The 72,089-nt window shown below is 41.3% G+C and overlaps 1 protein-coding gene across 1 annotated transcript; it reads right to left on the bottom strand.

Annotated features, from left to right (window-relative positions):
* Positions 1 to 15,899: 15,899 nt before the first annotated feature.
* On the bottom strand, positions 15,900 to 40,476 carry Lgsn (lengsin, lens protein with glutamine synthetase domain). Its single transcript, XM_040729444.1, has 5 exons — positions 40,332 to 40,476; positions 28,478 to 28,611; positions 27,655 to 27,816; positions 21,218 to 21,408; positions 15,900 to 17,301 (listed from the first exon to the last, which is right to left on the bottom strand). The coding sequence occupies exons 2-5, from the start codon at positions 28,491 to 28,493 to the stop codon at positions 16,102 to 16,104; spliced, it is 1,569 nt and encodes a 522-aa protein (XP_040585378.1). The 5' UTR covers positions 28,494 to 28,611; positions 40,332 to 40,476; the 3' UTR covers positions 15,900 to 16,101.
* Positions 40,477 to 72,089: the final 31,613 nt, after the last annotated feature.

The raw sequence follows: 72,089 nt of genomic DNA, 5'->3' as shown, positions 1-72,089 counted from the left end.
ATTCTGTTTAGTCAAGCTAAGCAGAGGTCTGATACGCTGCTGCTGACAGCCTCTGAGGTCATTCTCCACCACAGCAAAGTTAGAAACCACTGGGTAAATCAAATCAGGACAAGTGGCACTCAGATGCCCTTCCGATCACCTTTCAATACTTTCAAAACCCTGGTCCTGTTCAGACGCTGGCCCAGATCAATCACTTCAGGATGTCTGGAGTGGGGCCTGAGCCTCAGGACTTTCTAAAAGCTCCCTGAGTAACCACATGTGCAGCCGGTATTGAGAACCACTGCCTTAGTGATGGGAATAGGCCATCTGACCACTTCATTTTTGTCTCCTGGCTCACCTCTCTGTCCCCCCTTCTGTCTCTGGACCATGACTATAGAGGCATAACGTGAATGTAACTACACGATTACCATCTTGAATGCCTAAGTGGCCTGTCTTCTACTTAATCAAAACATTTACATTTACACATACAAAGTTGAAATATGGAAGAAAAAGAATGCACCTTAATTTCTCTCATTTATCCTAGTTGGTATTTAAACTGATTTTAAACATGAAATCATTTAAGGAAATTTGAGTGACTTTCTAGTCTTTTTTTTAATATTTAATTTTGCCGAGAGCAGTGGTACACACCTTTAATGTCAGGACTCAAGCAACAGAAGCAAGAAGATCTCTACTAGTTTGAGTTCAGCTTGGTCTACTTAGTGAGTTCTAGGACAGCCAGAACGACATAGTGCGACCCTGTATCAAAAATAATCAAAACGGAAAAAAATACATTTGGGGGGAAACTGGGGTGATGGTTCAGCAGTTAAGAGCACTTGATGTTCTCCCAGGGGACTTGGATTTGTTTCCCAGAATCCACACAGTAGTTTATAATTGTCTGTAAATCCAGTTCTAGGAGATTTTCTTCTGACCTCAGTGAGCACCAGGCACACATGCAGTGCACAGATGTTGCATGAAGACTAAACACCCCCTGTGCTGGTTGCTTATGTCTGGGAAGAAGGAATCTTGTGTTTTTATTGGCTTTTCATGATTGAGCCATCTCTCCAGTCCAGAAAGAGGCAATCATAACAGAGAAACTATCTCCACCGAGATTAGCCTGTAGACCAGAATGTAGGACAATTGCTTGATTCATGATTGATGTGGGAGGGCCCCCACTGTGAGCAGATAGTACTGGAGTATGTAGGCAATCAGGTCTTACAGAGTCTGAGGCGCAAGCCAGTCAGCAGCACTCCTCCATGGTCGCTGCTTCAGTTCCTCCTCCCAGGTTCTCTCCTTGAACTCTTCTTCTGACTTCTTTCAGTGACTGGGTGTGATCTGAGAGCTGGAAACTGAGTTACAACTTTCCTACCCAAATGTGCTTTTGGTCCTGTGTTTTGTCACAAATATACAAGCTGTAACTAAGAAATGTGGGATATTGCTGTGACTGACCAAACAGCATTGGTGGGGGGTGGGCAGGCGTGTTCCAAACTTCGGGCTGGAAAAGCCTTTCAGTGCTCAGATGTCGATGGGCTATTCTGTGGGAGCTTAAAAGATAGGAGGACTGAGAGCAATGTAGACAGTCTTGTGAGTTTCACTAGAGCCAGATGTGGCAGTGCATGCCTTTAGTCCCAGCACTCAGAAGCAGAGGCAGGTAGATCTCTGAGTTTGAAGCCAGGCCTGGTCTACAGAGTGGGTTTCTAGGACATCCAGGACTACAAAAGGATGTCTCAAAAAAAAAAAGGAAAGAAAAGAAAAGAAAAAAGAGTGACAACAAAAAAACTAATGGAGTTGTTAGAGCGATGTTTTTAATTAATACTCTGTGGTTCTTGGTCAGCTGGGGCTGAAGAGTCCATTGTGATTAAGAGGCCAGCATCATTGAGGCAAAAACTTCTGGCAAGTGTTTCTTCAGGTCTGGCACACAGAGGCAGTGGTCCAGAAGGGGCTAAGATTGTATGTTTGTACATTGTGCTGGCAGCCAGACATGGTGATGTGTAAGAGTTTTCCAGGTGTTTTTGGTTTTTGAAAGCATAGTGCAGAACAGCCAAGACTTGGGGCCAGGTGAGGCCACTGGTTAAGGTACAGCCTCGGTGGCAGTAGAAACCCCAAGACTAAAGGAGTCATGGGGAGAAATTGAGGCTTGGCACCATGTGGTAAGGCCAAAGTCCCCAAAAAGAGGTAAGAACTTATTGGTGAAGGTGCCTGAAAGTTGCAATCGAGACCTCAGAATTCTGGAAATGCCAGCACTATGGAATGACTACCGAGTAGAGAGACAGCTGTGAAGTAGAGTCACCCTGATGTGTATTGTGTGTTGTGAATGACAGAGCTGGAGGTGGAGCCGCTCCAAGCCCCTTGGAGATCATAAGTCCCAGAAGTCTTTACGCTGTTGGACTTTGGCTTTGGTTTGATCTGATTGTACCTGTGCCCTGACGCTTCCTTTTTTGGAATTTTTTGTTTTATTTTACCAGAGCCCAAAGATAAGTCTTTGAAGTTTTGGAGAGATTTTGGACTTCTTAAAAAGACTTTTGATAGCCAGGCATTGGTGGCACATGCCTTAAGTCCCAACACTCAGGAGAGAGAGAGAGAGAGAGAGAGAGAGAGAGAGAGAGAGAGAGAGAGAGAGTGTTTTAATTTGTGTCTGATCTCCCTAGCACTAGAGTGCTGGGTACTGAGTTCAAGTCCTTTCCGCAAGCCATAGACACTCTTAACTGCTGAGCTATCTCTCTGGCTCTTGATATTTCTATTTCTTGTTTACATGCATCGACACACGAATTCGGGGACACAGACGTGGAGTTTATATAATCTTCATTAAAAGTCTTGCTGAATGATTTACTCCTTCCTAAATCAGTTACCTTCTCTGTAATCTCAGCTATACAGGATGCTGCTGTGAGAGCTTCATGATTTTAAAGCCAGCATTGGCAAGACAGCATGACTCCTCCAGTACTGTGTTTTTTTTAATTCTTTTATATATTTCAGAAAAAAAAGGATGAAAAGAAAGCAAGGCAGAATTATTAGGAGCCCTAGGCTCCAAATAACTTTGCCTGCTTTTGTTTTGTTTTGCTTTGTTTTGTTTTGTTTCTGTGTGAGACTAGACATACCATAGGGTTTCTCCAATGTTATTGAAGATTAGAAGTCAAAGTACCCGAATTGGATGCAGCATGTTTACATCGAACTGTGCTGTTACTCCTCTTCCCAAAGGGCATTGTCAGTGGAGGATGTTTCCTCCAGTTCCTGAGAGTAAATGGGAAGCCAGCAGCTAGTGCTGACAGCAGAGAACATCCAGGGTCAGGCAATTCTAGCTAATGAGGTGATAACAGAATGAAGGGCCCTGTGTCATCAGCGCCTGCTGGCATCCTTTTCCCCTGGAACAGGTTTGAATACACTTTTTGTAAAATCTAATACCTACCCTCACTCCTGAATTTTTTCCTCTGAACATGTTTGAACTTGGGCCTCGGGGGTTGAGATGCTGTCCTAGGTTTCTGTCGTAAGAACATGAAATAGGATGGCAGCAGTCTGGTGACTGGAAAGCAGAGAAAAATTGAAAATTATCTCCAGCTTATTTCTAAGTCAATTTAAGTCTGAGGATGGGCTCAAACTGAAGCAGGACAAGCTCACAGTTTTATGAGCCAATTCAAAGTGAGTTTTAAAACAAATTTAGGACCTAAAAAGCAATTTAATTCCAAATTCCTCTAGGCAGAAAACCAATGGGACTGTAAAACAGAAAAATGCAAATAAAAGAGCAGATTCAAGGGTAAAGATATTTTACAAGTTCCAGTGACAAGACAAAAATTCTATTTAAATAACAGGTGGCAGGAAACTGCTGTTATGCAACATAAATATGTGTGTATGCATCATATATATTTAATATTTTTTAAAAGCAAAGAACTAGAATTATCAGATTCAGGTCTGTCAATAACTCATCCTTGGTTGAGTGACATTATTTCCAGAGTCTTCTATATCTGTCCTTAAAAGAAAAGCATGGTAAGTTAGTTGGTCTTTTAGTCACAAATTGATAGTCCTATATCTACTCAAAGCCTTCAACTCTAGTCTGAAAGGAAAGGTCTAAGCATTTCATTATCTCATAGTAAATTGCTTAAAAATCAAATTTCGTCCTTATAATTTCCTGGCCCTACAACAGACAACAATCAGCCTGAGCTTGCCCTGGATACCATACATCGCTGAATGTCATACAGTACTAGATGTCATGTATTACTGGACGTCATATATTACTGATGTCATGTATTACTGGATGGCAGTAATATAGTATGGGAAGGCAACATATTTCAAAGGGTTGAAAAATGTTTCAAGGTTGATAAAACATTCCAAAATCGTCTCTCCCTGCAGCCACATTCCAAATACTGATCTAATTTCAGTTGGAGTATTTGTCTTCATTGTTAAAAGGGAACATTCACTAAGTAACCAGCATTCCATTTCTTCCCCCTGCAATGTCCTTATTCTCTCTAATACTACTTCCCACCATCTTGCCTCCTAACTACAGGAACACTTCTCTTAACCCTCAATTTTTTTTTAATGAGTCTGTGATTCATAACATTTCTTGTCCCTCCCATAATTTTTAACTTCTTTTCTCTAGTTGATTCTAATATTCGACATTCTAGTGACTACTTCAATTGTTCATGAAATGAATTTTGGTAATGGAACTCAGTCTTATCAGAAATGACATGCTTATAGGTACATAGTCTAACTTCATGACAACTAGCCAGTTTAAAAGAGAATAAAGACTCCTGGTTTACCATACAATTCATAGAAGCTGAAAGGTGAATCCCATAGTGAGTCTTCATTGATCTAGAGTAAAACACAGAGAATCTTGCCGTGTAATTCCGCTGTAAACACTATTGATTTATTGCATGATATACAGAGAGGTTCCCAGGTAACTCACAAGCAGCAGCCTGAAACCAACTGAGTCACCCAATGTGAAACTCCGCCTTAATGTGCATCCCAGTGGGTATTAGTATGTATCCAAACTTAAACTGTTATTAATTCATTGTAATTTTCTCGAGATGCCCTACAGTAGCCTTAGTTAGCTGTGCAGATTCATGTGCCCATGGGTAATAGCAAGTTGGTCCTAAGAATCATGAAAAAGGCCCCTTAGAAGATCATGTACCAGCTTCTCATGTGTGTTACAGATTTCCCTTCATCAAAAATCACCAAAAGACTAATGTTACTAGTGTCAGTCTGAGGAGATAATAATATCATGGCCATCTGTAGTCCTCATTCATTTTAAGGTAAGCTGAATTTTACAAATACCTCGAGAATGCTTGCGAATGCTTTAATTTGCCCACATTTTATTTTCCATTTCAAAACGTCTATTCATCGTTATTTGACCTAAAGGGCTACATGTGGTAGTACAAAATAATCATTCTAGATGTGTTCCTGCCATATTCATTAGAAAACATATATCACCTTTGGCAGGACTTTCAAATCTGAAATTGAGTGGACAAAGCCTTAACATATAAAATGTGTGAGGTTTCTGGTTCTAAACAGCATTATTAACTTTGTGTTTTCCTTCTAAATTTAATTATAGATATACTTCTCAGAGAGATGTTTTATTTAAAAGGTTGTCATAAGTCCTTTATGATTTAGGAGAAGCCTACTTGCCTAGAAATCTAATAAAATAAGCTCTTTTTAGAAAATGCCTGTGTCAAACATACTTTTTCTATATGCTACATTTTTGTTCTCTGTATAAATTATTCAAGTATGTCTTTCTTTTAACCCTGCATATTTCTCTTCCAACTTCTCATACACATGTATGCAACAGTAAGAAAAGGAGTGAACAGATTTCAGCCTTCCCTATTGTTTAGGGAATGCATTGTGATTTAGTACGGTAGCAAAGATTCTGGCATCTTCTCTTATATTTGCAGAGCATATTACAAGTAATGATGTTTGAGGAAATGCTTAAATCTCATTAACATTGTATTTTCTATCAATCAAAGACAAGATTCTTCCAACATGCACTGTAAGCAATAAACTAACTCTTTTTTTTTTTTTTGGTTTTTACAAGACAGGGTTTCTCTGTATTGTTTTGGAGGCTGTCGGTCCAGCCCAGCCTCGAACTCACAGAGATCCGCCTGCCTCTGCCTCCTGAGTGCTGGGATTAAAGGCGTGTACCACCACCACCCGGCTGCAATAAAGTAACTCTTAGATCACATGTACTGAGCTAGATGACTACTGCTAATATTGACAACCCGAGTTTTGATTCCCAGAGCCTACTTGGCAGGCAGAGGCATCCTCTGCTCTCCCCACATGTGTCATGATACACATACTCACACATGTGCACACAAGCACCCACAAATACATGTAATAAATAAGCAGATGTAAAAAATTAAATTGCACATACTAAAAAAAACCAACTGTTTCCTTATCATGTCTAAACCAATGAGAGTTACCATGACTTGGAAGAAGGAAAGAAAAATATAAGTCTAAATGGCATAGGGTTGAAAGCCTACAACTTGTCTTTGTTCTTGCTTTCTGTATACTCTTCCCACCAGGACCCTTCCCAAGAAAGTCCTTTCTTAAACCATAATCCACAACTAGGAAATCTTAAACTATGTGAACAAGGAAAAAAGACTGCACATTTCTCCCTTGTCACGAAAGTAAGTACTTCTGTAGTTCACTTTCAAACATGTAATACATACCTTATAAATGCCGGGTACTATCCAGGTACTATTCAAGTGACTTTTAACATAGTGTTAAAACATCTTTACTTTTCTATCCTTAGTATTATCATAAGCCCACTAATGCAGAAACTTAACATAGACAGCCTTTAAAACCCTTTCCAGGGTCTCAGAGATAGTAAACTGCAATCCTGGGACTCAAACCAGACAGCTAATTGCAGAAGCCATACTATAGAAACCCCCTCAATGGGGCTTCCCCAATAGACTTAATGACTAAACTTCTTTATTTTGCTCAAAATTGTACTTTGTGTGGGATTCTTATGTAGTGGTCTAAATCTACTGTAGACATAAGTACTCTTTCCAAAAGAGAGAGAGAGAGAGAGAGAGAGAGAGAGAGAGAGAGAGAGAGAGAGAGAGAGAGAGAGAGAGAGAGAGAGAACAGAGGCCAGAGGACAAATTTGCAGGAAATCTATTTTCTCTTTTGATCATGTGGTCTCAGGAATCAAGCCCTGGGTAGTCAATGCCTTTACCCTCTGAGCCATATTTTAGTCCCTCAAATTCTATTCTTAAAAACATTTCAAACCGAACAAGTCAGAAGCTATTTCTCTTTCTCACAGTGTCTTTCCAAAAAGGAGTTTGTGATGAAGTGAGATTACTCCCACATCAAGAAGCTTTTAACTGCTGTGACTGCAAAACTGATTAACAGTCAACGCAGTGAACCTAATGGCACTGCGGATAGCATCCTCTTTTAAAGCATGTAAAAAGCCATCCTCCTACTTTAGGAGGAGATCCTGAGTGTTAGAACAGCTCTTTGACTTCTGCAGCAGTTCAGAATAATTAACATAAGAACCAGGGACATAGACTTCGATGCATGAAAATGGCCTCTGGAAAGCAGCAGAGGCTTTGAGATTTTCATTCCCTGGCATTTAAGCCTTGTAGAAGCCTCTGTGAACTGCTGGACAGGACATGTTAGTGCCCCCTTGGTCTTGGGCAAGCAGGGAAACTGCTTGTGGAATTGCATGCATCTGGGCCTGAGGCCTTGCCTTTCTAAAGAGTGCAGAGGTGATGCTGTGGTTCCTGAAAACAGACACTTGGCATCCAGGCAGTCCCTGCGACCGCTTGCCCTGCCTTGATTCCTCTGTATTCATTTCTTTTCTTTGACACTCACAAGACTAGGATACAGCTCTGAAAATACAGGACATGCAAAAGCAAGACTCTCCCAATCAAAGGGAACAGAAGCATCCTATTAGGTCACTCTGTGCAACACAAGACTTACCTGACAGAGGACAGGAGCATGACAAATGAACTGTCCTTGATGTGGCCAGTGCTTTTAGTCTCATCTCCACAAGGCTCTACTGTGGCGGGTAGACTTACCAGTTAAAGCTTTGATTATGGTATTAAAGATTTAATGCACTATGCATGAGAGGTACAATTCACATACACTCTGTAGATTTCAGCCGTAAGTCCCCTTGGTCTCTGCTTAACTCTAAGCTTCTCTTAATCTAATTCAGAGCAAAAATTTTACTTGAAGTATTAGATTAACTTGTACTGTCACCTAGTGTCATTTTTTAAAGGAATATCCAAAGCAATGGTTCTCAACTTGTGGTTTGTGACTCCTTTGGAGATCACCTAAGACAATCAGGAAACACAGATGTTTACATTATGATTCATAACAGTAGCAAAATTGAAGTTTTGAAGTAGCAATGAAAATAATGTTATTGTTGGAGGTCACCACAACATGAGGAAGTATGTTAAAAGGTCATAGCATTAGGAAAGTTGAGAACCATTGGTCCAAAGGAACATAACACAACACATTTATGAAACTTCCAGGAAACAAAGTCTGACTTCATGTGAAGTATTTTTAGCTTATGAAAGAAGGGAAAGTGACTATTGTTGTTAGATTTGCTGGTAAGGGTCAAGAGAACCCACTTACTTTATAGAAAGATGGGAGGACTGGAGATCAAACAAGATTATTTCCTGAAGATTGCATGCCAAAATCATGGCAGGCTTGAGGTAAGTAACAATGTGTGCAGTGAGGTGACACTGCCCAGGGTATCATTTAAGCTCTGCCCTGGATGGAGGATATGGCTGAAACTAAGGGGCCAATGGAGCCTTACAGAGCTGAAGGAGCGCTGAGTCGGCAAAGGCAGAGTACAGGGAGGGGGTGAGTGGACATCTTAAGAATGCAGAGAGAACATCATTAGCCTTCCCAGACTTGACAGCAGTAGATTACCAATGATTAGACACAGGGAATTCTAAAGGGAGGCCAATGGAACTATAGAAGAAGACCAATGTGCAAGTGTTTTAGTCTGAAAGAGTAATAACGAGTCCATGAGCTAGACACTGGATGTGTTGAACTCATGAAGCCTATAGAATATTCAGGTAGAGGTGTGTTTTGAGAAGTAACTTGACAATCATTTTCACGGCATCAGAAACTCAAGATATGGAACTTACCATTGGTGCTCACCTGGCTCTTCATTTCATGAGGAAGTCATAGTTTAGTAGAGAAGACAGCCACATGGAAGAGGAGTGTGAAAATTTTCCAAGCAAAACCAAGAAATATAGAGCAGGTGAATTCAACCTCATATGCATGGCTTGTAAACATAAAGGATACCTGTTTGAGATGCTGTTTTAGCACATGTTTTCTATCATGCAAAGGAAGCAACAAAGAGAACCGACATACACTAAATAAGAGACAGCAAAATACTGGCATAACAAGGAAAATGGAGAAAAACGTGCACAGGTTTACCTGCACACTTCAGTCCCCACTAAGATCCATGTCTCATCCTCATACATCTAAAGTCTGGGATTTTTCAATAGTATAAGAAAAATCCACAAATTTAATCAAGTCTAATTTTATTTCTACCATGTCCAAACAACAGCCTTAAGCACTGAAAACTTATGTCATTCATAGATGTAAGGACACTTTAAAAAAATAAGAAGAGGACTAAAACAGGAACTATACTCAACATTAAATTTCAGGATAAAGAAAAGAGACGAAAGGAGATGAGAAAGATAAACCTACACCATCCAATATCTTGCGAACCAAGAGAAAATTATTTCAGTAAAGAGGCAGAAACCAGTAATGTCCAATTCTGCTTTTTTACTAGTCATGAAATATAGAGGAGGAACTATGGCCAGAAGCTAACTGGAGGGTGGCCACTATTAGCTTCAGGGGGCAGTTGGTTTGCAATGGTAGGAAAAGAACAAAGTTATCTGGGGTCCACAATGAGAAGCTGTGAGTAGTAAATAGATGGAGTAGAAATGGCAAGATTACATAACACAACAGTAATTTTTAAAGAAAAGAAAATGGATAGGGTTGCATGAGGTTATAGTAGACATAGATTTGGGTATTTTGTTTTGTTTCCTTTGTTTTGTTTTCCTCCAGGTGTGGGGACATGTGTGATGCACACACGATAAAGATGTCAATGTGTTAAACTGTAGGTGGTCAAGGATATCTAGAGAGGGGCACACCACAGAGAAAGACATCTGAGGAGTCAAGAGAGGTTCAATGGTAACTAGACCTGAGGAACGTGGTGAGGCTGAGGGAAGATGGCAGCTCCAAGGAGGGGATCTAAGAAAGTAGTGCTGCCTGGCTGGTACAGGCCTGTCTTTCCTTCTTCAAGTCCACAAGTCACCAGGGGGAAATATGGGTGGTACCAAGGAAATCTATATCACAGAAAAAGTCTTAGTATCATTTGATCAATGATGCCTCAACACTGTTTTCTCTACCTTCTAACTTATAAGATCTGTTCTGTGTCTATATATAGGCTCATAATGTAATTCATTTTAATGAAGCTCCAACCAAGGAAAAGTAATATCCATGTTTTTCTATAATCTTTTCCACAGATAGTTAAATAGGAAATATTAAATGATAAGATGTTTTTAGATTGGTGGAGCGAAAATTTTTAGCCCTTTTCAGATCTATTTGTTCCAGATCCAGTGGAAATATATACAGAATTTAAGAAACCTGTATTAAATACATAACATTACTTCATTCAACTAACATTTCTTTGGTTTCTTATTTTTAACATCTCTTGAATATACCCTGAGCTATCACCGATGCCATATCCTTCCAGTGGTACTGATTCTTTCTCTTGTTGTATGTATTTAATATCTTTTAAGCAAAATATATTCAAATGCAAGTCACGTGCCTGGAAACATCTTTACGGTATTAGAATACCTAATACATGTTTCCGTTTTCATTCATAGATGACTTGGTTGCTTTCACGTTTAATATTAAGCTTTGTGAGGATTGCTGAGCCCCTGAACTCAATGACTGTTTAACAGTACGATGCTGCCCTCTAGCGCAAGTTTGGAAATTAACTAGCAACCACTTATTCAGCAAGTTTTTGTCCAAGCCTTGTAGACTGATAACCGTTGCTTTTACCAGAATCATATCTTAGCACAGAATTGAATGTTTAGAGTTATTGATTGATTTCTTCTCTTTCTAGATAAAATTAATTTGGTCAATTAAAAGATTTCTAACCTAGGAAAGATAGCAACCTCTCCTAGCCTCTCTGACTAGTGGCAGCCCCCTTACCCCCCCCATACACACACTATAATTTACTTCCTTTAGGCTATTATTGAAATTCTATGTCCTCTCCTAGATTCTTTGTTGGGTGGCAGCCCCTGCATACCCCCATCCCTACCTTTAATATACCTTCTCCCCTTCGTTTAGATTATAACTGAAATCCCACAAATATTCTTTTTTTTGTTTTTTAATTTCTCACATTTTTGTTTGTTTGCTTGCTTGCTTGCTTATTTGTTTTGGAAGCAAGCAATGGCACACATTTCCTGGCTTATATGGAAATCAGAGAAAAGCCAAACACTTTATGACAGTCCATTCTCTCCTTCCTCCATGTAGGTTGTGAAGGTCAAACTTGTGTTGTCAACCTTGGCAGCAAAGGCCTTTACCGAGCTATTTGGTTGGCCCCTTGGTAAATGTTCTCATCTATCACTCCTTAAACAGCCAGACAGAAGATTCAGATAATTTGTAATCTCAATGAGTGCTGGGTATTTGCTGAAGAATATTTCTAATATTTTTGGTTGTGAGCCTGGCCTTTAATGGCTGAGCCAGCTCTCCAGCCCCAAGGATTATTTCTAATGATGAAAACATAATTGAAATTGAATCAATTCAAACACTAAAAATTGTCAGAAATTTAAGCAAGGCAATTTTATGCTCAAACATTTATAAAAATTGTTTGAGGCATGAATTTCTGGTCTTTGAGAGATGTCTGAACTGTTTGCATAGCATGCTGTTCCTTTATGACAGGTTATCTGTCCTAGAGGGTTATCAGGCAGAGAGTAACACACTGAGAAGTTCCACTTCTCTTGTGGTCAAGCATCTTGATGAAATCCAGGGGAGTCTCGTTGAACTGGAGTGCATATTAACAAGGAAAGGTCCAGGTACTTAAGTATCTGCCTATGTGTGGTGTTTAGAACCTTAAAATTGACATGCAACCCTCAGGATAATTTTCGGTGCTGCTTGAACTATATAGTCCATGGCATTTTGGAATAGCACAGAGACCAAGAAACATGGAATGGACGTGAGGATTTGATTCTGATTCTTCTAATCGCCCTCCTCATGTATCTCTTACTTCAAATACATACACAATATTTCTCATAAAAGTGTAGAGCCAATAAAGGACACCACACTTAGATGATGAATGTTATACCCTGGGAACTAATAGCCCTTCATTTATTCTGAATTTAGCATATGCATTATTTTCCTTGTCTTCTGATAAATGAGTGTTTCTTGCTATTACACCTTCTTTTAGAAGCTGTGTTTCAGCATATATATTTGAGATACTTTAAATAGGAAGGAATCTATCCTTTAAAATAATCAACAATTCACAGAACCTGAAAGGCGCAGAAACATAGGTTTGGAAGTTTTGCTTGACGCTCCAGAGAGAGAGAGCCACAGAAACCATCACTGGACAGCAGTACCACCTGGTGTCACCACCACAGGCTCCTAACGCCCTGCTGTCTGTCACTTCTACCTCACTCCAGCCTACTTACTGTGGGGTTCACATAGGCTCCATGTCTGCACCTGACATGGCAGCTTTTACACCATGGCTGCAAGAGAAACTGAAAAGGTGAGGTCCTTATTTCTGTTCGGAGAGACAGAATTGACAGGGAAACATTGCACAAAGTAAGAAAACCATTGAAAGGTCCCTCATGCCCAAAGCCATTCCCCTCTAAGCATTTAACACAATTCTCTATCAAGCTAACCTAATTTAGTTTCCTCAACAGTTTCTAGAAACAGAATGGTTCTAAAGAAAAATGTATCTCAGGGCCAATAAAACCATAAATCACTGTTTCTCATAGTTGAGGCTGTGGCTGCTTCCTCACTGTCTCTGGGCATAGGAACATGTATACATTACATGGTTCCAGGACAATACTGCAGTGTGGTTTTCTTTATGCTCTAGTAGATTGACATCTACATGTCTAGAATTCACTCAAAGAATAATGTCTATAGAGACCAATATGGAAAGCTGTGTGTTATTCATTCTCGGAATTCACATCCTAATCAGGAAATGTTATGTGAAGCCGTTTCAGGCAACACAGAAAGGATTCATTGTTAACATATGAAATGTTTAGAGACAGATGTTCTAACACCTGGAACAGGGAACCCTCTTACTAACGATTCTGTCCAATAGCCTTGCAACATAAACATTGGTATTACTGCTCTGGTTACCAGGTGGCTGAAGGTACATCAAGAGACATCCAACTGCTCTGTTACCAGCACATTCAGAATTTACTGTGTGACTTCAAGTTTTATATACAGAAGTTTTAGATCTTTCACTATCATCAGAATCACCATTTCAAGCTTTACTGTTACCCAGACAGTATAAAACAAAATTTTAGATTATGAAGTATCCTTTAAAATAGTAACTTTTTATTATGCCACTAATGTTTTAGTTTTTACTCTTAAAGCATAGTTTTTAATTTAGATTCTTACGTATACTCATTTAATAACCAACTTTAAATTCAGTAATCACATTTTCCAGTAAGCTTTGATTAGAACAATTATGGTAAATGAAAATAAGAAAGTAATTTCTGTAAAGAGATTCAGAAGGCATCCTTTTCAAGCCATAAAGCAGCCTTATAGATTGGGTTTTTTTTTCAGCATAGGGACAAAAAAAACCCTTCCATTCTCTTTAAGCCATGAAGATGGTCCACCATTGTCTTTGCCCTAGTCTTAGTCATCCCTAGGACTGTAGCTGACTTATTGCACAAAACAGTGACCAACACGTGCTACTGAATGGATTTGTGGTCTCTCCCTGCAGACCAAGAATGCAGAGTCTATAGCAGAACATCAGCATCCCTCACTCCACAACAGGAAGTGGAGGAGAAGATCAAAGAAATAGAACAGGGGTTAACTAAAAATTTACATTTACCTGCCCCAAGTTTTTAGTCCTAAATTGTGTTGGTCAGTTGCTCACTTTTGACTTTTTTAATGAGCGTAAGTATACAATTTCCCACATCTAACATGAGTCTATATGAAAGCTGCCGTACCAACACATGCTCTAATACTGACTTGTAATATGTTGTTGAATGTTTTCTGCTGACTAACTACCATACACTTAGAATGATAACTTTCCCAACTATGTAATGCCCTCACAATGGGACCTTACAAACTGTACTTTTAAAATTATGCTGATAACGTTATAAAGACAATGAAGTAAAGACTGAAAACACTGTGATTAGCAGAGTTTTTATAGCATCTTATAGTCATAGTAGTAAAACCAAGAACACTAGACAAGTTTCATTAAGGCTCGTGAACTTATAAAAAGATCCTGTACAGCTCTATTAGAGTGAGAAATAATACAATTTTTTGCATGAGTGGATCCCTCTAATTAACTCAGATCCCCACCCCGACCTCAGAAACGCAAAGTTTTCAGGAACTATCTTTCCCTGGACCTTTTATCTTTATATTTTATCCCCCACTCCTTAACACACACACACACACACACACACACACACACACACACACACGAGAAGCATGATACTTTGCTGCAAATATTTCAATTGCCCTACCTTCTAGAAGAAATTGGCTAGCCTCATCTTCAAGGGGTCAGTCAGCAGGAAGGGTAAAACAGAGAGGGGAAGGCAAAAACACTTGCTATTGTTCTCCATGGAAATCAGCTCAAGCTTCCATAGACTGCTTCAGCTTAGTCTCTGGCTGGACTTACAGTAACCCAGTCAACACAGTGGAGGCTCAGAAAACCACGTGGGTTTTCATTGTGTCTTCCCAACTGACACACTGAACATCTCTATTACTGTAAACAGAATTTCATGTGCTAACCTTCCCTTCCTTCCCACCATGGGCTAGTTCCCTCTAACCCTTATTCTACCTGTGGATTCTATTGTTTTCAAACGTGTCTCCTGCTAGAAGATGAAAATAAGGGCACACTGACTCTCACCATTCACTAGAAGCTAAGGACTTTAACCGAAGGAGTGACGCTAAATTCTAGTGTTCTCCTTAAGTGTGGGCCATCTAAATTGAGACCACAGCCAGTTTTAATTGAACATAAAATCTCCTATTTGATCCTAAGCAGTGGAACAGTGTTTTCATTTGCAACTAAGTAGATATTGGACTTGTTCCCAAGAGATGCTACATTTCAGTGATAAGTTGCAATATTATCGCAGTCAGACAAAGGCCTGGAACATTTTCTCGTCCCTGGAGAAACACCAGCCTCTGTGGCAATATAATCAGTAATTTAAGTGTGCCTTGAAGCTGCCGAAAGAGCCTGGCCTATGCAGACAGTCATTCTCCCTCTCTGCCCAGCAGAGATGTTTCCAAGGGATGTCTGTTTTCCAAGAATGGAGCCAAGCTGGCAGAGCAGTCCAGGCCCCTTTGGCCCTGCCTGCATCCTGCGTTGTTCAAAGAAAGGCTTCCACCACTTCTAAGTCTGCCCTCAGTGTTACCTGATTCTTTGTCCTGTCGTTTGATTCTAGGGGGACATTGCAGCCTTGAAATCCATGAGCCTTTAAAGAGGTGACAGAGAAGTGTGAAAAGGAAAGGAGAACTTCTGGCCCTGTCGTGTCCTTCTTTGTGCAACTTGACATGCCTAAACCCATCACAGTGATGCAAAGGCCACCCCAAGATGTTTTCATTAATAAGATTTCGTTCACAGATCTGGCCAGCTCCCAGGCAGGCAAAACCTATGTCTATACTTGATACTATTTCTTCTTTTTACCCCCGTCTTTAAAATCCTTCTTCCAAACACTACCCAGGCTAACAACACAAACGCAAGGACAGACTGCCAGGCTGAGTAACTTTGCGTATGCTGCTTCACCACAAATTTATTGTTTATATCTGAGATCGGAATCTCAACAGTCCTATTTCATCTGTCCAATGATGGGGGAGGGGCGGGGACGACTCGGAACAGAAACCTGTCTAGTATTGTTAATTACAAGGGCTCAATCTTTTCTTTTTGATAGATTAGGTACTTGTCACAATAACATCTCCAAAATCCAGAGTTCTGTCCTATATAAAATACTCCAGGAATTTATTCCCCTCTGCATCTGTTTCTTCATTTTCCAATTCATACTTCTTCATGGCAACAAAATAGCGAATGAAAGTCTCTCCCAGAGCCTGCTTCAGACACTGATCTTGCTCCAGGGCGGTGAGCGCATCTTCCATCTTCAAAGGGATCTCGGAAGGTTCTGACTCATAAAGATCCTGGCTTTCATCAGAACCAGCCCAAGCACTGTCAGTGATCTGAAGTCCATCCAAGCCTGCAGCCACGGTGGCGGCCAGCACCAGGTAAGGGTTCGCGGTTGCCGAACCTAACTTATTTTCTATCTGGGTGCCTTTCTCACCGTGACACTTGATGTTCAAGGCACAGCTGTTGTCGTTGTATCCCCACGTGGTGGGCACGCTGTCTTTCGGGTCTCTGCTGTCCTTGCAGTAGCGCTTGCGGCAGCTGACGGCAGGGGCCATCAGGCAGCTGAGAGCCGCAGAGTGCTTCAGGAGGCCTGCCAACCACTTCTTCCCCGTGAGTGTGAGCCGCTCCACCCCAGGACCACTGCAGAACATGTTTGTCTTTCTACCGACATCCCAGATACTATGAGACAAAACTCCTGAATTGCAGAATCCGGTCTCGATTACAAGGCTTGCTATGTAGTTATATCTTCTCGCTACTTCTTTGACACCTGTTCTGAGGGTGAATGCATTATCGGCTGAGTTAATGCCAAATTCGGGGAGAAAACAGATCTCCATCTGCCCAGGCCTGGTAGAAGACGAGAAGCTCTCCACATTGGCTCCAGTGTGATACAGGCCGTCCACCAGCTCCTGCATGAAGGGCTGGTCATGGTTACTCAGTAATGTCGAGGCAGGAAAAGATATGGTCTTTGAATTGATCACTTCGGGCACACCAAAAATACAGAAATCATAAATGAAGGCAGACAGCAGGGAGAAGCCGGCGTCCTGCAGGTGGCGCAGCTGCCTCTTGGCGATGTACCTGGGGGACGTCAGCAGAGGCTCGCCAGTCACCGTGAAAGTGTCACAAATCACACGCGCTGTCCTCTCTGCCCATGGCAGGACTCTGAAGGTCGACAGCTCTGGCATGAGGACTATGTCGCTATTGAAGCATGTGGCTCTTATGTGATTCACCTCATTGTCCTTAGGGTTCGGCATCAATTCCAGATAACCGCGGGGCATGAAAACACCATGGATCACTTTTTCCTGAAGAAGAAGAAGAAAAAGGAAAGGTTCTGAAACGTGAAGACAAACAAAACAGGGGCGAAAATCTTGGTAAAAAGAAATGTTAGCCTTGTATCTGTGAATTAACATTAACTCAGATAAATGTTTTAAAATTCAGAAGAAATATCCAAAAATTCAACATTGAAAAAATTATTTTTATTAAGACCTTTTTGTAAACAATGTTTAATACTTTAATGCAAGCCTTGATGTGTTCTTAGATGTAAAAAGCAGCATAATAAATGCTTCATGTAGCTATAAATAAATGCTTTAAGGATGGAACAATGTAGCAAAATATGAGGGTTTATAGCTTTATGGGACTACTTAAAATAATTATTATCAAAAATATTTTACAATGCATTTTATTTTATAGTACTGTTGCTAAGACCTCAGGTAAGGCTTTCCTTTGCCTTGTTCAATAGTATTTTATTATATATGTATATATATATGAGTACATTATGATCATGTCATACATGTAAATAAGGTTTACTGATCACATGGTTTCCATTGCCTCAAATTGCTGATACAATATATAACAAGCCATTCTGAACTAGACTCACTACACTCTGTCAGAGAATTGAAACTTTCAACTCCTGTGTTTTCATGCTCGTTAACTAGCCTTCCTCCATTTCCTCTTCCTCTTTCCCAGACTCTTGGAATCATCATCCTATTTAAATCAACATCTTAGTATCCACGTGTGAAAGAGAATATGCAATATTTGTTTCTGTGTCTAACTTATTTCACTTAATTTAATACACATGCTCCAGTTTCATCCATTCAGCAGCAAATTACAGGGTTAATTCTTTTTACATTCAAATAATGCAATATATATATATATATGCATGTATACATACATGGCACATTCTCTTCATTCTTTCATTCATCAATACTAATCTTGGTTGCTTCTATATATAATTATTGTAAACAGTGCAGTAATAAATAGATCCACTATGTGATTCAGCCCTCTCGCTCCTAGGTAAATATTTTTAAAAAATTCTATCAGTCTGTTAAAAAAAGAGACAAGTAAAGGCTCAGTTGGGTTTTATTCTATTGTAACCTCCTGCTAACACTCAGAATTCCGCAGGAGTTATCCTACATCTTTGTTGGAGAGGAGGCTTAGGTCAGACCAACAGGACACAAGACAGCTGTCTCAGACTCAAGAGCCAGGAATTCTGAGAGATGCATCCCTCTCTTCATGTATACAGTCCTCTTAAGAACTGGCCACTTGATTGTCTCACAGAGTCCTAGAAAACGTCTCTGTGGTTGTGACCCTATATCTCCAAAGTTACAGTTCTCAAATGTAGTGTTCATGTCATCGCAAACTGGGTGTCAGCAGATAGAACCACAAGTTACAGCTCTTTTATTAACAGTTGGAATGGAGCTACGCAAGTTTCTCGATGATGCGATCAGCATCCACGACCATGAAACAAGCTAGACAACCAATAAGAGCAACACCTATACAGAAGGATATCCCCTGTCAGACAATCACTAAGGCCCTTTCCAGCAATGTGTCTCTCGGGTCCAATGGACTTACATATGTAATTTGGCTGTGTGTCAGGCAACAGAGAAGTCATGAGATTATAAAGCTGGACAGATACATTTCTTAAAATCGGAAATTATGGAAGAGTCTCAACAAGGCTTCACATGGGTGGGAGAAAAAGACTCTGGCTGTCAGAAGTAGTTTCCGTAAATTCAGTGAGCATCGTGGAGTTAACACAAACATTCTAACATTCCACAAGGACATTCGTTTGTTCACATCATCCACAGAAACAAAAAAAAAAATGAGTACTGTGCAGGGCCAGCACATCTTCAGGACCATATGGACTGACTCCTTCGTGACAGTCTTTACGTACACTCTCATGGGTCACTTTGATTTAACTGATCTAAGTCTGTGCTCTTCCCCCACTCTTATTTTTTGGTTTTCCTTTTTGGTTAGTTGGTTGAGACAAGGTTTCGTACAAGCCCAGGCTTTCCTTGAATGCCTTGTGTTGGTCTAGAATACCTAGTCCTCTTACCTCTGCTTCCTGAGTGCTGAGATTACAGGTGTGCACCACCATATCTAGATCCCCAAAATTTGCTTTTGCCAGCCATAAAAAAGGGACTCCACACTCTTTCTGAAGTTGTACACATTCCTTCTATGCATATTCAAATGACTGTGCACACATCTTCACACACATCCATATTGTGAGATTTCTGTATGGAATATTTTAATACTAAATCTCACTGAAAACATTATTTCCCTATTTGATTACTTTTAATTCAAAATGCTATATGGTGGTTGTGTGTATCTAACATGAAGGATAAAGGGTTTTATTCATGAGACATCTAAGAGGTCACACAGTCCAAATCTGTATCATATTCCCTTTGCTGTGAGCCATGGAAAACAGCTGCTCCCCACTGGAATCCAGCAGTCTTTTGCAAACTGAAAGAAGAGCAGAAAGTCACACTTCATTCTTTAGGCTATTTAATCTGTGAGGTTCGGAGCACTCTTTCTTAATATATATATACACTCTCCTTTCTTTATACATTTTTGGACATGCATTGGAATTTAAACCATTCTCTATTAGTTGTGGGATATATTTAAACTTCTGTGTGACTGTATGAATAGCTCTGTTCATGACAATAAATATATATAGTCCTGAAATACTGAAATGGCTTCATACTTCAAGATGGATCTCTCTGAACTTGATAGAAATTCTTGCAGATTGAGTTAAAACCCTATGACACCTTTTATTTGGAGCACAATGAAGACTACATTTTGAAACAACCCAAGAATAGAATTTTTATGAGATCTATAGTAATATAATCACACTTTTATTAAATCTAGCATATAACTTATATTATCCATAGATACTTTAAACTAAATCAGCCCTTTGATAGATAAAGACACTGTAAGTTTGTTGAAAGGTTGAATGTGCTAATGTCTGTAAGACATTTTGTTCCATGCCAGGCATGTAGGAACCTTTCTAACCAGGAGAGATCATAGGTTTCCTCTTTTACCTTTTCCAGTGGCATACCAGCCTTTTCCTCTATTCTCAGCAGATGGTCTGGTTTTTTGTTTTTAGAAAAATCAATGTTTGCATTTAAAACAGGAAGCATCACTGAGTTCAGATAAAGGCTAAAAGAAGGATTAAAGCTGGGCTGGAGGCAGTAGGTACAGAAAAAAAAAGATATCACTGGACTGTTAAATGATGGGTTACAGGCTAGTGTCTCAGCGCTAAGGTTGCCTGGATGCTTTAGCTTGAGAAAGTTTTTCTTAATTCTATAACAAAGACAGATTATGTTATCTCTTCTAGTCATTCAGTCTAGCTTAATAATCCCAACAAATCAGTCACTAAAATAAACACTTGATATAAACTAAACAAAACAACCCTAGAAAAATCCTTATAGGTATCCACAAATGCAATGTTTCTTGATATTACTATTTTCAAAAGGTAATATTCATTAAGCCATCTAAGGACAATTGGGAATTTTCATATCTAAATTACTGCTGAAAGGGTATGATTTTTATCGAGCAAATCATCTCTACTTAATCATTTCTACCTTTCATGTTTGCTCTTGGGTGTTGGGTTGCAATTTTCTCATGTCAAATAAAATGTAATCTTTATAATTGCAGTATGAAAAGAAAAGCAAGTTCTGTAGAGTAAAATTATTCAAGGTGGAAGGACTGAAATAAGCAGCCTTAATTAGTTTCCTATTTCTATTGGGTAAAGGAATTTCTATTGTAATTTTATCTCCTTGGGGAGCAATAATGTGGGGAGGGACAAGGAAAACAGCAAAACAAATTATTGCTTTTCAGTTCACATTACTATGTATACTACAAGAAAATGCAGATGAGGAATAAAGAGCATTTGCCAGCTAATGGTCATGAAATCACACTTATCATAACTGGAAAACTCACTTGAAAAAACTGTGCTGGGATGCTCTTAGATCTGGAGACACCATGCAAGTCTGTTGCTTCAAATCGTACAAACTGGAGGTGATTTTTGGCCATTTCTTGTTTAATGTGTTTCATTCTAGAAGAAAGTTGAGGCAGGGTTGTAATCTGAGCATTGTCCCTGGTGTGGTCTGCAGAGTAATGACTCGAAGTCACTAGATCAGGATAGACCAAAAAAGCAGAAGGGTAGACTTGGTGAATTAGTCACTAGGGTTACAAGCAAGAGCAACGTATGCCAATCACGTGGATAGTAGCTTCACACAGAGATCTCACCTCTCTCTTGCCAGCTTTGCAGTCATCCCAAGAGCACTGCTGAGTACGCTCAGAAAGTGGTTATCAGTTAGGACATGTCAGCCTAAGATGGTGATGTTACAGTTCTTTCTGGAATTACTTGCTCGTGGAAAATAGCAAGAACAGAAAAAAAAGAAAAGAAAAGAAAAAAGGAAAAAACAAACAAAAAGCAACCTTTTTTAGGGAAGACAATGGATAGCCTGACAGCCTTGGAAACATATGAGTCATCTGTAGATGCCTATTTTTAAAACTTTTGGGCTTCTTGGACTACCCTGTATGATCTAAACTCTAAGTTCCTCTGTACTTGAAAGCAAATTGTATGCTTATTTTTTGATGTGTTGGCCCCTTCTTCCTTTCCTTTCCTTTTGCCTTCCAAAAGTTATCTTCCATCTTTGTAATGGGATGTGAGTCTTAGAGGTGCACCTCTCCGTCAAATTTTACAATTATTTAAACAAAGAAAGACATCAATTTTTAAGTCAGAAATATAATTAAATGTCCATTTCCAGAATGTTGAGATAGTCTGAAAATTCTAAAACTGTGAATCTAGGAAAGACTTTGCAATCCAAATTAATGTAGCCAATCCATTATCCTAAGTCCCAGAGAGACCCACAAAGAGCCACGACTCTCCCCACCCCCACACACCACTGTCCATATGGAAGCCAGAATCTATTTTTCCAAATTCCCAGTAGGTGTCTTGTTAACAGAACATGAATGGACAATCTCTTGCCCATAGATAGAATGGCCACTTTCAGGACTTTGAGGGAGGTTGACAGAACTCAGCACAGATCAAAACCCCCATATCCTTCCTTTCAGGATTGGCGACTGCCCCCCTTCCATGTCTCTGCTTCTCCATTGTTAAAATATTACCCGCTTTGTGGGCTTGTTATGACGATTAAACAAGGTGTTTAACAGTACTGTGAGTCAATAAGCACCATGTAAGTGCTACTTAAACGCAAAAGGTATGAGCCCAATTACTCTAACTCCAGTAAATAGTCCCCATGATCATGCTTGCATTTGAACACCCATCAATCTGTCACACCACTGACATCAAACAGCTATAATTTTTAAGTGATAGCTGGGTATCAGTTTTCAAGATATAATTAGGCTTTAAAATAAGCATAAAGATTGACAGTATGAAAACACAAATTGAGCAGATTTTAAACACATGAACCATGAGGAAAACAAATTACTGGTTCCACCTATGCACATATATTAGATATAATGTCCTGTCACTGATACGTCTGGCTACTCCGAGACTCCTGAGGGTTTATAAGTACCTTCCATTTAACACAAACAATTAAGCTGCAGCAATTAGAATGTTACAGGCTAAATTAACAGTTGGTGTGTTCCCACCTAAATCTGAAATATTGGGTGTTCAGCCCAAGTTGAATAAAGCTGCTTATATAAAACTCATAAGCAATGTAAAATATGGAACTTTTCAAATAATCAGTATTGCAGACCTCATAAACAATTTGTTATAAGCTACCAAGCAGACTCTTGTCTTCTGAAAGAAAGAGGTCATTCTATCCTATGCCGCAATGGGTCCACAGGAAGTCTTACTAGCTTTTTGTCTTATTTGTATCTCCTAATAAATATGTATTTATTCTTCCTACAATAAATAGGTATTGTTTTATATGTCTTTCTTGTCTGTCTTTTTTAGTTTCTAAGCATACAAACTAACAGGTATCTTTATGACACTTTTTTGAGACAGAGTTTCTTCATGCAGCCCTGGCTATCCTGGAATTCACTCTGTAGGCCAAGCTGGCCTTGAACTCTAAGATTCCCCTGCCTCCGATACCCAAGTGCTGGGATTAAAGGTGTGCGTCACCACCGCCACCCAATCTATTATGACATTTTTAATCATGTGTCATTGTCCTTTGCTCTATTCACTGGCTTCTTCCTCTCTCTCTGCCTAATCCTCTTTCTTCCCTCCAAACGTCCCCTCTTTTATTTTACAATGAAAAAATATTCATCTACTTACAGTCAAACACTCAAGGTAGATAATTTCACCACCACTTATATTTCAAACTGGTACTATACCTGAAACATAGTGAGAGAGAGCACTGCCCTAAAAAAAATTTAAATTACAATATGGGGAAACTGTAGGCAAAACACATGCCATCAGAGGGAAAGGTGAGATAAATTGGTGACATAAGGAACTGCAAAAAAATAAATAAAGTATAGTCATCTGGAACATCCACATGACTGCACTGTAGACAGGCCAACCCCAGATTCATGGTAGCCCATCCATGTTGAGCTGAGGCTGAGCAATAAGCACATGCCTTAGTTTCCTAGGGCATCTACTAGTGGTGCTAAAGATGAAATGGCTTAGTAGGAATCTAGTCTTTCAACTGAAGACTACAAGTCCCAGCTCAAAGATATTAGCAGGGATGAATCTTCAGAGGCTTCTCTCTAGGACTTTGAGTTCATGATTGTCTTTCAATATGTCCTAGAGGTCTGCTCTCTGTTAAAGTCCATGTCTTAATATCTCCTTATCAGTATACCATTTACACTGGATTAGGGCCCATCCTCCTGGGTACATTTAAGCTTAAATGCCTATTTAAAGATCCTGACCCCCAAATTCAGTCTAAGGTGCTGAGGGTTAAAACTATGTGAATTTCGGAGAGGTATATTTCAGCTAATTGTATTATTCCCCTTTCCATAGTCTTCGGTGTCCTTATTGCCATGTGCTTGCTATGTTTCAGAGTCACCTGTTTGCTCTCTATCTGCCATTCGTTTGCATATCATCCCATGAAAGTGGGACTTAGTTCTGCCTGCTGCCATAGCTAGAACAATGTTGGCCACAACAGACATTCAGTAAATATGCCTCTGGTGAATAAGTATATGTGTGAATGAATAAATTAATACATCCTGTATAATATGACCTTGTATAACCATTAAGCAAAAATTGACATCATATATTTTAGAATTTATACCCTTAGTATCAATTTTTTACTTAAAACTTCAATTCTTTTACCAAATAGGAGAGCCCTATTTAACCTGATTTCACTTTCAAAGCATATACTCATCTTACTGCATCACAGTCTGAATTTCTTCCCTTCAGATAAATCATATTTGTTACTTCCAATTAAGCCTTTCAGTCAGTCTTCCCCAGCTGTACATGATGAATAGCAGGCAGATAATTACCAGTTCAGGGCCTCATTTGTTTTTCTTCCAGTGTGATTTCTGGGAGGCATTCTCCTATCCTATCCCCTCAGAGGACTAATAAATTAAATCAATGTGCTTTTTAAGGGAAGTTTTAGTGCTCTGTTTAGGGGGAAAATAAGAAAATATTAAAGAAAGGAAACCTCAATGCTCAAGAGCATCTAGAAGACCTTGGAGAGATGTCATCTGCATCCTGAAACAATGAGAACATATTCACCTCCCAAGAAAGCCCCCATCCTTATAAGAGATGGATTGAACAGGAATGTGGGCATCTGGAAGTACCAAATCCAGGGCTGGCTCAGTGGGTAAAGGTGCCTACAGCACAGCATGATGATGCAAGTTTGATCCTTCTACCCAAACTGACTCTCAAAAGTTGTCCTCTGACCTCTACATGTGTTCCATGACTTATGTGAGCTGGCAGTTACACACACACATCGTCATCATCATCATCATCATAGTAAACAGTTATTGTTTACTTAAACAAAACAGGAATACGAATTCAAAAATGGGGGCAAATGCCTGTGAGAATGCACCCTGCGACACGTGCAGCTTGTTCCTGGGACTCTGCCTTCCTTATCCGGAGCCCATGGGCCTTCATTCATGTGAATGCAATATGCATGGCTGCTGTGAGAATACCCAGTTATTGTGATGAGGCCCCCTCCTCCAGACACAGTGTCCGCCATAGACAGGGCTGCAGAGTTCAGGAGGCACAATAACCAGATACAAGCCATAGGAAAATGAACCAGGAAATACAAGGTAAAAAACAGTATGGGAGCAAGGGAGCTGAGCCTTAAAAACCTACTTACTTTTAGAAAAATCTCAAAGTAGTTGAAAAATACTTCTCAAAATTGATTGCACTTATTTAAGGGACCAGTTTTCACACTTACTTTTATGTGATGCACTGGTGGTTTGTTTGGAATTATAGGCTGTAAGAGCTTAATCCAGCCTGTTCAATAGTGGTGTCTACACCCTTAGTCACTAGGTACAGAGAGAGTGCAGGGGACAATAGTTTCTGATTTAAGATTTATGATGCCTAAATTCCATCTTTATTTCTCTGTCTGAAACTAGAGTGTTTAAATCAAAATACACAAAAACATACAAAACATGCATCATAAAGGCAACATGACTGCCATACTTTTGCTAGTCTTCACAATGTTCAAACCCTATTTAAATGTATTGGAAATATTTACTTATTAGGACAGTTTATGTAATACAATTTTGAGTTCAAACTTTCCTTAAACAAGATCTGGCAAGGCTTGGACACTTCTCCACAGTACCAATGGCTAGAGTCCTGAGATAGCCTGAGTGGTGCAGCCATCTTCTACTTCATGCGGTAACAAACAACTACCAAATTCCCACGTTAGCACAAAGGCAGACACAATCCACATGTAGATGCAAAAAGCATTCATCGAGCAGAATCTAGACAACGGGCCATAATTTGTTGCACCCCTCATGTTCTTACCCGGTCCACCCTCTCACTTGTATTGTCTGTTCCTAGCAGGCACAGCTGTCAAAACGAGTGCTCCTCACTCTGTGGAGAGCTCAAAACAAGACACGGAGAACATGAGGGATGGGAATTTCTGTAGCCAAGGGTTATTGTCCTTAAAACGGGAAGTATGTCAAGGCAAGCTCTTAGAAGCATGAGGACTTTCTCCAGCTGGAGGTAAATTAGAAGTGGGGACAAAGGGAGCGTCACACCAATTCCAAGCAGAAGGAGCATCCAGGAGGAAATTGCTGCCCTCAGATGGAAAACCAGAGAAATGCTTTCGAGAAGAAGGAGCCACACCGTGTTTTATAGGGGAGCAACCTGACAAGGACCTGCGTTCTCTCCGCATACTGAATGAACTTCAATGTGGTTCTGTGGTTTTTATAATGTTGTTTGTGATAATGACTGAGGGTAACGAAAGGAAAGTAATGCAAATGGACCCTCATGGCGCTCCTTTTTCCTGTTGGGCCCTGTGTGTAATAAACACGGAGAGGAGAGATGGGCAAAGAGAGGTCTAAACTGTGCCCTTGTCCCCAGGGAGTTCTTCACAGTTCTTAGAAGGATTCACCTGCGTGAATGTGTGTATTTCTCTAAGGTTGTTTGTCTGTCATGCCAGAAAGTCGAACAGTGTCCTTTGTGATGTTGACTTTGTACACAGCCCAACTTAACCCCCAGAGGGACTAGAAACAGAGTCCAGTTATACAGCAAGTGCACCATGTTCCAGTGAAGACCCCCGGTACTAATATTAAAATGAGCTTCCCTAGCCACCAACCACGTTGACAAGTGATGGTGTTATATTTGCTCCCACAGGGAGAGAGCAAGCCAGCAGCCATATTTAGTACCTAGAGTTTATTCCACAGATGGTTTTAGTCCCTTATGCCATAAAAGTTATTGTATATAAAAATGTATGGCTGCAAATATAACAGTTTTCATGACTTCTGTCTGTCCTCTTAGCAGCCAAGCTTAGAGAACCCTAGAATTAATCACGAAAAACTCTACAGCTGGTAATTGTCATCATAAGTAAGGATAATGTGTTACACCCCATTTCTCTAACTTTGTACTCCATTGTAGTCCTACTTTTCCAAACCCTATTTATTTAACCTTTTCTTTATAGGTTTTTTTCACACAACAAATACCTTTTTTTAACCAGTTTCTATCTCTTGTATCTAAGAGGCTATTAACCAATATACTCATGCACCAGAATAATTATTCAGAAATTCTGAGACTTTGAATGATAGAATTCCATGTTCAAAGAAGAGTTGAGTGCTCTCCCATGAGAATTCCCTAATTTTCTAGATCTGTAGTATGAAGAGTAACAAAGCTACAAAGATCTTTATAAACACAGAAGTGGGAATTCTCTTGTCCTGACATTTTCACCATCAGTATGTCATCCCTAGTTCAAATGTAGACTTGGAAACACTTCCCCTTTCCTCCAGAGTCTTTCCAGATGATTGCTTACCAGCATCGGGGTTGAGTTCAGCATCAGGAACACTGGCTGGGGTGCTGGGAAGTGATGATTTAACCACTGGTATCTGATCCTGGACATCTTTGTCATTGTGGGAGGGATAAGAGTCAGAAGAGTCAGGTTTGTTCAGATCTGCTGTTTGGTTCACAGACCTTTCTGTGATAATGGGAAATGTCAAAACACATTAGAATTGTTTTCAACTATGTTTAACACAGTCCAGAGAAATGCTGGAAAGGTAACCCTTTCCCAAACAGTGACACACCAAACAAGATGCAGGCTGTAGGGAAATACATTATCTGTAATAAAAATTAAAACACTAATAAAACCTGTTAAAGTCTGTTTTTTTTTTTATTTTTACCATGAGCTAACAATTCCTTTTGCCTGTTCTTTGGAACACCAGGAGCGACCTTGTCTACACTGACCCCCACTCAGCACTATTTCAGATCTGTCAGAGTGTGGTTGGAATTTCAGCATGTGGATAGAAACTCTACATATCTTTCCTGTGGTCTCCTGGGTCCTTAGCTATTGTCTTCACATTCATTCTCAGTGCAGAAGAAAGCTTCTCTCCCACTCTGCTTTGCATCTCCCACCCCCGCCCCACCAGCATCCAAACCCTTCCCTTGAATTCTAAATACTTTGATTGGCTATTTCTATACAGTTAATGTAAGCTTATATTTGCCAACCTTCATGTAGCAAGACTTTGAGCCTTACTTTCCTTTCACTTGCCCAGAAGAAGAGAAGCATCTCATGGAAAGGAACATGAAATAGAAACTGCCGCTGTCCACCCCACTCCTGAAAGGTCACAGTAACCACATACCATTGGAATTGGCCATGGTGATGTCGCCCCCATCCGTTGAACAAAGATGTGGTTTGGAGACTTTTTTTCCTTGTCCTTCTCAACTTGTGCATCCTGCTGCCTTCAGTTTCATTACCTTCATCTTTCGTTGTGTCCTGTCGTAATTGGTAAACAAAGACCCACATAGCATACCATGCAAGCAGCTGGATTTGGGTGTCAAAGGGGCTTGTCAGTTGGACAGTTAGGTGTAAATTGAGCACAGGACATTCTCTAGAGGAAGAAAACTGTCACTTCCTTCTCCCTTTCAATGACTCAAAGAGTCATTGAACTTTCTCTACTGCCTTTGATGTGCGTTGTTAACAGAAAATTATTAAATAGATTAAGCTCTTGTCTAACTATTCTATATTTCTATTTCTACTCCAGAATGTTTTAAATTGTTTAATCCTTAATAATTGATAAAAACCTATTTCTTTTTTATATTTATTAACTATGTTTTCTTTTTACCAACAGCATGAGGACTGAAAGTTTTGGATTCCCCTCTCTTTTCCCCCACCCTCACTCGCCCCTCTTGCATCAATGTTTACTTGATTCAAAACGTAGTTTCATTCACTTGTGCCTTCTTTGAAACTTTTACTTGTTAAAAAATGTTCACTAGAGTACACAACTGAGCTTCACCGTGACATTTGACACATGTACATAATGCATCCCATTGTTGCAACTCTTGGCCTCTGTTGCTCTGTTCTTGTGACTGATTTTAAATGGACTAGAAAGTTCAACGCAAGTTGTTTCATAGCTTGATAAAATTCCAAAATGCATTAAAAGGGAAATAGCCAAAACAATCTACTTATAAACACTAACAAGAATTTTCAAGCAGGGAGTTAGGCAGTGAGTAGAGTTGAGGAGTTGCTGGCAGTAGAGTCACCCTGTGTGGTGTGTGTATGTGAGTGAGTGAGTGAGTGAGTGAGTGTGTGTGTGTGTGTGTGTGTTTGTGTGTGTGTGTGTGTGTGTGTGTGTGTGTGTGTGTGTTTGCAAAGGTTAAATTTTGGCTTGAAAGGAGAGGAAAGTGACAAAGGCAAGGCAAAGATGGTTTTGAATGTTTTGAGCTGTTGTCTTTTTAAGGACAGGTTCTGAAAAAGTCTGTACGTAGCTGGGGGAAAGTCATAGGATTACAGATCCAGAGGTTGCAGGCAGAGCTACACCAATTTATCATAAAGCCAATTCAGTCTCTGAAAATGAAAGAGAGATTTCCTCTGGTGATACGTAACTATGATGCATTATGCTTATTATTATTGAATGAGAGTATATTTCACCTCACTAATTTTTAGGTTAGACACAATGTAATGAGTTTTACTGATAGTCTTTTCTTGTAATTTTATGGCCTATCAGAAAACTGCAGTCTTTTCACTTCAGATAATCTCAAATTTGATTGTATAGGACTTATTAGGATAATTTATTTTTCCTAATACTTTAGGACTTCATTCAGATATTTGCATAAATGTTCCAGTATGTTTTTATAAGATCAAGCAGTGATATTGGGCATGTTCTTGTTTCCAAAATTGCATAGCCAGAAATATGCTATTTTATTTTTGAATGCCTTTGCATGGACACATCTCAGATATTTACAGAACTGCTGTTTAGAAAGGTGTACAAGTATCACTGGACTCTGACTTGACTGACATTTGTCTCAGTCTGAGCTCCTTGGGAATTCCCTCATTTCATAGGTTGAAGGAATTATAAGACACCTCCAGCTTCAAACTCCATTGTCAACTGAATAAACAAGAGTGTCACAGCATGGTAAATTATGCCCATTACCATGCAAATTTCCTGGCATAACCCTCAAGGTTAGGATTCTCCAGTTTAGAAATGTCCATAGAAGGTGAAGTTCCCATAGAAGTCTTCTTAGTTTCCATGAGCCATTCTTCTCCTTCATAGCTCAAGGCCCAAATCAATTTCAGCCCTCATATGAGCCAACCAAGAGAGATTCTGTGACAAAAGCAAGAGTACTTTACTGAGGTACTAACTTGAAAAATCCAGTAGTAAGAATCCCAGAATGCTGAGTGTATATATCATACTCAAGATGCTTCTATTTCAAAGCAGAGGAGTCAGTCCCAATAAAGAATACTTTTCATTCTCTCTTTTGAGTGTTCTCTTCTATGCTAGGTTGATCAGACTATAAACTATAGACATTGCTATAATAGCTAATACAATTGTACTGGATCCTGAGTCTGTCCCACTCCAGTAGAATGCTTTTATTATTAATCTTAAATTTTCACTCAGCTATAGTATGAATGATGACTCGGTGGGAAAAAAACTACAGATACATAGTTCTTACAATAGGACCAGGAGAACATTAGTTATTATTATTATCACAGGCACACAAGGACGAGGTGATTTTCTCAAGGTCATTATGATGGACAAGTAAAAATTCAGACCTAATTCAAACCACAGTATTTGGGGTGCTTCCCTCAATGTCACAGTCAGACACTTGACCTAAATCAAATTCCAATTCTATTACATGATATTACCTACTGATTTCATAAAACGTGCTTTATTTCCTCATTATATGTTTTCTTTCAGCAATATTTTTAAATACTTTTTTCTGTGTAACAGTTGAAACCTCCTTCGTTCATATCACTAGAAGCTCTGAAGGACAGTGATGCTCCCTGTTATGGATAAGGCAAAATCAAAGATGTAAAAATAAAACATTATCCATAAAGACTCTTGAAATGCAGTCCAGCCATTAAAATGTTTTCATAGCAGGTGAAATCTTTCATAAGCTGAAGAATGAGTTATTCTTAGGTCACCCTAGGTCAGGGACAGCAAACTCCAGTGCCATGATAACAGACAGAACCAGTGGACCGGGACTGAACCAAGGCAGATGTTCCCTCTAGGAAGGCGCTGATACAGGTTCTGTCTGCACAATGCCTGTCAAAGTATTGCCCCAGAACTGTCAATCCTGCACATTGCCAAAGCATTCCAGAAACAAGGATCCAGTTATTTTTATCTAGTATAGAAAACCCTCAGCTTTGTCCTAATGCTTATAAAACTGTGTGCCCTGCTCATATTCCCCCAAACTGCCTTCCCCATCCCACCTGCCCCCATCTTGCTGGAAAACATGGATTTCTTTCCATTTCACCTTTCGTGATTTTTAAATGTTGGCAACTAATTTAGTATGAAAGATAACGGACGAAGAAGAAACATTTCTCAAGTCTCTCACAACTGGAGACTCCATGACTGACTCTACTGGGTTTCTGGTGCAACTGGATGGTGGTAGCCCTGACTCTTTGCCAGCGACAGTACTTAGTGTGACACTGAAAGACAAGTGATGTTCAAAATACCTCATAATCACACAAGTGATAAGAGCTTAAGAACATATTATGGGCTGGAGAGTTGACTCAGCAATTAAGAGAACTCAAGAAACTAGATGCCAAAAACACAAATAATGCAGTTTAAAAATGGATACAGATCTTAACAGAGAAACCTCAACAGAAGATCTTCAAACTGTAGAGAAACACTAAAGGAAATGTTCAATATCTTTAGTCATCAGGGAAATGCAAATCAAAATGTCTCTGAGATCCCATCTTATACCTGTCAGAATGACTAAGTCAAAAACACTGATGACAGCTTATGCTGGGGAGGATGTGGAACATGGGGAACACTCCTCCACTGCTGGTGGGAGTGCAAACTTGTACAGTCATTTTGGAAATCAATATGCTGGTTTCTCAGAAAATTGGGACTCAATCTACCTCAGGACCCAATGATAGTACTCTTGGGAATATAGTCAAAGGATGCCCAATCATATCACAAGGACACTTGTTCAACTATGTTCATAACAGCTTTATTCTTTTTTATTTGAAATCCTTAATTTTTATTTTTATTATTTATTTTTAAATTTAAATTAGAAACAAGGTTGCTTCACAAGTAATAGTCAGAACATGGAAACAACCTAGATGGCCCTCAACTAAAGAATGGATAAAGAAAATGTGGTACATTTCACAATGGAGTTATTATTCAGTTGTTAAAAATAATGACATCAGGAAAATAGAAGACAAATGGATGAAACTAGAAAAAAAATCATACTGAGTGAGCTAATCCGGACCCAGAAAGACAAACACGGTATGTACTCAGTCATAAGCGGGAACTTGAGGGATCTTGTTGGGAGGAGGGTAGAGGGGGAGAGTACTGAAAGAAATGACTAGAAAGGGGGATTCTCAAAGGCAGGTAGAAACTTGGTACAAGGGAAACTTCCACAAATCTATAAGGATGATCCTAGGTAAAACTTCTAGCAACAGTCTATCTGTAGCCTGAACTGGTCATCTCCTGTGACCAGATGGCTGACTACCCCAATTGTCCATCAGTGACTGATGGAAACAGATACAGAGACTCACAGATAATTAGGCTGAGCTTGGGAATTCCTGCTGAAAAGAGGGAGGAAGGATTGTGCAAGTCAGGGGGCATCAGGGACATCATAAGAAAGCCCATAGAAACAACTAACCTGGTACACAGGATCTCATAGAGGAGCTGGGAATAAGGAATAGAAGGAAAAGAGGGAGGGAAAACTGTGGTGTGGTTGGGATGTAGAATTAATTAAATTTTAAAAAAGAAACATAAAAAAGAAGTGTTTGACTTGAGTTCGACTCCCAGCACCCACTTCAAGTGGCTCACAAGCACATGTAACTCCAGTTCCAGCTAATCTAACCACTCACTTCTGGCCTGCACATGCGCACTCTCTCTCTCTCTCTCTCTCTCTCTCTCTCTCTCTCTCTCTCTCTCTCTCTCTCTCTCTCTCTCTCTCTCTCTCTCTCTGGCACACACATACACACACACACACCTAAATAAAAATAAAATCTTTAGAAAAGAAAAGCATATACCAGTTATATGCCAGTTCCCTCTTACATGCTCAAACAACCCCTCATAGTAAGAGCATTACAGATTAGGAAAACTGTATCAGAGAAAGATGAAATTGGCCCCAAGACACTTATCTCATGAGTGCTGGAAGTAAGATATGTACCCAACTAGTTGAATGAAGGGTACCAAGTATTTAACCGACAGTCAATGAGCAATGCCAGTGACAACACCCATCATCACTGTGGGAGTTCAGGGTGCCAGGAAACTAGAACTAGGTCCAAGAGGGTCTTCTGCAAACTTACTCTAGTTAATGAATGATGGGAGGGGGCGTTCCAAAGCCCCAGGGAACCAGGAAAACAACTGACAAAGGTTTTTAATTTTGTTTTCCCTAGGAGGGTGACCATCCCAGTTGTTCTCAGCCCAATCCATTTAGAAGTATTTTCCTATTTATCAAGTAGTGAGCTGTGTAGTTTTCCATGATTGTGCCATTGTGTTAGATAATAAGTGACTGGTATGCATTGACTATTGAAGAGATGGTGGCCATGGTTATCATTAGCCACATGCCATGTGTCTCAAAGGCTCTTTCTTAGGAAAGTACCTCATTCTATGTTACCTCATGGGTCATTGGCCAGCCTCAGGACGGCCTTCAGTGTCCTACCTGAGCATCTTTAGGTTCTCAACACAGTAAGCCAGCAGGTCCTCTCATTAAAAGCAGTGTTAGGATTCTCAGAGGGACTAAAATGGCTAGCATACACTTGTAGGGATCTAAAATACTTTTGTCATTAAGTAGATGGGGACTAAAGATATATCCCAGTAGAAGAACATTTTTCTGGCATGGAAAAGGCCTTAGGTTCAATCCCTATCATCAAACCATGAAATGAGCAGGAATGCTATTTTATTACTTCAGTCTTTATACAACCAGAGAATCTAGACTAAGCTTATATAGAATAGAGGACATTTTAGCTGACAATAATGTGTGAGAAAAACCAGATTGCAAGGGCCTGAGCATAAACACAGGGATGCAATTTTGTGTTGATTAATTGACACAAATAGACAAATATAATTAATCTTAATTCAGGTAGCCTCAAAATTCCACTACAGTAAGTTACCTTTCTCACTTCTGAAGTCTTTCTGCTCTTGTCCATCAGATGGTCATCTCGCAGTCTCTAATAGCCACTTATTGCAAGCCACGTACATAGTCCTTCCTTTACTCATCATGGTGTCTCTTTTGAACCTCATTCCTATGGCTTAATAGAAGTCTGCCATTGTGGATTTCTGCTTGCTGCCTTGATCAAATTAAAGACCCTTCACCCGAAGAAATTCTGTCAAGCATTAAATTTAAACCCTAATTAAGCCTAAACATTCCCCTTCCAATATAGTAAGCAGTGTTATTTAGGTTCTAAATATCACTGGTTTTATTCATCTACTTGCAATTTTCTTTAACGGTTGCCTTTTTAATGTCAGTACTTTAGAAACACTTGCTTTTAAGACCCCTGTGTAACAGTGATGGTTTGAGGTAAAAATCATCAGAGCGTTTACCAAGCACTCTAAATTATAATGATGATGGCCTCACGAAAAAGATAAGCGAGTTAAAAAATAATGACTGTCAAGTTTTAACCTCTGCTACATATGCTGGACTCAAGAATCAATAGTCATCAAACTTAGAAGAATATGTCAAAAAGAAAAGAAAGGTATATGTCTCTAGTCATCTTAAAATGTGTTAGTCAAGGAAAGAGGAAGGACAGTATTGAAAATACTGACTGAAGCCTGGCGGTGGTGGCGCACGCCTTTAATCCCAGCACTTGGGAGGCAGAGGCAGGCGGATCTCTGTGAAATCGAGGCCGGGCTGGACCGATAGCCTCCAAAACAATACAGAGAAACCCTGTCTCGTAAAAACCAAAAAAAAAAAAAATACTTACTGAAGACATAATTTCAGGAATACACCACACACTTACATCAGATAATCTAAACTTGTGTTATGGGCCCAAGATTCCTACTCTAACGACTTGGTCTAATAACCTTCCCATGTACAGTGAGTAAGTGCATCAACACAGTCTCCCAGTGGAATCTTGAGAGCAGCCTAGAGCAAAACACAAAAAGTAACTGCCCCATGGAGATTCTTTTCAGTGAGTTCGCCATTTATAAACAAGTACTTCTACTAGGCTTGGGGGTGTGCCTTTCATACCAGCACTGGGGAGGCAGAGGTTGGTGGATCTCTGTGATTTAGAAGCCAACCTGGTCCATATAGTACATTCCAGATCAGTTAAGACTGCTTAGTAAGACCCTAATAATAATAATAATAGAAAAAATTAGTAAAGAAAAAGTATTCCTGCCATTCATCCTTTGTCACCTGAGTCTTACCTCCCCGGCCCTGCGGCTAACACTATGACTGATTCTGCTGTCTTAAATCATGTCACGTCTTTGCTTTGCTAAGGTTTCATTCATGATTCTCCACATTTTTAGAAAAAAAATCAGATTATTGTTCTGAGGCCCAGGATAATTCAGCTTCATCTGTTTTTCCAGCTTCTACATCTGGTCCTTTCTTATGCCAACTCCATCTCCATCTATTCCAATTTGTGCTCACGTTTCCTTCATTCCCAGGATCCTATTGATTAGCAAGCTAGTCCCAGCGAGGAATGGGAACTGTCCTAGATGCATCTAAACACTAATACTGTAGGTGGTTTGTTATGGTTCCTCTGTGAGGCAGCTAGTTAGGACCAGTCAGCTTGTATCTCCCTTTCCCAGACACCAGTAGGAGAATCACGGCATCATGTGAGTAGCCATATTTTAATGGGACGTTACAGCCTATTGTTTGCTTTGTGACCCACTCACATAACTCAGAACTGCTAACTTCTTCATTTCAATTGATAAGCCATGTAATAACTAACTCTCAATATCACTAAAGCTGTTCTCTTCAGTCTACATGCGTGTCTCCCCAGACTCAATGGCAATGATTAGTTCTTCCTGGGCACCGTCATTCTGTAAGTGCCAGGAATGTACTTAGAGTAGAGGATGGCATGTCCGGTTCAGCAAACTGGTGAGCAGACCACATCGTCTCGAAGGATAAAGCAAATAAAACCCCCGACAGAAAATTCTGTACGAGGAAACTGTGCCTACATAACAACTTCAACAAAGGAAAAGAAATTTTTCTAAAATTCCGAACACTCCTTGTGACTCCTCGTGATACGAAGGCAAATGGCAAAGGAAGGAAAGCAATAAAGAAATTCAACTGATTCCCTGCACTTTCCATTTCTTTAATTAATGTTTTCGTATATGGAAGGAAACTTACCAAAGAAATTGAGATTTTATAATTAAAAATATATACTTCTGCACAAATGAAATGGAAACGAGGCACAGGTTGTTGGATGAACAGAAAGACAACAGATAAGTTTTCAACGAATATATCTCTAAAAGTAAGAAATGGGGGCTGGAGAGACTGCGGAGTGGTTAAAAGCACTGGCTGCTGTTGCTGAGGACAGGTTTGATTCTCAGAACACACATAGTGGCTCACAACCATCAACAAGTCCAGATGCAGGGAACCCACCAACCTCTTCCGGTTTCCTACGACACCAGGCACACACAGAGTATACAAACGGACATGCAGGTAAAAAGCGAGAAACAATGTATAAAACTGAGATATATGTGCAGTGTGTGTTATATATGTATGCTAGGCTCTCTGATAGCGGTTGAAGAGTTAAGACGGTTACAGAACTGTCAGGAAGATATCAGATAACAAACTATTGCAATTAAAATCATGAGGCCTAATCAACAGGAATGTTAAAAATACTACAAGGAAAGGCACTCCAGTCTGTAAAATAAAAGCATACTGCGTACATAATTAACTTACTGTCTTTGGTGGTTAAAAATAAACATGTGAATTTTTGCAAAGGTATGGGCACACAAAGAAATGAAAATGTGTTTTTGATGTTTTCTGTTTTGTTTTGTGTTGCTTTCAGGTCAGTGCGCCTGAGAATCTGGGTGGATACCTGGCTTCCTGGCACCAAAACTAAGGCTAATAACCGTTTGTGTTGCTGGAGATCCTGGCAGACTGTGGGGTTGGAGAAAGACCTACCCTAAGGGATTTCTCAGCACACACCATCTGCCCAGAAGAACAGGTGGAGTCTTTTGTTCGGCTGCCGTGTTTTGATTTGACTCCTCCCTGCTGCTTACATCGCCGAAGTATCTGGTGTGGAAGCAAAAGCCTGCCCTGCTCTAAACTAGAAGAAGACGGTCACCCTCCATCTCTTGCCCTCTTCTCGTGCGTCTTTCTCTCCCTGAGTCGGTAATCCTACATCAGAGACGGCAAAGGGACTTTTTCCGTGGAGAAAGCCATGGAAGTGTTCTGCTGTAGGATGGTGCTTTTATTGTGTTTATTAAATACAATGTTCTATCCCAGTTAACCAAGGATTTTTCAAAGTCAAGCACAATGGTGTGAGCCTGTAATCCCAGCACTGAGGCAGTGAGGCTAGAGGGATACTACAAAACATGAGGCCAGCCTTGGCTACACAGTGAAACCCTGTCTCAGAGAGAAAGAGAGTGGGGCAGTTTTCGCAAAGATGCAGATCTCGTTTGAAAACTGTATGCCTAAAATCATGTTGCTGGCTTTCTATCTTCCTAAGAGTAAACAAGCAACATGCCATGTAGACTTTCTTAGGCAGGGCGTAGATCAGAGTACTTCTCGTAGAAGCTGAGACTAGAATCCTGGACTGAAATAGTCAGAGTTAGTGTAGGAAACACAGTGCCTCTCCAGACTCAGCAGCCGGAAGTGAAGCTATTCCTAGGGGAAGTGAAATGCAAGAATGAATGTCTCCAGAAGCTAATGCTATTCGCATTGGTCCCATTGACTTTCTTTTTCTTTTTCTTTTTCTTTTCTTTTTTTTTTTTTTTTTTTTTTTTTTTGGTTTGTCGAGACAGGGTTTCTCTGTGGATTTGGAGGCTGTCCTGGAACTAGCTCTTGTAGACCAGGCTGGTCTCGAACTCACAAAGATCCACCTGTCTCTGCCTCCCAAGAGCTGGGATTAAAGGCGTGCGCCACCAACGCCTGGCTGACTTTCTTTTTCTAAAGCACAATTGGCAAATTCATTTTCAGATAAACATGTTCTCTACACATACATGCCCCATACTCAACTGCCCCTTGCAAAGGCATGACACTTCAGCGTAAACTGTGACTCCTGCTGAGTGAATCTCTGTCTTACACAGTTTTGCCAGGTCCATGAAGAGAGTGAGATCATTCCAACGCCCCTCCCAAAGTGCATTGCTCCTAGTCATCATGTGTAGAGCATACCCAATTCTTCCCCTGACATTGTCTCTCCTTTCACTAGATGGAAAAGCACAGATGATGTCTGTTCTCTGTGTGTCACTGGCTCGAGCAGAGTGCACTGGCTGACTGCTGTACTCTACACATAGTAGGTATGCGTCTCGAATTAAATTTCCTTGACTTAGTTTATAGAAAGGCTTCATTCTTCATAACCATAGCTTACTTCCAAGGCCACATAGTAGTCTCCCAAAAATGCTCTGTTGGAAACAGTGCTAAAATTCGGGGTCCACACACATGACGGAGTGGTAAGAAATGGAGCAAATTCACAGCTGGTTACTATGTCTCTGACCCGTTCAGTTCTATCACTACCTAACATGTAGTGTGTTTCAACAAAATTTACACACGCTTCTCACTTTTAGTCTTTTGATCCCAAAGTGATTCTTACAAAAACTAAGAGTGTGAAAATAAATAAATAATAACAAGCAAGGCAGAATGCCTGAGAGATGGCTCAGAGGTTAGCGCACTGGCGAACAACCACCTGAGACTCCTGTTCTGGGGACCACACATCTTTCTGGCCTACTGTATGCACATGGAACATAGACATACACAGAAGGAGAAAATAAAGTGAAAAGAATCCCATGGTGACGCCTGTGATACCAGAACTGGAGAGGCTGAGGCAGGGGCATAGTGAATGCTGAGATTTATAGATAGAATATATTGAGATTCTATCTATAAAATTAATCTGAACTCATCGTGGTGGCCCACACCTTTAAGTCCTGCACTGCAGAGACAGAGGCAGTTGGATCTCTGAGTTCGAGGTCAGCCTGATCTACATAGTGAGTTTCAAGACAACCAGGGCTACACAGAGAAACCCAGGCTCAAAAAGCAAAGACAAACGAAACAAGCAAGAAAGTAAGCAAAGACACATGAGAACCAAAAACAAAGCAAAACAAAAACAAAAGGACAAACAAACAAACAAAAAAATCCTATCATCACCAACAAAGAAAAACCCCAAAAGCACATTTTAAGGCCTCAGCCCTATGTTTGTCCTGGCAAACTACACCTCCATTTGCAGTCGTGGGGCAGCAGGAAGGGAATTTCTACCCCCTTGAATCCTACAGCGAAAGCGCTGCAGTTGGAGTTAGGGCTGTTTCCAGGGTCCTCCTTTGCCTCATTATTGACCTGACACTGGGGACATCCAAGAATCGGAAATATAAATCCTGACTGCTGAGTGCCTGGAAGCAGCTCCTAGGACACAAGGGCTCACAGCCCAGCCTGTACAGAGAGAAAGTGGAGCTCCCGTGATTAGGCTTCTTGCTCTGGTGGCTTTGGAGTTTCTGTCCTATCTTTTCCCAGAGAGGCTCATGAAGTACTGGAGGCAGAGGAAGAAGAGTTGGGGAGGCCTGACCCCACAATTGTTTTTCCCCATCGAGTCTGTTTCCTTTTTCCCCTTAGGGGGTGGGGGTGGAAAGCACGTGACAGAGTGAGTTTTGAGATATGCAGTAACCAAAATTTGAATAAAATTTTATGTCATTCTTGTTCATCTAAAGCCTAGTGCCTAATGAAGCCATTTAAATGATTGCTCAAACTAAGCAAAATTGGCTAGGTGAAAAGTCCCGAGTTGTTCAGTTGTTAAAAGATCATCTCGAAAGCAGACTTACAGCAAATCCCAGTGTCCTCCTCCCCTCTGGTGCTCAGAAAATCCACACCGTCATCAAACCTTCACTGTCAATATTTTGGTGAATAATATTTTGATTATTAGCTTCATACCTCCTGTGGAAGGTCCCCTTCATCATTCATCTCACACCGTTTATGTAAATGGCCTGTGGAAACCACGCTCCCTTCAATGATGACTTCAGGCTGCGTTTATATGTAGACCTCCAACAAAGGCAGCGGATGGCCAATCCCACGGAGATGATTTCCAGGGCGATCTAGCAGGTAATAAAAGATAAACATCAGACTCTGTCATGCCCAAGGCACAATGTGTGAAAAATGCTCTGGAATACCCTGGTGACAAATTCTCATGGATGCCTGAATCCCTGCAAACAAAGGGATACAAAGCTTAAAATTGTGTTGGTTGACCCCCCCACCCCCGCTCCAACCTAGTGGATTTTGTTATGTAACAGTTGTATTCGGGGATGAAATCTATTGTTATAATCAGATGGTGAAACATTTTCTAGATAGCTGTGGTATCAAAGCGCACAGACAAAATTACAAATGGAAAAAACACGGCTGTATGTGACCTAGATTCGTTCCAATGGCAGACATGTTCTCCTTTGTAATTCCCGCACTTGTTTCCGTCGTGGAAACCTTCCTGCCTCCTGCTTAGGCTGGCACTCAGCACAGCTCTCTTTCTATGGCCTTTCTAACCTACCCCAGCCTATCCTCACTGTCCTCACTGAACATGAAGTCTTGCGGGCTACCCACCCCACAGGACCCTGGAAATAGCCCTAACTCTAACTGCATCAGCATGAGCGCTTTCGCTGTAGGATTCAAGGGGGGTGAAAATTCCCTTTCTGCTGCCCCGCAACTGCAAATGGAGGTGTAGCTTGCGAGGGCAAACATAGGACGTTCCTTCTGAATCAAACCAAAAGCACTAGCGACCTTACAGTCTCCATGGCTGGGCACTACCGCTGTGCAGGTCTTCTGAGCCTGACAAAGCCTCTGCCATTCAGTCACGCAAGAATCTGGTTTCAAAAGGCCCTTTTCACCGGGACAATGACCACTGTTCTTGTTTGCCTCGCTTGGGCCTGCTCTTATCTGCTGACAACGCTTCTGTTCTGTGCTGGCAGCTCTGCCCTTGGTCTTGGTTTGGGTCTAGCTTTGATACTTGTGCTCACCTGAAACAGTGTCCTGAACGTCCTCCCTAGCTGATGTCCCCAAGAAAAGTATCCCCACCTCCCGCGGTGTTTGACTTGCTTCTCTCTTCCTCAACCGGAGTGTTTCGTTTGCACCATGCCTTGTGCCAGAGCCTCACCGGGCTTCTTGTCCCTTCTCTTCTCTTAGAACTACGTCTTCCAGGACGCAAAATAGACGACATTATTCCATGGGGAAAATGGCAATGAAAAATTCTAAAATGTTTCTGTATGTCAGAGAAAACAACTGCGGAAGGGGAGTTACAGATTAGGGCAATCTTTTTAGTATTTGTCTGTTTGCTTATGGAGAAGAGAACAGTTTTAGGGACTCCGGTCTCTCCTTCCACTATGCAGGTCCCAGGGATTGAACTCAGATCCACCAGGCTTGGTGGTTGGTAGCTTTAGTCACTGAGTCACCGCACCTGCTCGAATCTCCCCGCGGGGTTACTTTGAGAGTCAAATCCTTTCTTCAGAGCAGTATGCCATCTCCTGGATGTGTGTTATCTTTTTAATCTTCTTTATCATATTTTAATAACCACATCTTCCAATGCAGAATTATGAGTGTCTTTGCTACCTTTTCCTGAGTTCTTGATTTCAGATCAATTATCCATTTTCATTTATGTTCATTCTTCAAAACTTAAATCCTTGTTTAAACAAATTTGTGTGTGGTATTTTTGGGAGACCTAGGATTGTATTTCCATTATTTGAAAGCATTTAGCTACAATTGTGCAGTCAGTCTATTTTATCTTTGTAATATCCACTCTTTTTTTTCTTTTATTTCTTTGCCTTTCCACTGACTTACATTTGTCTTTAATTTCATACTATGAATTTCAGTATCTTCTCATTTTACCAACTGTCATTCTTTCCTTTTCCTCTCCCAGTGTTGTAAGGGGCTGTGAGATGGTTTGGTAAGAAAGGCTCTTGGAGGCGAATTTGAACCCGGGGCCCTCATGGTGGAAGGGGAGAAATGACACCCACAACTTGTCCTCTGACCTCCATCCACAATAATGCTGTGACCCATGTGGGCCCATGCGCGTGCACACACACACACACACACACACACACACACACACACACAATGAGAATGCAATAAAGACTTCAGTCAAACCTTAACTTAAAATACAAGAATACAGTTTATAATAATAGATCTGTTCTCATTTTCAAAACTAGATATTGGAAAAGTATTTCATTTCTTTCTTAAAGTTTAAAGAACTAAATCATGCTTGTTTTTTTCCTAATTTTATTTAAATCCTAATAGTGATTCTCTTTATAAGTTTTATTTTTTATTTGTCTATTCACTGTGTGTGTTCACACATGTACACATGTATCAGAGCATATATGGGAGTCAAGAAGAAGTTTGAGAGAGCTTGTTTTCTTATTATACGGGTCCTGGGGATTAGACTTGGAATAAATGCCTTTGTCCACTGACCATCTGTCCAGCCTTCCTTAAATATTTTAATAACTCATTTAACTTGCAGAATCAAAATGATATAAAAATTCATATGTAATGCTTCTAGATATTCTTTATATATTTATTTAAAACACCACAGTCTAAATGCCTCCACTTCTATTCATAACCACACCTTTTTCTTTAATTCTCCAAACAATATTCTAGTTTGGGATTTCTAATACTAAAGATGATAGAATTAATATAAAACACAGAGTTTACATATTCCAGCAAACAAAGCATGCCAGAAGTCAGAGTTTGCTAAACTGCTTATTTGTTCCTCACAAGAATTTTCATGTCACATGCAGAGCATTCCTTTGTCACTGCACACATGACATCACAATAACACATCTCAAGGTAGAGAAGTCTTAGCTTGGGGTTCCCATGATAGTTACAGCATCTTCACTGGTCAGGTTTTCACTGTGCTATGCTTGATGGCTCTGGACTTCACCATTCCTAACCACCCTAGAAATTGTCTTCAGTCTACTCCTTGTTATATGTAGACTTTTCCCTCACACTGCATGGGAGATTATTTTAATAACAGCCCCCCTCTGCCCCTGTTCCCACTAGTTAAGCCGTATAACTACTAAAAGTAAATTGTGTTTTTCAAAATTGTTTATCTCAGTTGCACCAGTTATTCTTTTTTCTTTTTAAAAAAATCTTTTATTTTAAAATTATGTATATGTGAGTGTGGGAGAGGGTATATGCACATGAGTACAGGTGGAGGCCAGGAAAACGTGTTGAGTCCCCCAGAGCTGAAGTACAGAAGCTGTGAGCCTCTGGCTGGTCATGGATATCCTGGTCCTTTCCCAGAGCAGAAAGGGCTCTTAACCACTGACCAATCTCTCCAGGCCTTAAGCATGATATTTACAAACCAATGTCCTATTTTTTGTATTCTTAGTAATATTTATTAATGTTATTAATAAACAACATGAAATTGATTACTTATTTAAATGCTAATGAGCTATTAAATTGTAAGCCTTGACCACTGGCTGCATATCTGTGTCAACAGTTTAAAACATGGGTGGGGCCAGGGAAGTAGGAAGGCTGTAAAGAGAAGCTTTTTCCTTGTTAGCCGCTTTGGTTTATCACCCACCAGTTGCCTGGGCTTTGCCGCGTTGTAGTCCCCAAATAACACACAAGACGCTGTATTAATTATGAAGCTGTTGGTCTTGCTTGTTTCTTACTGGATAGCTCTGACTTAAGTAATTACCCCGTAATTGTTAATCTAAGTATTTCTCTTACCGGAGAATAGTTCTGGGCTTCCTACCCCATGGAATTACATCTTGACTCTCTGTGTTTCTCCTTCCCAGAGTTCTCCTGGACTCCTAGTCCCACCTATCTTTGTTCCCTATTGGCCCAACAGTGCTTTATTAACATATACATAGGACTTCCCCTCATCAGAAGGCAGACTGCAGATCTTCACTTCTCCCTCTGCCTCTCCAAATCCAATCCGCCAGTTTCATACCCAGTTTTGCACCAGTTATTCTAATGGGCAGTCTAATGAAAAATTTTCATGGCAGTGCATATGGTAAAATGTTTCTTACATTCTTAGGGAACTGGTATTTCTGCTGAACCCCATAACCAGAGTTAATAATATGCCTTGAGGTCATTTAAGGCTGAAGACTATCCCACTGTGTACTCAGCCTCTTTGTTTAGCCTGATATTAAGAAAATAATGTACCAACTAATTTTACTTACCTTGAATTTCCATGCAACCAGCTCTCACAGCCTGAGCCAACACATGGCTGTCACCTTAAGTTATGTACTCTTTCCAGGCCCCTGAACCAGACTAACACAGGCCTGTTCTGATAGTTATGTATTGAAAACAGCAAAAATAGAGGTTGAAATCAATCTTTTAAAATTAATACCCACATAAATACTGAGAACAACATTTGGATATCAGTAGTATCATTTGTTGTCTGGGTCAGTTGTCGTCAGTGGAAATTGATGACTCAATTCCTTTTAAAAGTTCATTAAAGATTTCAGTACCACACCCCATCCTTTCCTCTTGTGATGCTTTCTGTGATGTACAATAAGGACAGAGCAAAGTCCAAAGCCCTCTGCTAGGGACAGATTCACAAGACAGCCTTAAGACAGGCACAGCTTTAGACTCATACAGCAAACAGACAGAGGATGGAAGACACAGGGACCATGAAGTAAAGAATTCAAATCTGGATTCACTTTTGGCTAAATGACACCAAGGGGGAAATGCTTTGATTTCCCTCCTTAATGTGACACATTATTGGTGACTCAGAGTTAATCACTGATGTGCTTAATCCACACATTTTTTTCAAATGGTATCATCTCTTCAAAACTAAGCTCAATGTCTTAGAAGGAGCTAAAAATTGTACATGCCTAATATTTTGTAATATATTTTGGATGATGCTACAATTAAGAACTAAGAAAAGTTATTAAAAGGGGATTGCCTTAAATAATCTTTAAGAAAAAGATAGTAACCTTTGAGATCTTTTTTTAAGGTGAACATTTTAATGCACTATAAGAAAGACCATTGGGATTCAGGTCAGTTGGGGGGTCTCTACAAACACCACAGTGTCACCTGTAAGTACAATGACATCTTCTGTCTCTGGGAGGATAGCACTATAGATTGACTGATATAAATGTAAGACTCTAGGGGAGCTGATACACACTGGCCATATAGGTATCACAGAGCTGACCAAGCTATTAACCACTTTCATTCCCACCCTTCTGTGTGGAAAACAAGTTATACATCTCTCCCTTTGAATAGACAACGCTAAAGGTTTAACATTCTTGATTTTCCTGGTGCTTTTCTGTGAGCCGAAGGAACTCCATGTTTCCTACAAGTGCGCATATGTGAATCAACCAATAGCCCTACCAACTACCAGGGTAAAATGGAAAGGAAATTCAGATTTTAGCATCAGGGTAGCAGAGATGGTTTAACAGGTAAGAGCCTAGGCTGCTCTTGCAATAGGAATAGATTTTGGTTCCCAGCACTTATGTCAAGCAGCTCAGAGAATCCAACATCCTTCTCCAGTTTCTGAGGGCACTGCACTCATACACACAAGTCATCACTCAGACTCATAAACCAAAATGCACCATGTAAGAATATGTGAATTTGTATAAAGTGGAGACTTTCTAATCCTTGTGTCTTTGCCCTGCAAAAGCCTAGAAAGTAGAACACAGGTTTGAAAAAACTCTTAGTTGCCCTATGTTGTCTGAGCTGAATGAAGAACATGCATGATCACTTGCAGCCAAATTGCCTTTCTCTTGTAGAAGGGCGCAGGTGGTTTCAACTTTTCAAGGTTTGGGATTAATAGCATATAATTAGCATTACTAAATACTGAAGACATTGGATAATCCAGTCTGTATCAGAAATTAGATGGTTCTTTACTCAGTAGAAAGCGGGTGACAGTTGAAGGCTTAATAAGGGTGGAGTTAATGTTGCCTAATGGCACAAACAGAAAGCTCGAGAGGAAGATGTATCCTCTGAAGCGGTGTCTCTTCTTTCCCAAACACTGCTCATTTCATACTTACCTCAATTTTTCAATGAGAAAAAAAACAAGTCTTAAAGCTAAAGAGAAATACTTAAGAAAATATTGAAGGAAAACTTGTAACCTGAACTTCTAGTCAAGAAAGAGTCAACAGCCTGGTGTTGTGCCTTTCATGGTCATACAATCTCCATTTCAAGAATGCACCCATGTCACAGTCAGATGAAGTCAACCACAGGTAGCAGATGAACACATCGGCAGAGTTTCTCTGAATCTTTAGCTACAAAAGCCAAGTGAGACCAGGCAGGGGTCACTTAACCTACATCAACAGAGAAGATTTGGCCAGCAGTACACATGCTTATACTTTGCTGTCTTCCTCAAAGGGGTTTTTTGTCAGTGCTGGTGATTAAACGCAAAGCTCTGCACATGCTAGGCAAGTGTTCTAATACAGCCTCTTTAGGTCTTGTATAAACAAAATGCATAGCCACATGTCCCACTTAATTACTTAACATTCGAAAACAAAGATAAAGCATTTAAAGAAGTCAAACAAATAACTGGCTTTTTAAAAAAATCTCCTCTCAGCAGATGAGGCACTAGGGAGGCAAAGGCAGGAAGATTTCCTGGTCTACAAAGCTACACAGAGAAACCCTGTCTCGAAAAACAAAACAAAAAATCTCCTCTCATTGCCTGGTATGGTGGCACACGCCTTTCATTCCAGCACTCGGGAGGCAGAGACAGGTGGATCTCTGTGAGTTCAAGACCAACCTGGTCTACAGAGTGAGTTCCAGGACACCTGGAGCTGTTTCACAAAGAAACTCTGTCTCAGGAAAGTATAAATGTGTGTGTGTGTGTGTGTGTGTGTGTGTGTGTATTTCATCAAGTCCATATGTCTGATAGTATTCTTATTTACTTGAAATGTTGTATATTCTCTTTAGAATCAACAAAAGAAGGAATAAATCATGTCTCTTTAAAGCACTTTCTTCCCTTCTGATAGTCTACGTGTGTTTCGTAATAAGTAAATGCTTGTCCCCTTGAATTATTTGTAATTTTTTCTTTAAAATACAGATTAAATTGGGCTGGAGAGATGGCTCAGCAGTTAAGAGGACTGGCTGCTCTTCCAGAGGACCCAGGTTCAATTCCCAGCACCACATGGCAGCTCACAACTGTCTGTAACTACAGTTACAGGGAATCTGACATCCTCACACAGACATACATTCAGACAAAGCACCAATGCACATAAAATATCAATAAATAATCCAGTAAATCAAATGAATATTCTATAGCAACTGTAATTTGAAACATAGAATCCTACTATATCAAGAATGTATGGAGCTAGAGAGGTACCTATGTGACAGAGAGTGCTTGTTGCTCCTAAAAGCCCTAGGACATTTGTTCCCAGCACCTATGTAGTGGTCCACAAATGTCCTCTTCTGAACTCCCTGGGCATAAGGCATGCACATGGTGTGTGTGTGTGTGTGTGTGTGTGTGTGTGTGTGTGTGTGTGCAGGCAGAACACTCATAAACATAAAATTAAAAAAAACAATATTTTAAAAAGCTAACAAGAGAAAGGAATTTATATGCTGTGAGAACTTACACAGGTTCAGGCCTTTAATCCAAGCTGCTTTGGAATTCTCATGTAGGAATATAACAAATTCAAGGCCTGCCTGGCTTATAAAGAAGTTCAGGGTCAATCTGAGCAATTTAATAAGCCTGTGTCTCAAAATTAAAAAAAAAAGTAAATGAGAGAGCAGGAAAATTAAGTCAGGGGAAAATTAGAGGAGAGCAAAAAAAGAGATACCATAATAGAGGGAGCCATTATAGGTTTAAAGAGAAATCTGGCATTAGGGTAATGTCCAGAGATCTACAAGGATGACCCCAACTAAGAACATAAGCAATAGTGGAGAGGTACCTTAAAAGCCCTTCCCCAATAATGAGATTGATGGCTACCTTAAATGTCACCCTAGAGCCTTCATCCAGTAGCTGATGGAAACAGAAGCAAACATAAGCAGATACCCAACAGCTAAGCACTAAGCTGAACTCTGGAATCCAGTTGCAGAGTAGGAAGAATGATGAGCAAAGGGGTCAAAACCAGGCTGGAGAAACCCACAGAAACAGCTGACCTGAACAAGGGGAAGCTCATAGGGGAAAACCAGCATAGGACTGTTCCAGACCCCCTAAATGAGGATGTCTGGTTTGGAGGTCTGGTTAATCTATGGGGCCCCTGGTAGTGGATCAGTATTTATCCCTAGTATACCAATGGACTTTGGGAGCCCACTCCACATAGAGGGATACTCTCTCAGCCTAGACACACAGGGGAGAGTCTAGGCCGTGCTCCAAATATGTGACAGACTTTGAGGATCTCCCATGGAAGGCCTCACCCTCCCTGGGGAACAGAAAGGGGATGGGATAGGGAACAAATAGGGTTCAGGAGAGGAGAAGAGGGAGAGAGAACTGGGATTGACATGTGTAGGAGTGAACCCCACAAAGTTATCCGCCCATGAGGGCAGGGACAAGTAAATTAGCACAGGTAGAGATAAAAGGAAACGAAAGGAAAAAGAACCTCCTCTTTTGGAAGCCGGCCACACTTCTGACTCCCAGCTTGTGTGATTCTCTCTCTCTCTTTGGTAAATAAATATATTGTATTCCCTATTGCATTGACTATCATCAATATCTGGTGTCAGCTGAGTGGATTGAAAGCCCACATCTCTGTGGCCGGTGGCCACCTGTCTCGGGCCCCCGAGATGATTGCTTCTAATTTAAATTTTAAAAATCATAAAAAAATTTAAAGTTTCACACACACACACAAAGAAAGTGAAAACTGGAATTCAAGATGTGTTGGTGCACACTACCAATGCCATGTCTCAGGAGGCAGAGGCAAGTGGATCTGGATCTCTGTGAGTTCTAAACCAGCATGGTCTACATCCTAAGACCCTGCCACAAAAATGAATAAGTAAATAAATAAATAAATTGGCTGGGGAGATAGGTCCTTTGTTCAAATCCCTTAAAATATACATTGTAAAATATTAAACTTGATCCTTAAACTTGAAAACATTAAATAGTAAACTCTAGCAATAACAACATAAATTACTTTACTTACAAATATTTGTGCACATATATTTTATGCCATTAGAGTGGTTCTTTACTACTTCTTTAATTCATTCTTTCATGCATAGCTTTAGTTCACTGCAAACATGACTGAAAGCCACTATGGCCAGCTATGAATAGAGGCAGCTATTGAAACCATCTGCTGTGCCTTACTGGGTGTAGGGTATACAGCCAAATCCATGATGTCAGCATGCTGTGGTTTAAAACTCTTTCTGTTACTTAAACGTAGTTTCCCAAAGGAGGAAGCAAATCTTAATAAGTGGTTTGAGATATACATAAGAGTAGCAAATTGTCAATAAATCTAATTTCAGCATTTTTCACTCGCCAACATTTGTCCATTGCTTTTTACCATCCAGAGAGCTGAATCAGTCAAATGATTGCAGCCACTGAATCACGACACCGAACAGTCAAGCTTTCCCCTACCCCTCTTCTGAGACAGCATATGGGAAGACTGTTCAACTCAAGGACTTCTCTTGCCAAAAACAAAACCTTGTAATCTAGTAGAATAGATCCAGAGAAGAGTGGCTGAAATGATTAAAGATATTATGGAATTTGTTTTAGGGGAACAGATTGCAGAAGCTGAAGTTTACCAAGTGCCAGCAAGGGGAAACAGTGAGTTGTTTACTAAGAAGTTACTGCCTTCTGATGAATTATTGAACAGGACTGGAGGAGCAAAGAATGTAAATCAGGCCCAGGCTTCAATCTAGCCTTTCATTGTAGTGAGTACAGGAGAAAATGAAGTCACAGTGGTTCTGGTTTGGTTTCCTGTTTGTGTATGTGTTCTGGTATAATGCACAAAGCACAAAGTCCGAGCCTTCTTAGAAGCTAAAGAAATCAGATAACAGCAATCCTCATTGGACAACAGAGATGGTTGACTCATAAGGCAAATCTACAGAAGAGAATAGTTTTCCCTCAGTTACAAAACTGTGTTTTAGGCCACCATAGGCCATAACAATGGTGAAAGGATACTTCTACCTGGCCTCTCTCCAGGTCTGTTTACAATCATTTTTAACAGCATTGTTGGAGGATTTGTGCATTTTCTTAGGTATCCCTGCCTTTATCCCAAACATGCATAAGGCAAATGAAGTCATCTATGCATATAGAAACATGGCATTTTTTTTTGTTTTTTCGAGACAGGGTTTCTCTGTATTGTTTTGGAGGCTGTTAGTCCAGCCTGGCCTCAAACTCACAGAGATTCGCCTGCCTCTGCCTCCCGAGTGCTGGGATTAAAGGCGTGCGCCACCACCACCTGGCCGAAACATGGCATTCTTAATTCTAAGGCATGTAAAGAATTTATGACCATATATAATTACATAAAAGTTATTTTTTTAAAAAAGCTATTTTAGAAAACAAAAACACCACCAAAATGTTTTTTCAAATGCCTTCTTATAACTCTCAATTTAACAAGACCCTCATGTGGAAGGAGCAAGCAACTCTGACACATGGATACTATAAAATGCGTGAACCCACTGCCTCCCCACACACATACCAAGCACACATCAATTGATCAAATGATACACAGAGAAGAGGAGGAGCAAAAAGAGGTGGACCGGAGGAGGAAAGGAGATCAGCTCACTGATCAGCTGTCTTCCCTTTATTCAGTCTAGGACTCCAACAATAGGATGGTGACACCTGAAGTTGAAGTATGTCTGCGAATCTTGTTAGCCTAATCTAGGTAACCCCTCACAGACATGCTTAGAGGCTAATTTAGTGTGTGTAATGCTTCACAGGAAGGCCCAGGTGTCTCAGGTGTTTCTGAGTCCCGTCATGTGGACAGTACCAACCATTGCAGATGAAATGGATAGAAGGTCTTTCAAACTCTTCAAAACAGCCCTCTAATTCCCAAAGCCCTTCCTCTTGCCTGGTCTTTGTAGTTTGGAAGACTGAATCCAGACCCTTGAACATGCCTAACACTAAGTCACATCCCAAGCACAGCACAGTCATTTGAAACCCAAAGAAAAAGGAAATAACCACCAGATATCTTGGAATAGGATGAGAGATCCCATACAAAAATCCAGGTACTTGCAAACACATTGAAGGGGATGGAGAGACCAGAGGTTCCCGGGAGCTCACTGGCTAGTCAACCTAGTCAAATTGATTGGCACTTTTAGATTCACATTTCACTTGGAATAACACAAGTTTTGGTGTTTAAATGTTTGTTTGTATTATGAGTAGGGTATACTTCATGTAGAGGACAGAGGACACCTTGTAGGAGTCTAGACCAACTTTAGGGAGTAGTATTTCCCCCTTCCATCACATCGCCTAGGTTCCAGATATGAAGCTTGGCTGTCAGGATTGGCAGCAGGTGCCTTTACAAGCTGAACCACTTAAACAGCCCCAACATGATCTGTTTAACACGCAGCCGCTGGGTATGTAGTTCAGTTTGATAGAGTGCTTGACTATTGTAGCGCGGATTCCAGTTGGTACTAATAATAAACATCGAGACACGGATACTGGGGCTAAAGCTGAAGATCCTAGAAGCAAAACAGTCATCCACTAGAGAGTTCTCTCCTCTGCAAATGCTCAGACCAAAAGGGTGATCCTGCCCTCACACTGCATCTCCAGACTGCCCTGCTCTCCACCAAACCTCAGAATGCACTAAGCTCCCATCTGCTGCCATCTTGTATTCCTTAGTGCCGTAATTAAAGGTGTGGGATCCCAAGTGCTGAGATCACCTTTGTGAGGGCTCTGTGTCTCTTTTAAACTGGATCAATTTCGTGTAGTTCAGGGTGGCCTTGAATTAACAGAGATCCATCTGCCTCTGTCTCTCCAGTGCTGGGATTAAAGGTGTGTGCCACCACTTCCTGGCCTCTAGGGCTAGCTAGTGTGTCTAGATTTGCACTCTGACCTTCAAGCAAGCTTTATTTGTTAGATAATAAACAAAATATCACAGCGAACTATCACGCACAAATACCTGGGTTTAGTTCCCAGAACCCCATAAAGCTGGGAGTGGTACCATATGACCATAATTTTAACCCTTAAGAGGTGGGGGTAGGAAGATCAGATATCCTGTGTCATCTTTAGCTGTGTAACGAGTTTGAAACAAATCTGGTCTGCATGAGACCCTGTCTCAAACAACAAAGAGGTGGGACTGGACAGATAGTTCCACAGTTAAGAGAACTTCTCTTCGGGAGGACTTGGATTCAAGGCCCGGTAGCCACATCAGGCGGCTCACAGTCACCTATAATTCCAGGTCCAGGAGAATATGACAACTCTTCTTGCTTCCATGGTTCCTGTACACATGCGGCATACATTCACATACACACAAATAAAAATGGGAAATATTTAAGCATAACTTCAAATTTCTTGTAATAATCCCCTGCCCATTCCTCTCATAGCTAGAAAATAAGTTTAACAATGCTATTAATCCATGCCAACAAAATGAGTGAAAAATAAGTCTATAAGTTAACTTATTGCATAGGCTTGCATCATTTTTTATTATTTTAAAATAATCTTATGTTACATATCAATCCTCCCATGCCCCCACCAAACCCCTACCCACTCCCCAAGGATAGTGAGGCCTTCCACGGGTATCATCAAGTCTGTCACATCATTTGAGGAAGGGCCTAGGTCCTCCTTCCTGTATCTGGACTGCATAGGGAATGGGCTCCTAAAGTCCATTTGTGCACTAGGGATAAACACTGGCTCCACTGTTAGAGGTTCCATAGACTGCCCAGGCCGTCTAGCTGACACCCACATTCAGAGGCCTTGGTTCGATCCGATGCTGGTTCCCCAGCTTTATGACTAGGGTCTCCATGTTCTCACTAGGTCAGGTCAACTGTTTCTGCAGGTTTCTCTAGCACAGTCTTGGCTCCTTTGCTCATCCCTCCTCCCTTTCTACAACTGGATTCCAGGAGTGTGGCTCAGTGTTTAGCTGTGGGTACCTGCTTCTGCTTCGATCAGCTACTGGATGAAGGCTCTAGGAATGGCAACCAATCTCATTATAGGGGAAGGGCATCAAAGACAGCCTCTCCACTACCGCCTAGATCCTTAGTTGGGGTCATCCCTGTGGATCCCTGAGCATTTCCCTAGTGCCAGATCTCTCTCTAAACCTATACTGACTCCCTCTATCAAGGTATCTCCTTCATAATTTTTAAATGAAGTTATGTAGACAGGGTAAACCTTAAAATAAACTTCCTTATGCATGGTAACCCGGAGAAGGGTTAGGAGATGTGATCTCCTAATTCGATTGGGAGGGAGGGGAAGGGAAGGGTAGAAGGAGATGGGAGAAAGAGAGGGAGAAAAGAGGAGAGGAGAGCAGGAAGGTTGAGCCAGGGTAAGAATAGAAGAAAAGGATGGGAGATATCATAAAAGAGGAAGCCAGTATAAGTTGGAGAAGAGATCTGTTACTAGTAAGATCTTCACAGATCTGCAACTGGCATTAAGGCTACCTTAAATGCCCTCCCATGGGCCTAGGCCCTGCCCTGGATGAAATGACAGTTACTGGAGATCCACCATGGAGTGCCTCACCATCCTTGGAGATCAGACTGGAGATTGGGTGGGGGACTGGGGGACCTGGTGGGGAGGGTGGGGGAGGAGGGGGAGGGAGAGGGAGCTGTGATTGACATGTGAAACAAGATTGTTTCTAACCTAAATAAATAAATAAATGCCCTCCCATGATAGTGAGAATGATGACTTCCTTATATGCCATCCTAGAACTCTCATCCAGTAGCTGATGGAGGCAGAGGCAGACACCCACAGCTGTGAACCGAATTGAACTCCTGGAACCCAGTTGCAAAGAAGAGTGATGACCAAAGGAATCAAGATCAGACTGGCAAAACCCACAGAGGCAGCTGACCTAAACAAGGGGGGAAACACATGGACCCCAGACTGATGACTGAGGGGCCAGCATGGGACTGATCCAGACACCCTCCCACCGAACCTGGGTGACAGAGAGGAGGCCTTGGCAATCTGTGGGACCTTGGAGAGTGGAGCAGTATTTATTCCTGGCATACAGAGGGACTCTGGGAGCCCATGCCACGTGGAGGGATGCTCTCTCAGCCTGGACACATGGGGAAGACCTGGGCTCTTCCCAGGATGATGTAACAGACTCTGAAAATCCCTCATGGAAGCCCTTGCCCTACCTGGGGAGCAGAGGAGGAATTGAGTGGGGGTGAGGGGTTTGGAGGATTGGGGAGGTGGGGAAGGACAGGAGGGAGAGGGAACTGAAAGTGACATGGGTAAAAAGTTAAATAAAAAAATACATGTATAAATAAATGAAAAAATAAACTTTCATTGAGTCACATACTGATTCTTTTCTAGTTATTATCATCAGTCTGAGATGATGTGGTGTTCAAGAGCATATCACTTTTAATTTGTTTATGAAACAAAATACATTACTTGAATATGTATTTATTCTCTGCCTAGCCCTGAAAGAGTTCTTCACGCTTAGCAATTTCCTGAGCAACAAGTGTGCTATGGTACTATTTTGCTTATGACCTAACAAATAAAGCACACCTGAAGATCAGAGAGCAAAGGTAGCCACACTAGTTAGCAATAGAGACCAGGCAGTGTTGGTGGTACACACCTTTAATCCCACCCAGCACTCGAAAGACAGAGGCAGACAGATCTCTGTTAATTCAAGGCCACCCTGAGCTATACAAAATTGATCCAGTCTAAAAGAAAAGCAGAGCTCATATAAAGGCAGTCTCAGCACTAGAGAGGAACATAAGGCGGGAGGAGACAGGAACTCTGTGTATTGTGTGGTTTGGTGGAGACAGATTGAGTGTGAGGAGCAGTGCAGTCTGGAGATGCAATCTGAGGACAGGATCGTCCTTTTGTTCTGAGCATTGGTAGAGGTGAGAACTCTCTAGTGAACGGCCACTTTGCCTCTCTGATCTTCAGTTTTAACCCCAATATCTGTCTCTGGGTTTTTATTACTAGGAACAATTAGAATTCATGCTACAGTGTGCTAGAGGAATCTTTAGTCGTCACATTTGACCACAGTTGTTGATGCAGCACCCAGTCCCTTAGAGTTTCCCGGTTGATGGAATTATCCTCATTACTATATCAGTGACATGGGAGTTGGTCACCTGGAGGACCGACTCACAAAGACAAATTTAGAGTTCTCAACCAGCACTTCCTACATCGGGGAGAAGCTGGAAGTTGAGTTAATAATTGATAGGGTTGCGTATCAGGCAGGCAGGTCACCATTGTAGAGCCGGGGGTTTGTAGCTGGACTGCTGTTTACCTTTCTCCTCTGGTAACATGCAGAGTAGGGGTGAAAGTTCTAGACAGACACAAGTTCTACTTCAGCATGTCTAATAAGATAGGTGTTGTCTACAGCAATAGGGCCTTATCATCACTTTGTGAAAATAGCTTGAGTTGTTTGGGCTTTCCATGAGGCCTCGGGAGGCAAAGGTAGACGGATCTCTGTGAGTTCCAGATTAGCCTGGTCTACAAGAGCTAGTTAAAGGACAGCCTCCAAAGCCACAGAGAAACCTGGTCTCAAAACAAACAAACAAACAAAAACAAAACAAAACAAAAAATCTAACATCTGGTATCTGTGTGAGGAATTCAGAGAGCAGAGTATAAAGGAAAGGGCCTTTCATAAAATCTGCTTTCATAGTCCCTTTTCAAAACTCCGCTATACAGGAATTTTGAAGGCAGTGTCTTTAAAACAAATAAGCAATAAAACCATGCTGTCATTTTGAATTTGCATCAATTTGGAGGCTAGCAGGGGGGAATTGACTCCTTTACGGTTTGTAGTGGTTGTCTAACCATGTTGTTCTCCATTTGTTTGAGTCATCTGTGTTCCTTAGTTAAGCTGAATGTTTTTTTTTTTATTTGTTGTTCAGGTAGACAATTTTAAAGTCACTTCTAGAGTGGGTGAGATGGCTCAGTAAGTAAAAGAGCCTGTCACACAACTCCAACAACTTTGATTTGAATCGCAGAACAGATGTAAAATAGCCAGACACTAGAGCTCCTATCTCTTACCCATATGGTGACATGGAAAGCAGAAACAGGAACACTGGCCAGAGGCAGTAGCGAGAGTGACCCTCCTTCAAAACCAAGATAGAACAGGAGAGAACCACTCCTGAGAAGCTGACCTCTGACCTCTACTTAAGAGCCTTGGCACACACCTGCACACTCACCTTCCTCCCCCTCCACACACACTAGAAATAAAAATCCATCTTAAAGTCATCTTTTCTGCTTCTACTCCATCATCCCAGGCTCATGCCCTCATTCATTCATTCATTCGTTCATTCATTCATTTTGTTCCCTGGATGGATTTTTCCAATGGCATATGAAATCTGGGAAGGTCTCTAGAGAAGGGGATGGACGCTTTTTCACAGCTGATGGCAATGCGATTCATGAAAGTAGGTGACATAACTGATGCTAACATCCTTTGAAAAATCTGGAAAGTTACTAAGTAAATTTGTGTTCTCATGTTCAATTAGTCACTCACTGAAAATGTGCAAGCTGCATGACTAATGGTGTTTGGGAAGCCTCTTCAATAAATGGTAACTCATTAAGAATCTGAAATACTTGCCGAGTCATATGTGACTCACACAGCACAGCCCATTAGTCAGGAATGACTTATGCAGAGCTATTCCTAGTATGAGAAAAATGTCAACTATGGGATGGAAAATAAGACGGAAGACTAAGCCTCCAGTCCTTGACACCTCTAGAAACTGAAGCACAGACCAAAAGTCACACAAAACCATCTATTCATAATAGAGGACAACAAATGACTTGGCCATTCAATGTTAGGCAGGAGCTAAGGAATTTAATCAAATTTAAAGGTTCAGGAGAATAATGAACTTGAAAAAACGGTGGCCACATAAGAAAGAACAAAGCCTGACTGTCAGTCAGATGCAAACGATGAAGGAATGTCCAGAAACGTTTAGCTTATGTAACATTCTGATTTTTATTATTATTATTTTTTTTGTTTCAGATAACAACAAAATCTAGAACATGTCATCTCTGTAAGCCACCACCAGGCTTGTAGAGAGACAAAGATAAACCATGCAATTCTACCCAGAGTAATAAACTCCCTGGGTGAGCGGAGAAGCCTCTTTGAGGACTAACTACAGTAGAAATATACTTGTTGGAGGCCATTCCCTATGGTGGGATGCCATGCTCAGTCTTAATGCATGGGAGAGGGTCCAGGCCCTGCCCCAACCGAATGAGATAGACTATGATGACTCCTCATGGGAGCCCTTACCCCTGAGGAGGAGTGGACTCTCGGGGTGGGCTAGGGTGAGGTAAAGGGAGGGAGGCGGAGGGGAGGGGTGAGAACTGTGGTTGGAATGTAAAATGAAATCAAAAACTCAAAAAAGAATGGGGGAAAAACTTGCAAAGAGTAAAGGTTAAGGCAAAGCTCTTTGGAGGCGTGGTTTGCATTGGTATGCGGCCTCGAAACAAAAGCTGTTTGTACTTCTGGAGATAATGCCAGGCAAGAGAGGCCAATGTTTGGGCCGCCCAGCACTGAGCAAACAAGGGAACACTCAACAGTGCATTAAAGGAAGGCAAGGAGCAAGAGCGGTTCGGGCCGTTCCCAAGACCTTAGTTACCTACCAGGAAAGCCTTCAATCTGTTGACTGTTGCTGAAGAAGGGGGAGATATTTAACTTAATCAGAACTGTGCTTTATGAGGATTCCTTGAGGCGCCCCCACTGGAATGTGAAATTGGAGGGTTAAGGCAGAGACTGGAGAATGGGGCCGAATTTCAGAGTGCAGATGAGACACACGATCAGTAAAGTTCTACAAAAGCCCCTAGATGCCAAGGCTACCGGCAACTTTCATATGTGTATTGGGGTGGCGTGCAAATGCCTTGATGGATGTATGGAGGTCTCACGGCCTCTTCTTTCCTTTTGGATCCCAGGCATGAGCTCAGTCGTCAGGCTTTTCCTCTCAGGAAGGCCGGTTTTGTTGTTGTTGTTGTTCGTTCGTTTATTTTTGTGGGGGTTTTTTTTTGTTTTTTTGTTTTGTTTTTTTGGTTTTTTTTATATTTTATTTTCCAGTTTAAATTTAGATAAGAAACAAAGTTGCTTCACAAGTCAGTTCCCTTTCCCTCCCCTCCTCCCCTACCCTCCCCCCAAACCCCCCCTTATCCCCTCATTCCCCCAGGGAGGGTGAGGCCCTCCATGGGGGTGTCCATAGTCTGTCATTTCATATAGGGCAGGGCCTAGACCCTTCCCCAAGAGTTCAGGGTGAGAGTGCACCTCACATTGTTCTATGGGAGTCCAAAGTCCGTGTGTATACTTGGGATGGGTACTGATCAGCTGCCCAAGGCTCAATAGATTACCTAGGCCTCCTCACTGACACCCAGATTCAGGGGGGTCTTGATCAGTCCCATGCTCTTAGATAGGTAGGATCAATGTAGTAAAAATGGCAATCCTGCCAAAAGCAATCTACAGATTCAATGCAATCCCCATTAAAATCCCAGCACAATTCTTCACAGACCTTGAAAGAACAATAATCAATTTTGTATGGAAAAACAAAAGACCAGGATAGCCAAAACAACCCTGTTCAACAAGGCAATGTCCGGAGGCATCACCATCCCTGACCTCAAGCTCTATTATAGAGCTATAGTCCTGAAAACAGCTTGGTATTGACACAAAAATAGACAGGTAGACCAATGGAATCGAATTGAAAACCCGGGTATTAACCCACACACGTACGAACATCTGATCTTTGACAAAGAAGCTAAAAATACACAATGGAATAAAGAAAGCATCTTCAACAAATGGTGCTGGCATAATTGGAGACTGACATGTAGAAGAATGCGGATTGATCCATGTTTATCACCATGCACAAAACTTAAGTCCAAATGGATCAAAGACCTCAACATAAATCCAGCCACACTGAACCTCTTAGAAGAGAAAGTGGGTGGTACCCTTGAACGAATTGGTACAGGAGACAGCTTCCTGAACATAACACCAGTAGCACAGACAGTGAGATCAACAATTAATAAATTGGACCTACTGAAACTGAGAAGCTTCTGTAAGGCAAAGGACACAGTCAGCAAGACAAAAAGGCAGCCCACAGAATGGGAAAAAATATTCACTAATCCCACATCTGACAGAGGGTTGATCTCCAAAATTTACAAAGAACTCAAGAAGCAAGTCTCCAAAACAGCAAAGGACCCAATTAAAAAGTGGGCTGTAGAACTAAATAGAGAGTTTTCAAGAGAGGAGTCTAAAATGTTTTTTTTTAACCTGCCGAGTAGGCTCGCCAACCCTGTACATTCTATTGGTCATTCACACACCGATTGAAATTTTCCTACCCACTTCATGGCGCACTTACTACAAGCCTGTCCTACTTGTGAGTCCTGAACTCTGTCTAGAGATGCACAATGGAAGTCAGAGGGAGAGAAAGCAGGAAAGGAACGTCACACCACAGGTGATTTTTGTCACAGGCTCAGTGAAAGTTGGCCTCTGAAATTTGAGCTGCCGAAGCCAAAAGCCAGTGAAAAGACATCAGTCACACTTTAGATTAAATCTATCTGTGCTTCCACAGCTCCGGGAGGTCTGACGTCCCGTTGTGACATGGTTAAATTCTGTGCTCAGGATATGATACTAATAACATGGAGACCAGTGAGGTGAGCCTTACACTGATGGAGACTCTATGAACAATGCACTTCCAAACTCATTCAGGACGTGAAAGCAGAACAAGGTTGAGTGCCTAATACACAAGTTAATTAAGCTAACTCGGAACTTTGGAGTTAAGAGAGCTAAATGCCCCTGGTGGTGGTGGTAGTGCACGCCTTTCATCCCAGTGCTCAGGAGGCAGGGGCAGGCAGATCTCTGTAAGTTCAAGGCTAGCCTGATCTACACAGTGAGTTCCAGAACAGCCAGAGCTGTTACCCAGAGAAACAAACAAACAAAGCAACAAAAAAGAAACAAACAAAATAAAAAACCAAGAGAACTAAATTCACAAGGTTATTTTGGCTAGATGAGGGACATTTTTACACAAACAGAAATACTTCAGTTTATTTGTGTCCAACTTCCCGTACCTGTGATATGAAAACAATCACTTTATTAACTAATTACCTTACAGTCTAGCTCGCAAGACCAAATCTACTGAACCATGTAAAGCACTACAGACTGTAAAACATTTTATATATTTGACTTAACCCTAGCACTGGTGCAGCCATTACCATCCATCTGGAAAACAGGTACAATCTCAGATGCTGAAGTTTTCTAGACGTTTGCTTTACTTCTGGATTGAATGGATGACATGCTGAAAACTGTGCTGGGTGCAGATTGCAGAACCATCAAGCACGATTCAGAAAACTAATTTAGCAAGGAAAGAAATTGGTTTTCAGCATAATAAAAAAGAGGTGACCACTCAGTCACTACTGTCCACGGTGTTTACAGTGCCTTGGCCTAATGGTATTTGTGCCTCTGGCTCTGCTCCATGAATCCTATGGATGTCCTGCCTGGTCCCACAACCATTTAAACCCAAATAAACACACAGAGACTTATATTAATCATAACTAATGACTCAGGCTGTTATATTCACATGGTTTTGGCTTACCAGTAATGCCCAGGTCTCTTTTTACTTGGCAGCTACATGGCATCTGCCTGGCAACTCACTCTCTGAGATCTTCTTCTCAGAATCCTCCTAGTCTGGTAGTCCCACCTATATGTCCTGCCTGTCCATTGGCCAAAGCAGCTCTATTCATCAGCCAATAAGCGAAACATATTCACAGCATACAGAAGGACATCCCCCATCAGATTCCTGTATTCAAATCCTAACCTCCTGGTTATGATGCACTTTGCCTTCAGAAGCTGATGAGATCCTGAGGGTGTTGAGCTAAAGAACAAGACTAAGACTAAGCAACATGAAAAAAAGAAAGAAGCTGGGCGGTGGTGGCGCACACCTTTAATCCCAGCACTCAGGAGGCAGGGGCAGGTGGATCTCTGTGAGTTTGAGGCCGGGCTGGACCGACAGCCTCAAAAACAATACAGAGAAACCCTGTCTCGTAAAAACCAAAAAAAAAAAAGAAAGAAAGAAAAAAAAGTAAAATCATTTTCCACAGAACAAAACTGAATGCCAAGCCAGCAATTTTAATTGCTTAAATTCAGTTGGAGAATGATAGAGTTTTCAGTGAAATTTCAGTTATGTAATGGTAGTCTGTTCAAATCTGAAGCTGATTTTGTTTGTTTATTTGTTTCAGCATACTAAAGGAGATCTTGGGAAAATTAGGACTGTAAGTCAGGATTTCCCAACCTATTATATAAACACATATATATCTAATCTACTATATATACACACATATATCTAATCTAATATTTACACATACACATATGAAATCTTGCAACCAACAGGTGTAGTAAGTTAACAAAAACGCAAATGATTTTAAAAGAAAACGGGTTTGAGGCAAGGATGATCTTTCTGGTAAAAGAAATGCAGTTTGGGGGGAAGAGTGTTTGTTATGTAAAGGAGTTATACCACCAGCAAACAGCAGGTGGCAGCATCTGCACAGCCACTATTGCCCTCACTGTGGCCCTGAACTAATGATTCATTCACCGCGTGTGGGACTTTCCAACATTCACTTATCAGAGGCGCTATTTGTGTGTGAGTACATTCTCTGATTGTATTCTTTCTATTTTAGGATAGCATGCGTGGTCCTTATCAGAGGAACTCCACTAGAATCATTAATCTTTAAAATGTTCCGGATGAGTCACGCTAGATTGTTCATCTAACTCCGAAAGGAAGACCCAGAATTTCTTCCCAGATGTGGGCTGGACAGATGAGGCAATTGAATTAGATGGGGCTCAGAATTCATAGAATCAAGGGGACAGGAGTTTTAAAAATCTAAAATAAACACTCCGTTTCTTAAGAATTAACTCATTAATTCGATGACGGATGTTTGCATACACGGGAGTCCTGGGGATTATTTTCATTATCAGTATACACACTGGTATAAATGAACAGTGGAGGTTGGAGAGGAAACTCACTGGCTAAGAGTGAATACTTCCAGCACCCAAAACCCCCAGGCAAAGGTGGGGGTCTTCAAGGTGGGGTTCCTGGGGGAGGAATGAGGGGGTGTTTAAAAAATAAATAAAGAGCCACAGTATCACCCGGCTGCCATATTTTGCAGTCACTGGTAGAGAGTACCTCTGGAGACACACACTGTTTCTCCTTTGACTACAGCAGCCCACTCTGTTCTCTGTGACCCGGAAAACTAACGCAGGAGTGTGATCCCATTCATTTCTCCCAGGGGAGTCTCCACGAGGCCTCTGAGGTCCCTGTGGCCTGGGAGTATGTTACTTCCTGTTCTAGAGGCCACACGGGTGCACCTTCCGGACAGCAGAGGTCAGTAACACCAAGATTTTAGGACATCAGACAGAGGTCGGTAACGCCAAGATGGAGGACAAAGCAATCTGCAAGAAGGCTGCCCCTCCGTACTCCACTGTCAGCAGGAAAGCAGCCGGCAGCAGTTTTCAACACACGCACCACACACATACACACATGCACAGTATGTATACCACATATACACTGTACCCACACCAGACCTACACACACGCTATGTACATCCTACACATATACTCACACAATATACATACCACATACATTATGCCTATACCACACATATGCACACCTAACCGGAAACACCCACAGACACACAAATACGTACAACACACCGCACATACAAACAGTGACTTGGCCCTCAGTACTCAGCAGCCCTCTAGACCTCATGGATCGACCTCTGGCAACGAAGCCTTCAGGATGTGACCAGGGATTCATAAGATTTGTTTTAAGGTACGCACGCGCGCACGCGTGCACGCACGCACACACACGCACATGCGCACACATATACAAATGTGCGCATGCTCACAGGTGAGTTTGTATGTGGGAATACAGTGCTGGAGGAGGCCAAGGGGGGGGGGGGGGGGAGGCTCAGACACCCTGGAGCTAGGATTGCGGGTGGTTGCTCAAGAACAGCACTTTATCGTAACAGCTGTGCAATCTCTCTAACCCCCCCCCCCCTCCCAGTACACTTTGCTGCTGTGAGGTTTCATGTAGCCTAGACAGGGTTCACACTTCCTCTAAGGCCAAGGATGACCTTGGATTATGATCCTCCTGCCTCCACCTCCCAGTGAAGAGATCGCAGGCATGCACTCCTTTTTCTTGTCCACTGGTTTAGAAACTGAAGAGACTTCAGGAAGAGTAGAGTGAATTCCCATGACAACAGAGAACCATGGCCTCTTGTGAGGGATCCATAAAGACATCCTGGTGTAGGTACTTACCTAATAGTGGACTTTCTGCAACAGCACCCCAGAACTCTCTCCCCCTTGTTATCTCCATTAGAAAATACAATCCTGCCATCAGTTGTAGAAGACATCAGTCTGACTGTTCTACGGAGAGACTAAGTTACACAAAAGCCACGCATCGATGCTGATCTCAGCCGCCACTAACATACATGAGGAGAATATTTCTGATTTGGCCACGTTCACGCAGGTGTGGAGCTGAGGTGGGTCCCCATGGTGGTGGTTAAAGTCACCCTCTCACCATACTACAATCAAACCACACCAGCAAACAAGTGCACCGTGGGACCTGCTTTGTAAGCCAAAGGGAAGAGGTTCTACTCCCTGGCAGGCATATCTGCTCTGAAAGTGATTGGAAACTTGAGACTGTCTTCCAGAAATGGGCCATAAATTTAAAACTGATCATAAATTTAAAACTCAGGAGCCAAAAACCGGAAGGAAAGAATTCTCTTCTTTGCTGCTGCTGAAATCGCCATCAAAGTTAGTTTTTATGTTACCTGTGAGATGCGGCACTTGGTGCAGGGCCGGCTTTATTGTAACAAGGGCTTAGTGGCCAGAAGGGAATGGCTTACTTGGCTATATTTAATGCCGATGGCTTTAGGTCATCTTAGCTTCCTAGATTCAGACAACGTGATTGTTCAGGTCCAGGACAATGGTGGGAGAAGTTCAGACCCAGAGCAGATCTGCTAAGGAATGGCTTCTTTTCCAAGAGCTAACACATTGTTTTCCTCTCTCCTCTCCTTTGCAGAGTAAATACAGCATTTCTGCCTCTTCCCCCTTGCGCAAGGTTAGGTCTTTGAGTCTACTATTTGCTGTAATTGAGAGAGAGAGAGAGAGAGAGAGAGAGAGAGAGAGAGAGAGAGAGAGAGAGGGCATGCAACAGAGTTCAAGTGGAGGGGGGAAAGAATCTGAAGATGGGGATAGGGGCGGGGGGGGGGGGAGACCGCCCTCTGGGGACAGGAGCAGCGGGAGAGAGGAAAGACAGGCAGAGAGAGAGGGTGAGGGGACAGACAGACAGAGGGAGAGAAAGAGGGATGGGAGGTGGGCAGGGCCCTTTTAAATGGGAACATAGTGAATATGCATAGGCAGTGTGCTTGGTGGCAACAGCTGAGGGCTATCTTGTCAGAACTCCAAAGACAGGCCAGGAAAATGCCTGAATACTAACACCATTGTCACCTATGCTTATTGTCGCCAACGTCAACACCCTCCCTAATCCGAATCTTTCTTAAACTGTTAACTTTAAGAATTGCATGCATCTAACTCATGTTGGTAGATGTAAGTTTTGATGAATATATAACCTGTTTTATTTATGGTACAAAAGAGATAGAATTAATAAAAAAAAAACTCCTCCAGGGCCACTGTATCCTTGAGACACCAGGTGGACAGCTCTGTCCCCGATACAGCAACCAGTTGACTGTGTAATATGAATGGAAATCTCTTCCCCCATTTCTGAACTTAACACCTACTGAGAACCCTGAGTTATGAGAATGCCCAGTGAAGTTCAGCTTCTTTGGTCAAACTGATCTAGAGTTCTGTGCCCCCCAAAAAATCCAAATAAGCAAAAGAAGGCTGGAAGGTGGTCTGTCTTACTTCACTGTTGGTAAGTTACTCAACTTCTTTTCCTAAGAGTATCTTTATCCTTGGTGTGGGTGAACAAGGAATAGAAAGTGAGGCAAAATAGTAGTTAGTGGCCAGCAAGGGGATTTTCTAAATTCAGCCTGAAAACAGAATCCTATGTCATGGTTTCATGGGGGTTCCTCGGGCTGACGATGATGTATAAAGTATTTTCATAGTGTTTCTTCTAAGAGCTACACAATGTACCTTAAAGAAGAGTGGTAATGATTAGCCTTCTTCCAGTACTGCTTTCCTCTTCCCATGAACACACCAGTGAAACCTTATTTCATAAACTAGCTGCCCAAGAACCACAGCCACCAGTGTGAGGCTCAGCAATTGCATAGGCTATGGAAAGCCAGCTGGTATACCTTGCCATCTCCCGTTCCTTCTCACCACAGCCTTTTTGTTCGTACAATTTGAAAACGCTCTACTGAGAAATTATGGTGAGAAAAAGAGCATATAAATAAGCACAAAGCTCATTCCCACATTATGTATCTTTGTGTATGTGTGGGGGGGTAGTAACTAGAGTAAATTAATCTTGTAATCAAGTCAGCTAACACCAGTAATAAGAGAACTGGGAGAGATGGCTCCTCGTAATTGCATGAGATGCCACAATGAAAAGAAGCTGCTCTCATTCTCTCATTTTCTGATCCCTTCCTCAAAAAACAGTATAGTATGACTTGTGTTTACTTGTCTTATTTAGTTTTTAAAATCAGTGTGTGCCACCTATGAACACCTGATTTTTTTTTTACAAAGAAGCTAAAATTATACAATGGAAAAAAAGAAAGCATCTTCAACAAATGGTGCTGACCTAACTTAATGCTGGTGTGTAGAAGACTGCAGATAGATCCATGTCTATCGACATGCAAAACTTAAGTTCAAATGGATCAAAGACATCAACATAAATCCAGCCACACTGAACCTCTTAGAAGAGAAAGTGTGAATGAATTGATACAGGAGACTGCTTCCTGAACACAACACCAATAGCACAGACACTGAGACTGACAATTTATAAATGGGACCTCCTGAAACTGAAAAGTTTCTGTAAGGCAAAGGACACAGTCAACAAGACAAAAACGGCAGCCCACAGAAAGGGAAAAGATTTTCACCAACCCCACATCTGACAGAGGGATGATTTAGAAAATATACAAAGAACTCAAAAAGCTAGTCACCAAAACAGTAAGTAATCCAATTAAAAAGTGAGGTACAGAACTAAATAGAGAATTCTCAATAGAGGAATCTAAAATGGCTGAAAGACACATTAGAAAGTGCTCAACATCCTTAGTCATCAGGGAAATGCAAAACTCTGAGATACCATCTTACTCCTGTAAGAATGGCTAAAATAAAAAACACCAATGACAGTTTATGCTGAAAAGGATGTGGAGAAAGGGAAACACTCCTCCATTGCTGGTGGAAATGCCAACTCATACAGCCACTTTGGAAATCTCAGGAAAATGAGAATCAGTCTACCACAAGATCCAGCTATTGTACTCTTAACCATATACCCAAAAGATGCACATTCATACAACAAAGGTATCTGTTCAACTATGTTCACAGCAGCATTATTTGTAATAGCCAGAACCTGGAAGCAACCTAGATGGCCAGCAACTGAAAAATGGATAAAGAAAATGTGACAAATTTACACAATGGAGTACTATTCAGCAGAAAAAAATAACGGAATCTTGAAATTTGCAGGCAACTGGATGGCACTAGAAGAAGAAACCATCCTGAGTGAGGTAACCCAATCACAAAAAGACAAACATGGTATGTACTCACTCATATATGGATTTTAGACATAGAGCAAAGGATTATCAGTCTACAATTCACACCGCCAGAGAAGATAGAAAATAAGGAGGACCCTAAGAGAGACATACATGGTCCTCTGGAAAAAGGGAAAGGGACAAGATCTCCTGAGCAAATTGGGAGCATGAGGGGGGAGAGCAAGTTAGAAAAAAAAGAAGGGAAGAGAGGAGGAAAGAGGAGGACATGAGGGAGCAGGAAGATTGAGTTGGGAGAATAGAGAGCAAGAAAAGAGATACCATAATAGAGGGAGCCATTATAAGTTTAAAGAGAAATCTGGCACTAGGGAAATGACCAGAGATCTACAAGGATGACCCCAACTAACAATCTAAGCAATAGTGGAGAGGCTACTTTAAATACCCTTCCCTGATAATGAGATTGATGGCTACCTTAAATGCCATCCTAGAGCCTTCATCTAGTAGCTGATGGAAGCAGAGGCAGACGCCCACAGCTAAACACTGAGCTGAACTCCTGAAATCCGGTTGCAAAGAGGGAGGAGTGATGAGCAAAGGGATCAAGACCAGGCTAGAGAAACCCACCAAAACAGCTGACCTGAACAAGGAGGAGCTCATGGACCCCAGACTGATAGCTGGGAAACCAGCATAGGACCGACCCAGACCCCCTAAACGTGGGTGTCAGTTAGGAGGTCTGGGCAATCTATGGGGCCTCTAGCAGTGGATCAGTATTTATTCCTAGTACCGGAATGGACTTTGGGAGCCCATTCCACATAGAGGGATGCTCTCTCACCCTAGAACATGGGGGAAGGTCTAGGCCCTGCTCCAAATGATATGACAGACTTTGAAGGCCTCACCCTCCCTGGGGAGCAGAAAGGGGAAAGGATAGGGAATTGATGGTGACAGGAGAGGAGGGGAGAGAGGGGGAACTGGAACTGACATGTAAAACAAGCTTGTTCCTGATTTAAATTTTTTAAAATGGAAAAAAATAAAATAAAATCAGTGTGTGTATAATATGTGTAGGTAGCATACATGCAAGTTGCCACAGCCTGCATGTGGAGAGCAGAGGATCAGCTCAGCGAATGGTCTTTGCCTTCTGCCTTGCTGGAGGGAGGGTCCCAGGCTTGAGTCACAGTTTAGCTGGCCTGTGAGCATCTACCTGTCACTGCCTGCCATCTCCCCGTGGGTGCGTAGTTACTACCGAAGGTGACTACAGTATCGGGATTGTACATGCTTCCACGGGTCTGAACTCCACTCGAGTTCGTCTGGTGATCACTCTTCCACTGAGCCATCTCCTTGGCCTCCTAGTCAGCCTTTGCTAATAATCCTAACCTTGACTGCCATCCAGCTCAACTTGGGAAGATAAGGCAAATGCAGAGCCCAAAGAGCTGCAGTGAGAGCACAAAGGCTGGGGATACTATGTGCAGATGTGTGGGGGGCGCTTCCTGGCTACAGAAGGAGCAGTGCTGTGATTGAGATGCACAGACCGTTTTCCGCACTGGACAACGTTAATTTTCTCAATGGCCTTGCAGGTCCTGGACCTAAGGCACCAGATGGCTTCCACAGTGTTCCTGCCTTCTTTCTCGCCAGAACCCACACACTTGCCATCCAAATGGTGAAAAACTGGGAACCAATGTGCTTGGTTGAGTGTTTGCCATGGACAAGGCATGAGGACTACATGCTTCAAGCTGAAATTCTATCAAATTTCTCCCCTTATACGGACTTGCTATCGTTATTATTATGAGGTGTGATGCTGCTGTCCTGGCACACGAATCCTGGAATGATTCTATGAAAGGAGAAACCCTAATAATCAAACCTTTCTCTCCAGTGCTCAGAGCAAAAAAGTTTTCTGCTGCCTCTGCAACTTTTCTACGAATACCTCAAAACGGACAGTTCTCAAGAGCTTATGGAGACACCAGAGAACACACGGAGGCTGACCACGACTGACAACAAGCCACTACAGAGGGCAACAATGTCTGTAAAGACTGTATTTTATTATGAGGAAATATCAGAGCCAACCTAAATTCTTAAATGTATTTTAGTTTTTGTATTTTATGTGCACATTTGTCTATGTGAGGAGGCCGGCTCTCTTGGAACTGGAGTTACAGACAGCTGTGAGCTGCCACGTGGGTGCTGGGCATCAAACGCAGGTCCTCTGGAAGAGCAGCCAGGGCTCTTAACAGTCAAGCCGGCTCTCTAGCCCACCTACATTACATTTTATTTCACCACATTAGGGGCTAAAAAATTAAGTACTATTTTTAATTAAAGAAGACTAAAAAGACGGTGATGAGGTATTTCATTTTGAATCCCATACCAGAACTGCCATTCTCTTGCTATTGATGGCATAAGGAAACACAGAGGCAGAGGCGTGTCTTTAAAATACTTTATCAATTTAAAGGTGACTTTTCTGGCTACTTTTCCTTTGAAGTCTGTTTCCTCAGATATTAGAATAGCCACACCTGCTTGCTTCTTAGTTTCATTTGCTTATATTTCCTCTTTCCATCCTTTTACACTGAGGTGGTGCCTGTCTTTGATGACGAAACAACAAAATGACAGATCTTGTTTCTAATCCAGTGTTAGTCTGTGTCTCCTCACTGGGGAATCGAGATCTTTAATGTTAAGAGTTATGAGTTATTGTTGAAAGATGTGTATTATTTCCTGTTGGTTGTTTTCTGACACTTTCTTAAGACTCATTTGACTAACTGTTGTGGAACTGTCTATTCCTTGTGCTTTCTCTCAGAACAAAGGATTTCTTCCACTATACTCTGCAGAGCCAGTTTAGTGGCCTTAAATTCCCTTAATATGTTTCTATCATGCAAAATTTCTCTTTTTCCTTCTGTTATGGCTGGTAGATTTTTTTGGGTTATAACAGTCTTAGCTAACATCTGTTGTCTTTCAGTACAAGCAGAACATTATTTCAAGTCATACTGTCTTTGAAAGTCTCCATTGACAAATCAGCTATTATTCTTACAGGCCTGCCTCTATATGTGACTTGGTTTACTCTCATGTAGCTTTCAATAGCTTTTCTTTGGTCCTTTCTGTTTGGTGCGATGCATGCTTTTTGTACCCCCATAGGGAATTGTCTCTTTAGATTAGGGGTTTTCTTCCATGGTTTTGTAGAAAACATTTTCCGTGCCTTTGGTTTGACTTTATTCTCCTTCTCCTATGACTATTATTTCTGGATTTTGTCTTTTAATAGTGTTCCAAAGTTCCTGAACATTCCATTCATAGGAATTTTTATATTTAACATTTTCTTTGAATGAGTGACCCATTTCCTCTGCCTTGTCATCAGCCTTGGTATTCTCTTTTCCACTTGATCCATTCTATGGGTGAAGCTTTTCACTGAGACTTTTGTTTGATTCACTTAATTTCTCACTTAGGGTTAAATTCAATTTGGCTTTTCATCAGAATTCTTTGTTAAATTCTGTTTTCATGTCTAGAATTGATTTCTTTATTTCATTGAACTTATTATGTTGTGTGGTGTTCACTCTGGCATTTATTCATTTCATCTTTGCACTCCTTGAACATATTTGTAACTGCCATTCTGAAGTTATTGTCTTGTATAGCACAAAAGTTGACATTCTAGGGACCATTAGCATGGAGTAGTGAATTTGAGTAATGTCTTAGTTAGGGTTTCTGTTGCTTCAGTGAGATATCATGATCAAAAAGCTAGCTGGAAGGAAAGGGTTTATTTAGCTACACATCCTGTGGTGGTTTGAAAGAAAGTGGCCCCTAAAGGGAGTGGCAATATTAGGAGGTGTGGTCTTGTTGGAGTGGGTGTGGTCTTGTTGGAGGAAGTGTGTCACTGTGGAAGCGGGATTTGGGGTCTCATATATGCTCAAGATACCTCTCAGTGTCTCAGACCACTTACTGTTGCCTACAAGTCAACATGTAGGACTCTCAGCTACTTCCCCAGCACCATGTCTGTCTGTATGCCAGCATATCACACCATGATGATAATTGACTAAACTTCTGAAATTGTAAACTACCCCAATTAAATGTTCTTCCTTTATAAGAGTTGCTGTGGTCCCAGTGTCTCACCACAGCAATAGAAACCCTAACCAAAACAATAACTAATGTTCATCTTTGAAGGAAGTTAGGATAGGAACTCAAACAGAGCAAGAACCTGGAGACAGAGCTGAAGCAAAGGCCATAGAGGGTGCTTCTTACTGACTTGCTTAATCACACCACAAGGACAACTGTGTTCATAGAAACATTATTCACAATAGCCAGAACCTGGAAGCTACCTAGATGCTCCTCAAATAAAGAATGGGTAAAGAAAATGTGGGGCACTTACACAATGAAGTATTATTCAGCTGTTAAAAATAATAACATCAGTAAAATAGGCAAATGGATGGAATTTGAAAAAAATCATCTTGAGTAAACTAACCCAGACCCAGAAAGACAAATATAGTATGTATTCACTCATAAGTGAATATTAGGAGTAAAGTACAGGATAATCAGACTACAATCTGCAGCCCCAGAAGCTAGGTAGCAAGGAGGACCCAAAGAGGGATACAGAGATCTCCCTGGGAAGGGGAAATAGAAGAGATCTCCTGGGTAAACTGGGGGTGGGAGAGGAGGAAAGGGGGGATGGGAACCTAAGGGAGCAGGTTGGGAGGGTTAAAGTTGGGACTGTGGGGGAGAGTACTAAAATAGACATCTTGATGGAGGAACCACTTTGGGTTTAGGGAGAAACCTTGTGCCAGGGAAACTCCCAGAAATCCACAAGGATGACCCCAGCTAAGACAAATAGTGGGGAAGGTATCTGAATTGGCATCTACTACAGTTAGATTGATGACTACCCTATAATTGTCATTAGACAGCCTTTATCCAGTACCTAATAGAAACAGATGTAAAGATCCACAGCCAAGCACTGGGCTGAGCCCGGAAGTCCTCCTGAAATAAGGGCAGAGGCATTGTATGAGCGAGAGCTGTCAAGGTTATGGAGGAGGAACCCACAGAGACAGCTGGCATGAGCTAATGGGAGCGCATGGAACTCTGGGCCAACAGTTAGGGAACTCACATGGGACCAACCTAGGCCCTCTGCTTGTGTGTGTCAG

Source organism: Mesocricetus auratus, unplaced genomic scaffold (assembly GCF_017639785.1).
Source record: "Mesocricetus auratus isolate SY011 unplaced genomic scaffold, BCM_Maur_2.0 Super-Scaffold_100021, whole genome shotgun sequence".
Classification (NCBI taxonomy): Eukaryota; Metazoa; Chordata; class Mammalia; order Rodentia; family Cricetidae; genus Mesocricetus; species Mesocricetus auratus.
Note: the sequence above shows the minus strand (reverse complement) of the source record. Positions and strands in the feature narration are given on the sequence as shown.

Excerpts from the sequence above, each read along its gene's own strand:
- Lgsn (XM_040729444.1), bottom strand. Across the intron at positions 21,409-27,654 it reads TGAACTCAACCCCGATGCTG|TGACTTCGAGTCATTACTCT; the intron begins GTAAGCAATCAT and ends ATCCTGATCTAG. Across the intron at positions 17,302-21,217 it reads TCCCAGCACAGTTTTTTCAA|GAAAAAGTGATCCATGGTGT; the intron begins GTGAGTTTTCCA and ends CTTCTTCTTCAG.